Source organism: Budorcas taxicolor, chromosome 10, assembly GCF_023091745.1.
Source record: "Budorcas taxicolor isolate Tak-1 chromosome 10, Takin1.1, whole genome shotgun sequence".
Taxonomy (NCBI): Eukaryota; Metazoa; Chordata; class Mammalia; order Artiodactyla; family Bovidae; genus Budorcas; species Budorcas taxicolor.
The window spans coordinates 17,113,136-17,183,665 of NC_068919.1; the positions used below are offsets into that span (position 1 = coordinate 17,113,136).

The following is a 70,530-nucleotide window of genomic DNA, read 5'->3' on the forward strand; positions in this document are numbered from 1 at the left end:
GTAAATTGATTGCTGGGAAAGAGAGCTTTAAAAATGATGCTGAATTTTCTTATCAATGAATATGGTATAGTTTATGAGCTGCACAGGTCTTTTAAAAAAGACCTGTAACATTGAATGTTTTTCTTCAAAAAGGTCTTGTGTAGTTATACTTAGTTTTACTCATAGGTCATATTTGTTGCTATTTGTAAAAGCATTTTTATTTCTTTACATTACGCTTTGAAATTGGTTATTGCTTATGAATAGGAATGCTATTGATTAATGAATATTGACTTCAGATCTAGCAACATAGTTAAACTCTCTTGTTTTAACTGTATATTTTCTACGTATATAGTCATACTATCCATAAATAATCATAGTTGTTTCTTTCATTTCAATCATTGCATTCATTTTTTTTTGTTGTTCTATTTTGTCCAATTGCGTTGAGTAGAGCCTCCAGCCCAATGTTGAATAGAAATAGTAATAAGAACATTCTTGTTATGTTGCTGACTTTGAAATCATGCTTCTAAAACTTAATTTTTATCTATTATTGGGTTGCCGCTCATCTGGTTTAGCTGTCCATCATAGGATTAAAGACATTTTCTTCCCCCTGTGATATCCAGGATATTCCTTGTTTGGTACCTTACGGAAAATCATGAATGTTGAATTTTGTGAAATGTCTTTATCTATTTCTTTTGATTGATGAAACTAGATCTTCTAGCTGGGTTCTTCAATAGTCAGTTGTAGGGTTCTGTGATTCAATTATGTTGTTCAACTCTTCCATATCCATATTAATTTCTCTCTCAGCTTGATCTACCAATTTCTCTTAGTGGTTTGTTAAAACCTCCCATTCCTCTTTATAAAATCCTGTCCATTTTTTAGAGTTTATGTAGTGTTCTGAACTTGGGAGCTCCCACTCTACCTTTAAAGTCGTTTATCTATGACATTAAATGAGTCCCCTTTTTTTCATGATAGGCTATCAAAATTGTCTTATTTGCTTTTTATTTTTGGCTGCACCATGCAGCTTGTAGGCTCTTAGTTCCCTGAGCAGAGAGTATGGACTCTGGGCCCTGGCTGTGAAAGTTCTGACTCCTAACCACTGGACCTCCAGGGAATTCCGTTTTACTTTGATTTTATCCAACATGGCTGTCTGTCCACATGGTTAAAGGGAATCCTAATTAGCTTGCTGTTTCATTTGCCAGTATTGGACATTCCAGACCTGCTTTTTCCGAGTCTTGTCAGCTATTGCCAGCAAACGCTTGCACAAGTAGCTTCCCTCTGTGATATCCAGGAGAGACAAGACCACAGCCCCATCTCACTCTTGCTTCTGGCCTCAGTGGTGCAGGAGACCTCAAGGGCCCGCTTCTGAGCCATCAGCCCGGCGCTGGCTGATCTGCTTGGGAGGGGAGTTCAGAGTCAGGATCAGAGTGAGCATGCTGTGGAGCTTTCTGGGCATTGACACACATGCCCTAATGGACGTGAGGAAGGCCTAAGCTAGGCAGTGGACATTTCTGTCTTCTGTCTCTCCTTCCTATGTTCTTCATCTTGACATCACTCATCCCCTGCTCTACCTGTGGGGTCAATTCTTTCCAAGTTTCTGAACAAGTCCTAATGGTCCACCACCCACCCACCCATTCATCCATCTACTCATTCATTTGTCCAGCCAGCCAGCCAGCCAGCCAGCAGCAGTATCATACAAATACTACAAGCTGCGGGATCTTGGAACTTCAGTGACGTCATCTATAAAATGAATATAGTAATAGCATTGACCTCTTAGGACAGTCATGAGTTTGGAATTACATAATGCCAAAAAGAACTGGCAGACACATACTAAGTCCTCTATTAAGAATAGCTATTATCTTCATCCCACACTCACTGATTCATTCAACTAACATTTCCTGAGCATGTACTACATACTGAGTACCAGAGATATGAGACACAATCCCTGCTTACACCCAGGTGGAAACAGGAGAGGATGATACCATTAAATTAACAGCCGTGATGCACCATGCATAGTACGTTCCATGAGCTGGCAGAAGACACTCCAACAGCACAAGGGAGACACAGTCAGTGCAGACTAAAGGAGTTGGGGGCTAGGAAAGGGCTCCCTTGAAGTGAAACTAAAGTTGAGTGCTAAAGAATGAACAGGGGTTCAAAGAAAGATGCAGGGCATTCCTGGCTGCAAGAGAAACACATAAATAACCTAAAATCAGAGTGTGGCCTCTCAGGGCATTGGAGGCATGTGTGACTGGTGTGAAAAGAAGATGGCTCTAGAGGTACAGGGCTGCACCTGGGAACCAAGTAAGGAGTTCAGACACAGTGCTGTGCACAGGGCCATCAAGGGGCTCCCAGCAGAGGACTGGTGGGGACAGATGTGCAGTTTAATGTCCTACACAACTGTATCCATCAGATACGGGACCCAGATCATGTCCAATGCTCCAGTGCACAGAACCCCAGTCTCTGCATGTCAGTTGAGGTGGGGACTTAGTGCCTGGGGCTCAACACAGGCAGTCTCAACCCTCTGAACTGCAGCTCACCCCCTAATATTTCCTCCTCATCCCCCTGCCCCTCCTGGCTCAGGTCAGAACTCTGGCCTCTGCAGATCCCTCCTCCTAAGTTTCACCATCCTGCTTGGCCTGAATCTGAGCCTGTTTTCTGCACAGGAGGGGACTGGCCAACAAGAGGCTACGGGAATGGGGACTTCAACAAGCTGGAGTGTAGCTAGATCAGGGCAAAAGGGAGAACTAGGTGGGTTGGGGGAGGGAGATGGAGGAGGATGTGCCTCTTACTCCGGGCCTTAGCACACGCTGTTCCTTCTACCTGGAACACTCTTCTCCCCACCTCCCTTGGGCACGGCACCTCTTTGCTCCTCGGGCCTTGGTTCAGCTCAGTCCTTCCAAGAAGCCCTTGCTCTGACTCCACTCCCCAGGTAACATCTCTACTGTGTGGTGTGGCATCTTCTGGTTTGTGCCTTCACACGTCTCATCCAAGTTATGGGCATTAGCATTAACCTGCTGGTATCTGTCTTCCTTTTGGACTTCCCTGGTGGCTCAGACGGTAAAAGAATCTGTCAGCAATGTGGGAGAGCTGGGTTTGATCCTGGGTCAGGAAGATCCCCTCTAGAAGGAACTGGCAACCCATTCCAGTATTTTTGCCTGAAGAATCCCATGGACAGAGGAGCCTGATGGACTACAGTCCATGGGGTTACAGAGTTGGACAGGACTGAGTGACTAAAACACACACACACACACACACACACACACATCTCACGAAGTGGCCGTTGTCAGTTTATGTGACAGTTTGTCCCAGCTGGCTGAGCACACTGTGGAGAGGGCAGGCATTATGTCTTACCGATCTTTGCATCCTAGCACCTAGAACCATGCCTGGCATATGTTAGGGTCTCTCCATAGAAATGTTTGTGGGATGGATGGGTAGATGGAAGGATGGAGAGATGAGTGGATGAGTGGGTGGGTGGATGGATGGATGGATGAATGGGTGACTGGTGAATGGATGGAAACATGGGTAAGATGGGTGGGTATGTTCTAGAATGTTCTCAAGGCAGGATACTGCTTCCCACAACTCTTGTCAGCCATGGCCCTTCCCTGAGGAATTTCCTCACCAGTCCTCTTAAAGAAGATGCTAATAGAAGATACTAAATACTAATACTAAATAGTAATAGAAGATACTAAAGAAGACACTAGATACTAATCCTTGAGACAGTACCGTTCAGTCCTGCCCACTAAGCGGCTCCTTCACCGAGGCCGTGGTATGGGTTTAGGGGAAAGGGGGGTGTGAGTCGCAATGTCGGCTCAGGCTGTGTGACTCATGGTGAGTTATGTAGCCTTTATGGGCCTTCACTGTCCTATCTATCAAACTAGGGGCCAAGGATAGATGTCTCTGCAAATACAAAAGTTCCAACTTTGGTGTAATATTTAAAAATACTTCACGAGTATGGTACATTTTATAGAGTACATGTCCTACTGTTGTCGCAAAAACATCAAATGATGCCTAACCGTGCAAATAAAAAAAGTCTCATCACGTTTGTTTGTTATACTTCATATTAAAAATAGTTCATTCTCCAACACTGTGCTCTTGGAAACTAAAAATGTACACCCCAGCTCCGTGGGAGAGCCCATGGCCAGTCTGTAACATTTAAGCCTTGCCGACCACGCTTCCAGCTCCAGCTCTCTGCACCCGTTCCTTGCTGCAGATGCTATGATGTAGGAGGGTCACTGCCTCTGCTGGGGTCGGGGCTGCCTGGGGTGGGGAATAGGGCTGGGCAGTGACTCAGAGAGGCCTGAGAGTGAATGGCTATGCCACTGTTACAAATGGCCTGGACACTTGCACATCATCTGATGTGACCTGAAACCACGAACTTGGCTCCTGGCCAGACTGTGGCTTCTGACGACCATGCCCTCTCTATTTGTTTCAAAGATCTTGCTTCGAGCAAAGGCAGGGTGACCAAGCTGGAAGACCCTCAAAAGCCAACCCTTTCTCTGGGCTTCAGGGACAAGCCTCAGGACAGCCCACTTGCCCTGAGAATCAGGATAACCTCAAGCCAGGGAAAGCTCAGCCTTTATTCACTGGTGCTGCCCTGGGTCTATGATGTCCTGGGCACTGTCTTCAGTCAGCGAAACCAGTCTAGCTGTGCGGACAAGCGAACAGGAGCACTGAAGAGTTGCAAATGCTATGATCAGTATGAGCCTGAATTTTTGCAGGAATGGCTAAGGGGTGACTTTGAAAAAGGCTTGGAAAATTAGACCTCCCTCGTAGCTCAGTTGGTAAAGAATTGGCTTGCGGTGCAGCAGTCCACCTGCAATGCAGGAGTCCTGGGTTCGATTCTTGAGTTTGGAAGATCCCCTGGGGAAGGAAATGGCAACCCCACTTTAGGATTCTTGCCTGTGAAGTCCCATGGATAGAGGAACCTGGCAGGCTACAGTCCATGGGGTTGCAACTGTCAGACACAACTTAACAACTAAACCACCACAGGAAAATGGTATGGAGGTTTTCTACTACTTTGTTGATGAGGAGGTAGGGGCAGTCTTGGGGGATTCGAGACGGAAATCAGAGTGCGCACAGTATTTGGGTCCCTCCCCCAAGATTCAAAGAGGCCTCCCAAACCTTCAAGTGCAGAGGAATCATCTGCAGAGTTGCGAGAGGTGGTTACAGCAGTGGATATGGCTTTAGTGGGGCTGAGGTTCCGTAAAGTGGCAAGTGCGGGAGGGGAGCGGTGGTGGGGTGGGAGGCAGTAGCAAGCAAAAGACAAGCATGCGCAGTGACAGGCTCACGGTGGAGAGGCTTGTGAGCTTGCCAGGGCAGTCGCAGAGAGGACAGGCAGGGTGGAGGCACCAGCAGTCAGAGCCAAAGGATGTGTTCCCAACTGCACTTTCACAGGTCAGGTGTCTCTCCCTGGCTTCCATTGTGAGCTTCTGGGCCTGAACTGAATCTTGGTCGTCTCCCCATGGTCAATTGTGCCCAGAACCTCTTGGTAGAAGAGCCTTTCTGAGACGGTCTCCCCTTCTCAGCAATGGGCCTGACTTTGGCCTTCACTCCCAGGAGCCAAGAGTGGAGGGGAGCATTCTGAGACATTCTTCCCTTCTACCCACTGGGACCTGCAACCCTCAGGCAGAGAATGTTCTGGCCAAAGTCTCCCCGATTTGGCCCCGCTAGCCCTCTGCTGTGATGATCAGACTGTGACAAGCAAGGAAAGCATGGTTCAAAGGGGTGTTTCTTTACTCGTTTGTGCCACTAGTACAAGACAGAGATGTCAGCCAAACATAGCCCCAGATGGGGCTTCTTCCTACATGCTGGAAGCTTCTCTTCTGTAAGCCTGATAGCAAGCCCAGCTCCAGCTAAGTGATCCTGGTATGTGCAGTCCAGCTGTCCTTTCGAGGCTTAGAATAAAGGCTGCTTTATCTGGATGGTCACTCCTTCCTTCAAATGTTCAATCCCCTTTCTTGAATGAAACAATGGCAGGCAATCGTTTTTATGTGTTCATTTGCAGTGACTTTGGCAGGAGTTGGAAACCACATTATCCCACATTCTGGAGATTTAGCTCATGGCTGCATGATGCCCAGGAACCTGGGAACCACGACCCTAGGACAGTCCTGCCCCACCAAGGGCACTGCCCCCATTTCCTGTCTGTAAACCCGTCCTAAGTGGGGTTACCCCACAGCATCTCAAGTTAAGCTTAAAAAAGATGGTAGAGGTTTTCAGGGTCCTGATGGTCATAGACACTCTGCAATTCTCTACAAGTTCATCCCATTTCATTTTTTTTCCCCAAAGAGTTGGGCAGTGGCAGCTATATAGGACATCGGTGTTAACTGTGGACTTCCCCTCTGGGAACTGCCCCGAGGAAACCCCCCACCCCACCCTGCTTTAAACTGGGGAGACAGCAAGGGCTGGGGGCATGAGAACACTTTTCAGCTATCCCACATGACCACTTTCCAGGGGTGTGGGGGCATCATAGGAATGCTTTAGAAAACGAAGCGCTCACATTCATGGGAGACAAAGGAAATCACCCAGGACATGGGGAAGACAGCACCCCACCCCTCTTCTTGGGGGTTTGGGGGGAGGGAGAATGGAGATAAACTACTGGGGTGGGGCGGGGGGGGGGGGGGAGAAGAATTAAAACGCAACAATCAAACCAACCTTTAAATAGTAACTTTTAAAAATATAAAAACAGGTCATTACAATGACTTTTCATTTTCTTTTTTTCTTCAGGAATCAATTTGTCTTCTACCCTCGCCCTCCCTTGTGGCAAGAGCCTTAACAACAGGTGGTGGCTTAGCATCCAGGACCCAGAGAGAGAGAGACTGAGAGAGAGGAAGAGAGACACAGACAGACTCTGGACAGCCCTCCCCAGCCTCAGAAAGGTCAGGGCACCCACCTTGCCCTTCTCTTCGGCCTCCAGAGCCAGGTAGGGGGAGGGGCTCACCTTGGAGCAAGAGCATTGGAGAGGGGTTCACTGGGAAACCCCCTTCCTTCTCACCAGACAGGATCACACGTTAGAAAATAACCCATAAAAATGCAGTATAAAAATTATCCTCCATCCATGGAGAGCCCACCACCAGGACTCATAACGGCCTTTAGCTTTTCCTTAGAAGAAAAAAAAAAGCAAAGGAAAAACAAAACAAAGAACAAAACCCTAATACCTCAGAGCATTTTGGTACCAAAAAGCGGCACCCGCAGGAGCTGATATTCTACCTGTAAGCTGTCTGCACTCCTAAGGGAGACATGAAGCCGGGAGAAGGCAGCGCCCCCAGCCCAACCCCAGTCCCCTCTCCCCGCTGCCCTGCCTGGGGTTGGGGGGCAGGGAGATCAACCTTAGACTCCATCCTGCAGGTTAAATACACATTTTCCCTCTAAGGAGAGAGTAAGGGGTCAGAGGCAGGAAAGTGGGGAGAAGGCATTTTATGAAAGGATATCACTTCTAATTCTTTTTATTCAAATTAAAAAAAAAAAAAAAGCACCCACATCAGTTGCTGTTTTTCCTCTGGTAGCTCCCTGAGCTGAGTTGCTATGCGTTCTAACTTTGTGTCCTTTTCAGGTTGTGTCCGAAGATTAAGTAGGGCTGGAGACAGAGTGAGTGCCTTTGAACTTCCATTTCTCGTCACGACAACCAAGTGTGCACCAAAGAGAGATGGAGGTGGCGGTGGGGTGGGGGAGACAGACAGACAGGTTCAGACACCGGAGAGGGGAGCCAAGGGGCTAAGAGGCAGGTGGAACTCAGGAGGCCACAGAAAAACTCACGGTGTTTCTGCTGCCGTCAGCCTGGGCGGGCACCCATCCCAAGCTCTGCCTGTCCATCAGTCTGCTGGAGCTGGGTCCTGCCATGCTTTAAGACGATTCCCAGGTCCACATGGAGACACACTCGCCCAGGGGCTGCCTGATGGCTGACCTGGCCGCCAGCTGTACTGCCCCTCCTCCACCCAGGAGTCTTCTCCCTCTCCCACTCCCCTCTCCATTCTGCCCCCCTCCCTGCCTCCCCTTCCCAGATGGGAACTTCTGTTTAAAAAAAAAAAAAAGCCACCACCACGAGTGGATTACGAATACAGCAGGCGAAATACATGGCTGGCATTGCCACTGGGAAGGGGCCTCCTCCCCCGCTGACCAGTCCAAGATAGGAGTCTGTTATTTACACTTTTCACAAACCTTGTGCGCTGCACAGTCGGGAACGTGAAACCCTCCCCTGCTCCCTGGTACAAACGTGTGGTCCACACTCCAGTGTCCCCGAGCCAGGGCATGGGGACACATCAGAAGAAAGGGGAAGGAAAGAGATTCATGAGGGTGTATGTGGAGAGCCGGAGCCACGGGCCTCCAAATCTACGTGCAGCCTCTGCCAGCATCGTTACGGGAGGAGGAGGGGAGAAATCCATCGGAGTCCGTGAGACACAGGAGTCCATGCCCAGGAGTCCCGACCGTGACGGGCGCACCCTCTCAGCCCGCCGGAGGGCAGTGCTGGGCCACTCGCTGCCCGTCCTCCGTGTCTGCAGGGTCTCCCTGGCACAGCCGAGTCTGTGTCTCCCAGAGCTTGACAGCCCCGTCACAGTCCTTGCTTAGTAGATGACCTCATAAACCGTGGCCTTCTTGTCACCAGAGCCTGTTACGATATATTTGTCATCTGCCGAAATGTCACAGCTCAAGACTGACGAGGATTCCTTAGACTGGAGGAGGAGATAAAGGACAGAAATTCACTCTTTGGGGTACTCAGCGCTCTCTCGGTACTCTCAGAATTTACCCGCCCTCTGCACACCCTGGAGGGCACGCTGCGAGGCCTTTGAACACAGCCCTTCCCGTTCGAGGGGCCCTTTCTACCTGCTTCCCCATAAGGAAAAACTCATTAACTGGGCCAGATGTGATCTTTACAGTCAGCTCCGAGCAGCAGAACAGAACACTTGAGTGTGAGCTTTGCATCCTGAGTTTACAAATAGGAAGAAGCGTTTCTGAGCTGGGAGCAGCTGTCAGTGGGCCAGACCCTCAGTCTGGTGAGCTAAAAAAAAGGATGTGCACCTAAGTTTTGAACATCCAGTGTAATTAGAGACTCTTGAAAGTTACATGAGTGATGCACCAGATGCCAGACTTCCAGACTGCATCGAGAGAGTGTCTTTCTCACTCTGAGAGCGAGTGTGTATGACTTGAGTGTAGTTGTGCAAGACTGTGTGTGTGTGTCTCTCTGTGTGAGTGTATATGAGTGAGCGAGGGACAGTGCAGTGTCAGGCCCTAGGTTTTGAAAACCCACACACAAAAAAGCCTCTTCCCTCTCTCTCATCTCCTTCTGGATCCTTCTCTGGCCCCAGACCTCTCTCCTTATATTGAAGTGTTGAGATGGAAAATAAACCTACTTTAATACCAGACAACACTGCTCAGAAAAAAAAAAGCTGCCCAGTTTGCTCAAATGCCTGGTGCACCTCCTGTGAGGGCTCAGTGTGCAGGCCAGAGCCAAGAGCATGTTTTTATTCCTCCTTGCTCTAGAAATCCTACAAGAACCTCTGCTAAAAGCCCTCGCCCCAATCGGTCAGATGCCACTAGCAGCAGAGTATGCGTCCCACTGATGTGCCCAAGTCCAAACCCTCGCTGCTGGAGAAGCTGTCTGGGACCCCCAGCAGGTAGGGGTCAGGGCAAGTCCTGCTCTGCCTCCCCTATCCCTGCCCCATCACCGCGGCCAGGCCTGGACTCTCAGCAGAATCAAGAGGGGCACTTGGAGGGCGGGTAGTACCTGGAATATGCTGGCTCCATACGGAGTCCTCCAGGCGTTGAGAAGGTTATCTTTCCCAGTGCTCACAAACCACTTGCCTGCAGGCAAAGGAAACATCAGGCTGTGGGCTGCTGCCCTCTAAAGCAAGACCCGCCCCACACATGGCCAGCTACCATGGAAACGCGGTGTGACCCGCTAACTAGCGCTGGGCTGACTCTTCCTTTGTGAGAAGCGTTTTGTAATTAAGACATACCACGGACACATGGACACACATGGACACTCAGACACTGCCTTTCTCTGCAATCAAGGGGAGGGGTGGGCAGGCTGGGACAGAGAAAGGCAGGATCTGCAATTAATCACAAGGATTACACTTCCCCAGGAGATTCTTTTTAAAGCCACTAAGCGCAACTGACCCATCTCGATTCTACTACTGAAAGATGGCAGGAAGTACTGGGGATGGCGAAGCTCCAAGCAGCTAGAGATCCAGCCAAAGGTGGTGGGTCTCTGCAGGCATGCCACCAGAGCTTTGCCTGCGTTAAAGCTCCAGGGTTCCCAAAGCCCTGGGGGGTGCCTGTTATTCCTGGTCCATAAAGACCTGTTGGGGCTCAGAGAGGCTGGGACTGTCCTAAGCTGCACAGCGAGTCAGTGGGCCGGCACATACTCCAGTCCAGAGCTGTGGCCACCAAAGCCCATGGTCCAAATCACCTGTAGGCACTGCCTGCAGGGCTGGGCACACTGCTCCTCTGCCCCAGGCCATCAAGGTCTGGCTCTGGCCTGGTGTCACAGGTGCTTGGTACCCTGTGGCAGTATCTGCATCCTGAGGTGCAGGGCGGGATGGGTGTACTGGTCTGGGTCAGAAGCCTGGTTCTGAGACCATGCTCCCTTAGCGGGGCTCTGGCCCTTCTCTAAGCTCTGAGCCGCATCCCTGCGCGGAGGGCTGGCCAGGCTCCCACTTCCCAGGCTCACCGCAGTAGGCGAACTTGAGGGACAGCACGCAGCTCTCGTGCAGGTGCAGCTGGTACTTGTCGGGCTTGGTGTGGTGCAGCACCTCCACGTTGCTGCTCTCCATGCCCACGGCCAGCCACTCCCCGGTGGGGCAGTAACCCAGCGAGAAGATCTGCAGGGGTGGGGAGGACAGAGGTCAGCATCCTCCAAAAGCACAGCGGGGCAGGGGGACAGGAGGAGGGAGAGGAGGGGCGCTCTTCCACGGCCCTGCTCAGGAACCCTGTGGGCTCAGAGTCTTACCAACTCCCTCCCCCAGCACCTCCCCACCTGCCATGTGCAATGCAGAGTCCCCCTCTCTCCCCCTTAAGGGAATAGGATCTCATGTTTTATCCACAATCAACTTCCCAGGTGAGGAAGCTGAGGCTCAGAGAGGTTGCTGACTCTAAAAAGTAAAGTGGCAGAGCCAGGATTCAAACTCAGAGGTGACACAGACATTTCACTTTCAAAGTTATTCTCTGTCTCGGTGAGTTTTACCTTTCCTTAAGAAAAATATGAGTAAATAAAACACTAATGTATTAAACATGCAAGATTAAAATATTAACACAAATAATACAATAACAAAAAATAATAATACCTAGCATTTATGGAATGCTTTCTATAGCCAGGCTTACAGCCAAGGCTTTCAGAGGGACCATTTCAGATACTCACACCAGACCCATGAAGTAGCTATGACTATTCCCATCCCAGGAATGAGAAAACTGAGGCCAAATGCTCAATGGCAGAGGAGCTGGGTATCAAGTCTGAGCAGCAGGGGCAGATGCGACCAACTCCAAAGCCTTGTGGATTCTATTTCATGGCCACTTCCTCCAGGAAGCCTTCCTAGATGACTCAAGTTGGTCTCAGGTCCATTTGTAATGGCCACGTGTGAGGACCCCTTGGTCCCCTGAACCAGCCACTGAGACCCAGGGAGGAAAGGCACCACGCTGCTCCAGTGGATGGGGCGGGGGGGTCTCAGGCGCACACCTGGGAGGTAAAGTCGTGCTGCTGCAGCTGTCGGCCCTCCCGCAGGTCCCAGGAGCGCACAGTGTTGTCCAGGCCTCCCGTCCACAGCTTGGTGCCGTCATGCGAGATGTCTATGCAGCTGGCCCCGTCCGTGTGGCCCTGGAACTGCCTAGGAAGGCCAGGCAGGGATGAGGGTAAGCCCCAGGGAAGCACTGCCTGCTATGTTGACAGCTGTCCCAGGGAGATGCCAACTCTCCCCCAGCAGAACAGAAAACTCGAGGGCCACGGTCCCTCAGGGCTCCTCTCCCACTCGAGCGTCTCGGCCAGGGCCAGGACTCTCATGAGGTCACAGGGAGGCAGGGCTCAGACCCAGCAGCTTTGCTCCCGAGGCCCCACACTTAAGCTCCTCCATAGCGGTCTCGACGCCGCCTCTTCTCCCCACATCTCTGCGTGTCTCAACTTATCCGAGTTCTGCCCTGCGGGGTCTGCTCCAGGGCCCCCTCCCCGGAGCCTGGTGCAAGCTTCTGGTCCACAGAGCCCTCCCGCCCCTGCTGGGCACCTGGCATAAGCCGCCATCCTTTCACCTGGGTGCCCTCGCCTGTGCCACCCCGGCCACCCCACAGCACCTCCGACCGGCCGTCACAGCCACGCCGCCAGCGCGGCCTCCCCAGGGCGAGGACAGCCCCGCCCCTCCCGTGCCTCACCTGACCAGCGTCTGGTTGTGCAGGTCCCACACGGCAATGTTGCCGTCGCTGCAGCAGGAGAAGCAGACTTTGGCGTCAGGGCTGATGGCCAGGGCGTAGCAGGCCGGAGCCGAGGACGTCAGCTCAGCCTTGATGCGGGGCGTGGGCGAGGCCAGGTCCCAGATGGTGAGCGTGCTGGCCTCGCCGCCCACGATGAGCGTGCGCCCGTCGGGGAGCAGCTTGCAGGAGCGGATGTAGTTGTCCCTGTTCTGAAGGAGGAGGGGGCAGTGCTCAGCGCCACCCACCCCTCCTCCCAGGGACCGGGAAAGTCACATCCAGCCACACCGAGCACCCTCGCCACATCTGCTCACTTCCTGCCCTTATTCACCGCTGCCAGGCCGACCCCACTGCTCCCTCGTGACTTTCTTTACAGACCCCTGGAGACCAGCATCATCTCCCCTTACAGACAATGACAGCAGGGCTCAGAGAGGTTTGCCAGGTTGCCCGAAGTTGCTCAGTCGATACAGGGCTGCGCCTGGCCAGGGCAGTGGGGTGCCGCCCAGGCCCCAGCTCTCCTATAACAGCTGGAAGGGATGCCCGCAGCCCTGGGGTCCTCACCAGGCAGTCCAGCTGGGAGATGGGGCTCTTGCTCCCCGGCTGGCTGATGTCCCAGATCTTCACGCAGCCCTTGCCTCCTGTGTACACGTGGCGCGTGGGGTTGCTGATGGTCACTGCACACACCACCTCCCCGTGGCTGAGAGTGTTGATCTGCCGGGCGTGCCTGGGGATGCCAGGGCCTGCCAGGGCGTCGTGGGGAAAGGGCACAGGCTGCATCTGCCCATCAGCGCTCACATGGAAAGAGTAGGCTCTGAAAGGGGGAGAACCACGCTTCTGCCATCTCCAGTCCTCTAACAGTTTCCTGACTGGCCCTAAACCTTGCCTGGCCTGCCTGCCTCCAGGTGTCCCCTGCCCTCATCTTAGGAAACCTGGTAACCCCAACCTCCTTGACCTGGTTCCACCAGGGCGGAGACAGCTTCATAGTCCTGCCCTGACTTCTGCCCCTGCTAATAGATCCTTGCTCCGAACCACGTCACTGACCCCTCATTGCCTTGGAACAACCTTTCCCACCATCTATACAATCCCTAGCACTCTGGCCCCGGAAAGGGCCCAGCTTGAATCCCACCCATCCTCTAGGAGCCAGTAGTATTAGGGAAGAAAATCCGCTTGCCCCCCGTCCCTAAATGAATCACAGAGTACACATCAGAGCCAGGGGTGAGCCAGTGTGGTCTGCCTGCTGGTTCAGGTCATAGGCGTGCCAGCTGCGGCTAGAACCCACAGGAACCCCCAGGGCAGGGAAGATCCATGGCATCCAGCTGGGAAGCCCGACATGTGAAACGCTCCTTCCCTCTCAGAGCCCAGGGATCACAACCTCAACCCCAAACCTTCTCCTTCCCCTTTCAGAGGGAGCCTGGGGGCGATCAGAAGTGCAGCCAGGCAGCCATCGACGGGATTGCAACCTGCCCCAGGGGTACCCCTAGAGAGGCAGACACCCTTCCCCAGGAGAGGCCCATCAGGGCAGGGGATAGGTGGGTGGGTGGTGTGCTCTCTGCCCTCCCCAACAAGCAGAAAATAAGTAGTCAAGGCTTACGGTTTTCCACCAGGAATGGAGGCGAGGCTTGAGGGCAGGCCTGTGGCCCGCATTGGGGGGTGAGGGTCAAAGCCAACCTGTAAGACAAGACAAGGCCAGCCCTTAGTGAGGGGTGCCGTCCTCTGTCCCCCTACTATACAACACCCCAGCCCTAGCTTCCTCCTCCACCACGTCCTGTCCCACCAGCACCACACTGCCTCTTCAGAGCCCGAGACGGCCGAGCAGAGCAGAGCCCCTTGTTCCAGCGACAACACAGGCCCGGGCCCTCTCAGTAACAGCAGACACACCTTGGTATAACACATGGGCAGCCCCACGGGCCAAGGCCCTGCCTTGTGAAATCACCTGACTCACCATGGGAGTCCCACCCCAGAGCACCCAGAAAGACGGGTGCCAGCCCCACTTCCCAGATGGAAAGGGGCAGCCCAGGGAGACTGTTGGTTGAGACATGGTGACAAAAGGGCAGGGGGGTGGGAACCAGGTCTGTGACCCCCAAGAGTGTTCCCTTCTGATTCCTCATCAACACTCTCCCCACAAGGCAGCTGCCTGGTCACTGGACCCAGAGGGCGCCCTCTGCATGCAGGAAGCATCTCTCTAACCCCTTCCAACTCCCATCCCCACTCCTTGCCCAGCCCCCCCTCAAAAGGAGCCAAAAGGTCTACGTACAGCTCCAAAGCTCACCATTGGCGATCGGCCGTAGGCGGCGGCGGCGGCGGCTGCAGCCGCGCTCATCTGCGGCGGGATGTTGTGGAGGCCCGCGTAGGCACCGGGGCTGGTGAGGGAGCCATTCATCTCGTGGTGGCTCATCATGGCAAAGGGTGCGGCGTAGGAGCTGGTGATGGAGATGGGCGTGCGCAGGGCCGAGGCTGCAAGGAGGCGGACGTAAGCCCGGACTCACTGCCAAGGGAAGAGGTCCCACCCCCTTCATCCAGGAAAAGCCCAGGCCACCAGGCTGCCTCTGGCCCAGAAGCAATCTTTCCTGTCTTCTCAAGCTATCCACTCCAGGCAGTCCTCCTGGGCTGAGCTCACCTACCAGAGACCCCCATGTTCACAGCCCAAGAAGGTTTGAGGTGAGAGATGTGCCCACCTTTTTTTTTTATCGAACAAGATTCAGAGGCCCAGAGAAGAGCATTTTTCAGAATCTCACAGAACAAAGGCAGACACACACTGATGGTGTCCCGAGCTGTCGGAAGCTCCTTCCCCACGCTGAGCTCAACAGTGGCCCCAGTAAACCCTGACCTGAGTGCTGAAGCAGGAGGCATTCACCTCGGTGTCAAACCTGACCAAGTCCCGCAGAGACAGGCCCTGGGACAGCCCTGACTCTGATTCCCTGCCTCGTGCTCCGGCCCATCTGTGAGGCTCCAGCCCTGGCCTGGGGAAGACCCTCCCCTCAAGCACAGTCAGCTCAGCCCCATTGTGCCTACCCATTATACCTATCGGGTCCATGCCTGGAGGTTTGCCTGGCATCGACCGGAGCCCCGGGGTCGTGCTGGTGCCAGGAGTTGGGGCATCATTCCGCGGGGTTGGCGTGTTGGACTTGAGTCCAGGGGTGGAGGATTTGTCATTCTGCAAGAGGGAAACGCAGAGACCAAGGGAGGCTATGAAGACTCCTTTCTCCGAGAGCTCGGCAGCACACGAGGCCTAGTTCCCAATCTCCTGCCACACAGCCCCTTCACTCCTGCCCAGTCTTGTTTGGCAGGGACTGTGTTCCCATTTTACAGATGCAGCAACTGAGGCTCAGAAACAGTAACTAAGCACAGGGTTCAGCCTGAAAGTGGTAAAGCCAGGATGTGAACCCAGGCCAAGCCCCAATCCATGTGCTTTCTGCTCCACCCCTCCACCTTCTAATCAGCAGCACTCCAGGTCCAGCCCCTTTTCCAGAAACTTTTTCCCTCTGCCGCAACCCTCCCCAGCCCTCTCCTAGTCTCTGTGGTGCCAGGGGCAGACTCCACATACATGACCAAGGTCTTTGGTCTTGGAGGAGGGCGTGCTGCTGGAGGAGGCCACCGAGGCAGGGCTGGTGGGGGCATCCTTCTTCAGGCCACGGGCCTTGTCCAGGCCATTTTCAGGAGGGGAATGTGCCGGGCTGACCCGGGGTGTCGCAGGGTCCTAAGGACACAAGTGAGGCAGAGATGTGCTAATAGCTACGATGAGCCTGAGTCTTCTCTGGTCCCAAGGGGTGGCCACCAGCTCTTAACAACCTAGTCTGACCCCTCCTCATCCCAGAGACGGGGAGACTGAGGGGGTGGGTGGACGGGATCTGCTCAAGATCGAAATGAGTTCAGGCCTCCATGCTGGACAACTGGCCCTCTTGCCTTTGTGTAGATCCCTTCCAGCTCCTCATTCCCAGCTGAGGCTGACCCACGGGGCTCACCACCCCAAGACCCCAGGGATGGTGGGGAGAATAGAGCTGACCTAGAGGACCAGGGGAGCCGGCCCTCCACTGGGATCTTCAGGGGTCTCTCTCTCTCTCTCTCTGGAGACCCATCCTAGGAAGCCAGCATGGTTAATGACTCCCCAGCCACCAAGCAGCCAAGCCCTGTCTTCTTCCTCCTGACCAGGCTGACGCCCCCAACCCAAAGGCGTCAAACCCAGCTGGGGCTGCCGGTGAGGGTGCAATAGCGGAGACACAACAGCTCCCACCCGGGACAGGAACCATCTCTAACTCCCCACACAGAGAGCCGCCCTGTGACCGGAAAATGCCCTCACCTCATTGGAAACGTCCACCACTAGATCATCACTCTTGTCCCCGTCACTATCCTGCATGGAGAGAGAAGCCAATAAGAGGCCACACCCACCCCAGACTGAGCCCAAAGCATCCCATTTCTACCAGCCAGGAGCTGAACCTCAGCCAAACCCCAAAGTCCACACTGTCCCCACTCAGCCCCACCAGTGGCGGCCTCCCCTCTGCTGTTTGCTAGAGCAGCCTCCCGGACCCAGGTTCATTCGGCTCCCACAGCCACTGGCAGCCTCACCCACACCTGCCCCATTATATTTCTAAGCTCCCTTTAACTTGTCCCTCTGGAGCCAGACACCTCTCTCTAGCTGGCCTGACATCCACCATCACTTGTACGTGTGCTGGTCTCATTCCATCATTTCCATCATGGTGTGGGAGGGGTGATTAGCCTCGTCTCCCAGAAACGCAGCTGAGGCTTTGGCTGCACGATATGCCCAAAGCCCCAGAGCAGCCAAGTGGCTGGACAGGGAGGGCTGGGCCCAAGGGCACTGGCTCCCAAACCACATTGCCCCCTGCCCTCTGCCCCAGCTCTCAGCCCTGCCCAGCCTGGCACAGAGCAGAAACTGTGGCCACCTGCAGGGTCAAAGTATAAGGGCAGCCCACAGATTCTGAAGGGACCATGATGGTAGCACGGGGTTGCAGGTCCATCTAGGGAGGGGCCCCTAACTCACCCCAGGCCCCACAGGGCCCAGGAGGACCTCTCTGCTCACTCCCTCCTGGCTGTGGCCCATATGCTCACAGCGCACTGATCTATGCAGGCGTCCCATGCCCAGGCCACCTGCCCTCCTCAGTGGGCCACCTCTCCTCCCCCACCTGTACCTGACTCGTCCACAACCAGGCCCTGGGGCGGGAGAGGGCTTCTCCTTCAGCCCGGCCGACCCAACACAAACCCCAGTGGAGCCCCAGGACGTACGTATCGGCTTAAACTGTCCTTCTCCTCTGCTTTCCGCTTCTTGGCTTCCATGCTGTAGTCCGCAGATCCCCGGTGCTTCTCACTAGCTCGCAGGCTTTCCGAGGGCGACACTGAGTTATTCTGGAAGCAAGGAGGAGACTTAGTGTGAACATTTCATTCACGCATCGATCTAGCTCAGTGGGGTGACCCGGAAGGTCAGTCGAGGTGCTCTGTGTGTCCTGCAGGTCTTGGCTCCATCAGCCTCTCCAGGGAGGGACGCCCTCCCAACTCTCCAGATTTGGTTCCTCAGATTTTGGTTCCTGAGGCCCTGAGAGCATGACAGTTCTCGACTGTAGCAATGCCGCTGCTGTCAGATAATTAACCTTGCATGTATGAGCCACTGGCCTCTGGCCCAAGACCCTGCACGCTTCGTGAAGGCGGGGTCGCACCTATCTCCTCTTCCACCCTCTGTGCTCAAAGAATGGATAAGCTGAAAATTTGTACGGAGTCTTGAAGACAGATCTGAGCCGACAAACTGGGGCTATGCACAATACCTCATCTGCTAAACCTGACAGGAAGAGGGGACCGACAGGCAGGGGAACTGCCAGGTGCCAACAGGTCTCCCCAGTGCAGGTACGCAACGGGCATCTTGTGTGAATGCCCTTCTGTGACGGCTTGGCCTTCCGCAATCTTAGAGAGAAACACCAGGGTTGCAATGAAGCAGAAAACACAACGTCATGAAGCCTCTCCCTCTGAAGATGGGAAAATGCATAGAGGGCAGGTAGAATTCCCCTCCCCTCTGTGATGATCGCCAAGTCCAGGTCCCGAGACGATGGGAAACGTGCCCAAGGTCCCCCAGCAAGAGGCAACTTGAAGAAAACCCGAGGTTTTTACGCCTGGAAAAGACTAATGAGTTCTCCCTTCAACTACAAAGCAAATGAGGATAAGAAGAGTTTGGAATTTATGGCCTGGGAAGAGGGAAGGTGGGCTAAGAAGGTAAGGCAGGAGAGACAATGCCAGTGGGTCTGAGGATGGAGCGGAAGTTGAGAGCTTCTCTCAGGGAAGGACTCCAGCTGGTGGTGTGAAGGGTGAGTAGGAGCGACAGGCATCACGTGGACGCCAACACCGGGCTGGGAGCAGGCAGGGAGGTGCGATGGGCAGGGGTGCCTGCCAGCAAACCTCTCTGCCAAGGGAAAGATACCACAACCCCCTCTAGGGGACCGCTGAGGTTTGTCCCTTCCTAAGAGACCACACTGGTGGCTCAGTGGTAAAGAATCCCCCTGCCAATGCAGGAGACACAGGTTCATCCCCTGGGTCGGAAAGATCCCCTGCAGAAGGGAATGGCAACCTATTCCAGTATTCTTGCCTGGAGAATCCCATGAAGGGGAGGAGCCAGGCAGCTACAGTCCATGGGGTCACAAAAGAGTGGGACACGACTGAGGGACCAAACAACAATAACACCAGAGACGGCACCACGCCTTCCCCCGCGTCACTCGGCACCCTCTCCTGTGCACCTGCGCTGGATCAGGCCCGAGGCGGGGTGCAGGTGTGGATGAGTGAACAAGGTGCAGTCCCTGCCCCCCAGCAGCTGACCGCCCAGCTGGGGCAGGGCGGGGAGCAAAGTCCAGTCCATCCTCGCCCCTGTGCCCAGGGGAGTGTGACAAGCCCACACGGGGACCTGCAGAGATGTCTCCTCAAAGGAGGAGGCCTTCCAGAGGCAGATGGAAAGTCTCCCCACGTCCCCCAGAGGCAGGGTCTGGCGCTCTGCGGGGAGCGGTGCGGGAAGGAGCCGCAGAACTTCATTTCCTCCCCTAAGCCGGTTTCTGGGCAGCCCTTCCCTGCCAAGCTTCTGCCTGAAGCAAATTAAAATGGCAGAGTTATCAAGCCTTGAAGAAAATATGGAGGTTATAATGGAAGTGCAGCTTCAACCTTCCCCGCAGCTGGGCAGGCGCGGCAGCGATGCGCGCACAGCCGCAATTCAATTAGCCGCGGCGAGCGCCGGCAGAAAAATCACTGTCATTTCATTTCATTTCCTCCGACGGCGGCCACCCTGTGCTAAGCAGAAACGCTCCCAGCCCCTCTGCTCTTGCGTGGGTAGCAAGGAGAGCGGGGGTGTGCGGCCGCTCCTGTTTCCCCCCGCGACCCAGGCCGCGGCTCGGAGAACAGCGGGCTCTTTCTTCTGCAGTCAGCTGCAAAGCCTCGCTGCTACCGGAGGAGAGTCATGTCAGGCGTTTAGCGGCATCGATCCAGCCCGCCTCTGGCTGGCAGGCGGCCAAAAAACTAAGTATTTTCTATTGCTTCGGCTAGGCAAGGAAATATGAATGAAGCTACCTCTAATTGGACTCCAGACTAACCCCTCCGGGACAGCTTCCAGCCCGGCCAGTCGGCCCCCCTCCCACTCCGACATGGCCCTGTCTTTCCTGCCGGGGCCTCATCTGTTGACAACCTGGTTTCCAAAGGGCTGATTACGTTCATTTCCACTCCCCCCGACACCATGGCTGCGCGCACACGTGTGAGCCCCTACGGCCCACAGCCCTCCCGCCAAGGACGGTGACCCCATTCATTTCCACTGAACTCTCCAGGGGCCCCTCTGCCCTGAGTCTCAACATTGAAGAGCACTGTGAAGCGCCCCAATCTTGGGGGCTCCTCGTGGGATTCTTTAGGAGAAAGCATTCACAGAGAGGGCGCAAAGCCAAGGCCAAGAGAGATGAGGATGAGGACGTCTGAAGGCAGTGAAGGGATTGAGCAGCCACTGCTCTCTGTGGCAAGTCCGTGGTAAGCAAGTAAAGCTGGGTCCTGGGTCCTGTGCTAAGTGGGGTCTTCCTAACTAAGCAGAGAGGCTGGCTGAGCAGGAATATTCCCATATTACAGATGGAGAAACTGAGGCTGGGAGAGGCCGAGAGGGCTACCCAATGCCCCGTGAAGCCGGGACCAGGCTGAGCCTTGAGGTGTCTAGCCCAGCCCTCTTCCCGTCTAGGCAAACTACCTCTCCAAAAAGGGCCCCTGGGATCAACACGAAAGCTATCAGAATGGGTCTGCAGCTTCAGCTGTTCCTTTCTGATGTACCTAGTCATTCCTGGGCCCAAATGACCTGGACTTCTGAGCACACAGGCAAGCAGAGAGGGGACGGACGTGAGCACGGCTGCTGATGGGAGGTTCAGAGTCAGCCCAGTGGAGGGCTGGGGAGGGGACGTGGGTCGAGATGGAGAAGCCACCCGAGGAAGCTGCTGTTTAGATGGTTAGTTAACTGCCTGACCTTCCAAGTCCTACTTAACACGAGGTAATAACCAAAGCCATCCTAACAGATTAGATGGCCCCAGATACAAGGACGGCGATGAGGAATAAAATAGCTTTGCTAATCGCTGGAGGATTTTTTTATCCAGACTCCACTGCGCTTATTCAGAAGGCTTATTCACTTGAAACAGAACCTCTGAGCCTCAGTGTGATCAGAAAGATTTACGGCAAATCTCAGAGCTGGCAGACACGCAGGCAGCCTGGCCTTAATGCTCGCTTGTGAGCACTTCTTAAACCAAGTTAAAGCCCGCAACAGGGAGAAACCTCAGGTGTTGGGAGGAAATAAAGAGGATACAGGATCATATAGGAGACAGCCAACCTGGGGGACAGGGAGGGACTCCAGCCCCAAATGAGGGAGGGATGGCAGGGTCCTGAGCTCTGGGGTCAGCCCCGTGACTCCACAACCCCCCTTGTAGGACCCAGGGCTGGCCGGCTGACCTCTCCAGTAATCACCTCTTATATAAAAAGGGGGTTAGCTACAGCTCACTTAGCCCAAATCTTCATTTGACAATAATGGCCCTAAAGCCTGGAGACGTAAAAGCTTGCCCAAGTAAAGCTTAATCAACAGGCGACAACAGCTCTTATTTCATGACAATACCCAGCCACCCCCAGGAGCCCACACAGGGTACCCCAAGTACCCTGCACGCCAAACGCACCCCACAGGCCCCAGAGTGCCAGCACTTACCGCACTGGATTCTCTCTCTTCGGGGACAGAAGGCCAGGAAAGGAGGAGGGTCAGGTCCCACAACAGAGAAAAACAAAAAGAAAGCAAGGTCAGTCTCATCCAGCTGGCTTTTATGCTTTGCTAGTTCACGGGTTTTAAAATGGGCAGTGGCCTGGCTCTCTGAGTCACCCCGGGTCAGCCAAGGCAGAGCCATTAGGTGACGTCTCTCAGTTTGGAAATTAACCGCCCCAATTCCATTGCTTCTCCGGGCCACCAGGCCTGGGTGGGGCTGCAGGGGGCTCTGTGGCCTAGCTCTCCCTGCCATGCTGAGAAGGGTGCCAAGATTACTGGTCAGCAGTTTTTAAAGCCACAAGCTTGGGAAGGATCGTGCTATATAAAATATCCATAGGATCTGAGAGTTGAGAACACTATTGTTATTTTTTTTAATTAATTATGGGAGTGGTTTTTTGGTATGGTGTTGTTTCTAATTATCACCCTTCTCTGTTTCTTTGCCAAGAAGCCCCTGGAAGCAGAGGCCTCTGATTATCTGCCCAGTCAAGCACTAGCTCCCTGGTCCTCCTGTCTGCTGCGGAGAGGCCCTCTTCCTCTGCCGGGAGGATCATCCTAAGGCAGAGACAGAAATCTCAGTCTCAGTTCCCAGGACCTGCTACCGCTCCCCAGCCCCGGCCTGGGTAGGATGGTGACACTCCAAGGCCCTCACGACCATAGGGCACTGGCATGTGCCCATATCTAAGCATAAATCAAACCATCACGTGGTACACCTTACATGCGATGCTATGTGTCAATTACGTATCAATAAAGCTAGAAAAAAACATCTGTGGGCAGACCACACAGAGTGGTCCTATTTGCAAAGGGTCTGCTAGGAAGCCAGGCCCTTTCCCATCCCGATAAAACTAAGCGCTCCTGATGTCCCACAGCTTCCTTGCGGGAAGGGCTGAGTGAAGGGCAGGGGCGTTCTCATTCCCATCTCCCCAGTCCTCTCCCTGCAGCAGCACCAGCACTGTCTCTGCGTAGCGTGCAGCCCCTAACAAGCCTTTACTTGAGAGTCAACTGGGTGCCTTTTCCAAGGACCCTCTATGGGTTAGACACCTGGGAACTTGGCCTCTGTCCTCAGAGGGCTAATGATCTCTGTGAGGATAAAACATTTTTCAGGGAAGGATAGAAGATGATGGCAACAGAGGTCTTGGGACCCCAACTCTTAAACTCCTCTAGCAATTTGAAAAAACTCTCAGCTTGGCCAGGAGGGCCGCCTGAAGGAATGGGACTGGGGCTGACCCTTGGAGTATGGGCAGAATGTAGCTAGGAAAATGGAAAGGTATTCCAGCATGAAAGGACCAGATGTCGTCCAGGGCAGAGAAGAGTGGGTACACCTCAGGGATTGGGGGGTGGGCCTGGGGGATGGGGCTCTGGTTTCCAAACACCAGGAACTTCACTGATGGATGGCTCCAAGGCTTGCTAACTCCTGGTCCTCGGGTCACAGCATTCGCTGTGTCCACTTACAGCAGGGCCTCTAGAGCCTCTGCCCACACCACACCCCCACCCTTGCCCCTGCCCCGGCCCCAGGTCGCACCTCTGTGGTCCAGCTCATGGTGGTTCTTCTCATCCTTCACTGACAGGTGGGCCTGGCTGCCCAGTGCACCAAGTGCCAGCAGCCCCGAGCTGCTCCCCGTTACTGGGGGGATCCCTGGAGGCTGGAGGCCTGACGGGTGGGGTGGCAGCTGGACCGGGGGGCCGTGTGTGGCATGGGAGAGGTGCTGCGCCTGGAGCTGCTGTTGCTGCAATGAAGTGGGTGGTGAGCACGGCCGAGCCAGCAGGGCGGGAGAGGCCTAGGCCAGCCCTCTCGCTCCTCCAGGAGGCAGCAGGGGAACACGCACCCCCCCAAAGCCTCATCTCCAGCTCAGGCCACATGCTGTCATGCTGGAGGAAGTCTGTTAATGGACTGCAATTTAGACACAAGATTTATGATGGCAACCACCACCTCCTCCCCAACCAGGACAGAATTTCTCAATGTATGATTCCCAGCCCAAGATAAATAAAGCATGCATTTAAAAACCACAGTCATCAGGGCTCCCTCTCTGTGGAGGGCAATCCACTTTTAAGCTCCCAGCAGTCACAGTTTTGCTCATGCTTACATGCCTGCGAACGTCAGCAGCCAGCATCTCCCACCCTTATCCCCAGCCCTGGGTAAGACTCCCTAATTCTGAAGAACTCCACGCCTGTCTTTCAGAGCAAGAGCAGCAAACAGCAGAAGAGTCCTGGGATCAAGAAGAGTTTGGGGCCAGAGGAATGAGAACCAAGGCCACTGAACAGGAGAGCAGAGAACAGGGTGAAGAGGGGGGCTTTGGAATTAAGACAGATCTGGATTCAAATCCCAGCCCTGGCACTTTCTAGCTGGGTGACCTCAGGTAGGTCACTAAGTGATCTCTTAACAATAGCGAACATCTACCAGAGGGCTTTCCATGGGCCCCCTTCTCCCCTACTTTCCCCAAATCTAGACAGGTATTAATTCAGTTATTATCATCAATAGATGGAGAAGGAAATGGCAACACACGCCAGTATTCTTGCCTGGAAAATCCCATGGATGGAGAAGCCTGGAGGGCCACAGTCCACGGGGTCCCAGAGTCGGACAGGACTAGGCACGCGCAATGACGACTACCATCAATAGCAAGGACAACAATCCTGAGTCAAGGATTCTGCTCCGTGGATGTCCCGAACTCCTCAACCCAGCACTGGTCTCAGGGTCTTCTCTTCCCCCGTCCCCTTGTTCTCCCCCAGCAGCCAAGACAAAACACCCTTCATCAATCTTAAGAACCGTGGGCACTGTGCCGCTGACTATGCCATGACCAATGTCTCTCTTTCATAGAGATTGAAACATTTCTTGGGAGTGACTGTGGCCTCAGGTTATACATATGTCTTTCCTTTCAACAAGCACGAGGGGAGGGGATGGAAATTTACTGAATGCCTGAAAGAATGCCTGGGCCCTTTCCAAATATTATCTCTGACCCTTTCAACTACCTGGCAGAAGGGTTGTGCCCACTTTAAAGACGGCGAACTGGTACTCAGGGGCTGGAATAGGGTCAACTACCAACATCATCCGAAGACTGTTCCTAAGGAGACCCCCTGCCCTAGAGTTTATGGGGGTGACAGAGGGCCAAAGCCTGACAAGCTCACCTGTCAGTGTGAACCGTGGCTCTCTGGCCACCGCTGACAGACGACAGGTTACAGTGAAGGCCCACAGTTCTGGATGGACACGCGGCTCCAAGAGGCAGTAAGTGTATTTGAGATCAGGGGTTAAGAGCTTCCCAAATGGCTTCCCAAGTAAAGAATCTGCCTGCAATGCAGGAGACCTGGGTTTAGTCCCTGGGTTAGGAAGATCCCCTGGCGGAGGAAATGGCAGCCCGCTCCAGTATTCTCACCAGAAGAGCCCCCTGGACAGAGAAGCCTGGTGGGCTAGAGCCCATGGGATCGCAGAGAGCTGGACACGACTGAGTGTCTGAGTACAGAGCACATGTTAAGAGACCTGCTGTTCCCCAACTAAACTGCAAACTGCCAACTTCATGCACCCTCAAATTCATGATCCCCACTTTGCAAATGAGGAAACTGAGGTACTACACTCCTAGCCCTGCAGGGCTCATTTTTCAGCGTAGGGAGAAAAGCCTGGGACCACAGCCACTGCTCAAGACCTGGGATGTCTCTTGGTGGGACGTTTATGGAAGCTGCTGGTGGGCACTGGTCTGGGCTGTCTGCCCTGAGACGCCAGAGCAGACACAAAGTGGAGGTGTCTACCCTAAAGCCATCCACCCCCCCGAGGCAAGGCCCAAGGAGGTGCAGCTTGAACAGTTAGTTGGGACGAGGAGCATCAGTGGGGCATCCTTGCTTCCTGAAAGGTGAGCCAGTGAACCAGCACCAGAAACTTGTAACAGAGTCTATAATTATAGTTGCAGTGTCTGTATGGAAGACACTGGCTTTCAAAGCTGTTTAGCTTCCAAGATGGAGACGGTGGTTTTCTGCAGTGGCCCATGAAGCAGGTATATCTTCTTTGCAACAGAGGAAAGGCAGCTTCCGTGTACTTCTCATCTTCAAGCACAAGAGCAGGACCTCCTGCACAGCCAGAAATTCCCCCAAGGTCTGCTCTGGATGGATGGAAGGCACGGTCAGGAGCAGTCCAGTAGGCTCCAGGAGGCAAGGACAGACAGCCGACCTCCGAGGCTTCTCTCTCAGGGCGAGGACAGATGCCAGGGCTTGTCGGGTCAAGGGTCTGCTGACAAGCATCCTGGTTGTGACAGAGAGTGAGAAAAAAATCTTCTCCAAAGCGGGGCGGCTGGCAGTGTTCCACCTGTCTCTCCATCCCAGCATCGCAGGCAGGGCACAGCCATCCTCAGGCTGCTTTCCTGCCCCCATGACACATCTCTGACTTCAGAGGACGAGGGGAGGAAACACAGTGACATCCGAGTGGGAGGGTGACGGGGTTCTCAACTGGGGAGAAATGGGATCGAGCCCCCATCCAAGGCAGCACTGGGCTCAACTCTGCAGCTGCCTGTCTCCAGCTTCCACTGTCCCCTCTAAGACCAGGATCTCTCTGTCCATGAAGTGAAAGAAGTCAACAATCCCCCTCAAACCCCCAACCAGGGGGCAAGGCCCCTCACGAGCGCCCCCTCCTCATGCCGGAACAGCAGCCTGTCAGAGACACATCCTGGGGGCAGGCGTGTGTCCCTGCCCTCCTCATGGGTGCCAAGTGCCCAGGTCCTGGGCTCAGAACACAGGGCCACTCACTCACCGGGCACGCTGACGGGGAGGCCCTTGCTGGCCAAGTCTGTGTAACTGGGTTGTGCACATCATGCTTCATGCCTCTGCTACCTGATTTAAGGCTTCGCTTCTCAGGTTCATGATTTGAGTTAAACCTAGCGAAGTGGGCTAAGCCTTTCCAGGGCCGAGACCCACTGAGGACGCCCTAGCTGTATGAGATGGAGACTCCTCGCCTCCCGGGGGAGAGGAGAGCAGCCCCAACCTCTGCCTGGTCCTTCTACGTCTTGCCCACAGAAGTGGCCCCCCAGCTCCAGGTGGAAACTGTGCCTCTGTGCTCTACTACAGCTGGGAGGGCTCACAGCAATGCTGTTACTCCATTTCTGAGACAGGGACAGGCTCAGAGGGGTGAAATGACTCTGCGAAGCCAAAGAGACCAGAGCCAGAACTCAAGCCCAGCATGACTTTTCTCTACCATGGCCCCCGGCTGAGAAAAGGATGCATTCATTCTAAGGCTCCCTTTCTACACCCCCTGTCAACCAAACCCAGTTCATCAGCTTTGTGAGGGAATGCAAGAACCTCAGGACTGGCTTCAGCACACTCTGTGCAATTTGTGACAAGCTACAACCTCCCTCTTCCTCACCCCACCCCTACCTAACCTGAAAAAAAACAGTAACCACCACCAAGGACCCACTGTATAGCACAGGGATCGCTGCTCAATATTCTATAACAACCTATGGGGAAAGAGTTTCAACAAGAAGAGATACATGTGTATAACCGAATCACTGCTATACACTCGAAACTAACATAACACTGTAAATCAACTACACTCCAGTACAGAAAGAAAGCCTATCAACACTTTATAATATCTCTTCCACTAATAATTTTCAAGGGAACACAGCCCAACTTTTCAGTAGGCAAGTGGGGTGAGCTGGCCACTTGATGTGAAGAGCCGACTCATTGGAAAAGACCCTGATGCGGAGAAAGATTGAGGGCAAGATAAGGGGGTGGCAGAGGATGAGATGTTTAGATAACATCACTGACTTCAATGGACATGACCGAGCAAACTCCAGGGGATAGTGAAGCACAGGGAAGCCTGGTATGCTGCAGGCCATGGGTTCGCAAAGAGTCGGACGTGACTGAGCAACTGAACAGCAGCAAGTTGGGTGCGTACCTCTCCACCCGCAGGACCTGGAGCCACTGGAGCAAACTGAAACGTGAGCTCTGGAAGTGGTGGGTACCATCAGCTCACTGCGTCTAATCTGCCTAGGGAGACCTGCAAGTTGCTGACCAAGGGACAAAACTCTGCCCCCCGCCACCATGCTCAGCAATCTTTTGACTGTGTAAGGATCCCCTAATAACCTGGATCCAAGAAGAGAGGGTGTGGATCAGGTCTGCAGTAACCGGGTTTCGTAGGCCCTTCATGAGCACACACACACCTTCAGGCCTGCCTTCCCCAGATGGACATGAGTTCCCAGTGGCCCCGCAGACCAACAAGCCTGGGCCTCCGTCAGTCCCTCCATCCCCTCTCACCTCACACCAAGTTGATGCTAAACCCTGGCCTCTCTCACCTGGAGGGGAGACCCTAGAAATCCTCTAACCTGTGTGATAAACATGCTCCTCACTGCAGGCACGCCAGTGATCAGGCTTGCCAGATACCCGATCTCTCACCTCTCTCTGATATAAGCCAAGGCACGAAGGCAGAATCCTTCCACCCCATGCCCAAGAGAGCCCCAGATGACTGACTTTAGCGGGACATCATTCGACACTTGCCCAGCCCTTCACCTTTCCACAGATGGAGTAACAGGCCTGGAGGAACTAGGTAACTTGCACGAGCCACCCAGCTCCCAGATCAGGAGGCCGGGCCACTCCTTCCCGCAGAGGGGCAAATCCCCCTGTGCCATGGGGCAGGCACCAGCTGCCGTCAGGGCCTCCTGGGCCCTCCCTTCCCTGCCCTTTACTGCTGAGGCAGGACTCCAGGCCCCTCCCCACCTTCCTTTCCATCACTTTCCTGAATCAGCCGGCCACAAGCCCGCTCTCCCTCTCCCTCGTTCGCGGGATGCCCCGGCTCGAGAGCCTGTCCGTAATTCCTGCCTTGTGAGGCTCTGTCAGGCGCAGCGATTAGACGGCTGCCTGCTTAATGACAGGGCGACGGCTGCGTTCACTCAGAGCTGAAGAAGCAATTACCTCGAAAATGGGGGTCACAGGCCCCACTCGTTGGCTTTAATTGAATTCCAATATCTGCCTCGAGCTGCCTTGACCTAACGTGTAGCTTCCTAAATACTCCTTGAAGGAAGCAGAGCTAATCCAAGCAGTGCTTCTTCCCAATTCCGCTCTTTCTTAGAACTTTAAAAGAAAAAAAAAACTATTTTCATAAGAGGATTTTAATTCCAAAGGGGGGGGGAGGGGACCCCACTGTGGCCACGGCAGGGGTGGGAGGGCTGGGCCTACAGTATGGATGGGGGCAAGGAGCTGGGAGAGGAGAAACTTCAGAGAAGGCACTTCCCACCCTGAGCCCTTGCCTACCACTCTCAGCACGGCCATCTAGCTGTGAACTGACCACTGAGGACACTGGCCCCACACCAGGGCCGGACTGGGCAGAAGGTGGCAGGGGAGGAGCCCTGAGCTGAAAGCCAGCCCGGGGCGTGTGGCCTGACTTTGCTCCTGAACCCTGTGTGACTGGCTGTCACTCCCAGCCTCTATCAAGCAAGGGCATCAGTTGAATCAGTCGCTCTCTACCTCAGGCCCTTTCATGCACTGCCCCCGGGTCCCCCACTGGGACATTTTGCAATGTCTGGAAACATTGTGGGGTGTCACAACTGTGTGTGGAGGTCACCAGCATCCAGTGGGTGGAGACCAGGGCTGCTGCTGAACGCCCTCCCGTGCATCCTCACAAAGCACCCGGCCTCAAAGTTCATGAGCCTAAAGGCTGCAGGACCCTGGGCTGGGTGGTCTCCGAGGAGACTTCAAACTGTACAATATTATGGTTTTCCTGCTGGGGGCTCTGCCTCCCAGATCACTGGCTAGAAACAGTTACCACCCACTCATGTTCTCCTTCCCGGCCTCCCCTCCGCTCCTCCTGCACAGCAGGTGAGGGTCTGCCCCTCCCCCGGCACTGCCAGGATTCAGACCAGGCTAGCTGCCCTGCCCAGCACCCCCGCAGGCAACTCAGGCCAGAAGGACGGAAGCCCATAACCATCACGGGTGCCACTGACATGACGAAGGGTGAGGATCCACCAGCATCACTCTGTCACTCCGACCCTGCTCTCCCAGCAGTCCTGGCCCAAAGAGGTGAGCTGGTTCACCCCTCTCCTGTAACAGATGCAGAAACTAGGGTGCGAGGAAAAGACGGGATCTGCCTGAGGTCACACGGAGAAAAAGTGGAACTAGAACAGAGGGCCCTAGGTTTCTCCGCAGCATCAAGAGCCCAGTGACATCATTCATCCCAGCAAGCCAGAACATTCTGCACCTTTAATTCCACCTTGAAATAATGACTGTACTTAAGGACAAGAGGACTGAAGACCAATCAAAGGGCTAGAGAGACCCTAGCCAACCCGTCTACTGCTTCCCAAGCCAGACTATGGTTCAGAATGATCTGGAAAAAACACAAAAACACAGACTCCCAGTCCCACCCCAGACTGATGGAAAAGAATTCTGAGGGGGGTGCCCTGGAATGTATATTGTCCACAAGTCCCTTTGGGGACGCACACTCAGTGAGGGAGACCTAGCCAGGGGTCCTGGCTGGACTTCACACAGGTCCCTGATGGATGCTCAGCCAGGCAGCTCAGCACACAGGCCAGCAAGGCCCAGACCCGAAAGCCACAGCACGCTTCACAGCACAGAGCAGCAGAGACAGCTCTGACCTCAGGAGGCCAAAGAGGGGCAGATCTGTGCCAGGGAAGGGACAGGCCCCCAGGGAGGTGGGAGACATCAGGCCGGCCACCAAGGTGACCCCAGAGCCCACCCCTTCTCTGTTGGAGACACCAAAAGCCGGTAGGATTGGGCGGATGGATTTAGAGGTGGATTAGGGTTGGGTCAGATACCCCTTTAATCTGGGGACTGGGAGGCAACTGGGGAGCCACGGGGGAAGGTATCTAGGTGGGTCCAAGCCCATGACATGCTGGGAGCACTGGAGCCCTGGGGCCGCCATTCTTTGAGGCCAGCTGAGGTCAGGGTCTGTCTCTGGTTATGGTAAATGAGAGGAATAAAAGGGCTATACACACGGTGAGAGGCAGACTGGGGAGTCCACGTACCCCGATGATGGCGTTCAGCTCTGTCATGGTGACCTGCTTGGCTCGCTCCACCGCCTGCGCCACCTGCTGCTGGTGCTGGAGGAGCAAGGTTAGGGTCAGAGGCGGCCTTCCCCGCCCAGGGAGGCATTAGGGTGCGGGGGCCACATGGTCCCTGCCCAAGGGGGCATGGGGTGCAGGGGCCCCACGGGACAGGCAGGGTCAGAGGAGGCATGGGGTGTGGAGGCCACATGGGACAGGCAGCGTCAGAGGAGGCATGGGGTGTGGAGGCCACATGGGACAGGCAGCGTCAGAGGTGGCATGGGCTGCGGGGGCCACACGGGACAGGCAGCATCAGAGGTGGCATGGGCTGCGGGGGCCACACGGGACAGGCAGGGTCAGAGGAGGCATGGGGTGCGGGGGCCACACGGACAGGCAGGGTCAGAGGTGGCATGGGCTGCAGGGGCCACATGGGACAGGCAGGGCCACAGTCCTAACAGGAGGCAGGCCAGGGCCACTAACCAAAACAGGACATGGGGGATGGGGAGCCCTTTTTTCAATGAGCATGTATTACTTTTGTAATGAAAACATCCCATAATTTTAAGTTAATATAAACGAGCCAAAAGATGGGAATTTGTCAACTGTCGCCCTCTACCACTGGAAACAAAATCTTTATCCGAGGCCTCTGAGAAAGAGCTGGACATGAGACGAGGCTGCTGCATGACTATTCCATTTCTAAATGCAGTGACAATATTGTCGTCCATGCAATAGGAAGGTGTCCTGTTTTTAGGAGAGGCAGCCTGAGTAGGGAGAATGCTGAGTTTTCAGGATGTTTGCAACTCCATTCGAAGGGTTCAGAAGAAAGTACATGTACCTATACTCAACCTGTATCTATCTAAACAGAACAAACCAAAAAAGTATGTGTCTAAATAGAGGGCAAACATGGCACAATGAACCCTGATCTAAGCTACGGCCTTGGGTGATGCCATGTGAGGCAGGTTCGTCAGTTACTCCAGTGTGGGATGCTGATGGTGGGGAGGCTAGGGGACAACTCTGTACCGTCCATTCAGCTTTGCTATGAACCTCAAAGCGCTCTAAAAAATTAAGTCTATTTAAAAAAAAAACTTTTTTTTAGAGCATTCATTCCCTTCAGCCTTGGGGTAGTACTGGCTTCATAAGGCAGTTGTCTCCCCTAGTGGGCTACGAGACACGAGGGCATCACTTACATCCTGCTTTTACAGGAATTCAAACAGGTAGGGGTCAGTACTCCCGCTCAAGAGACCTAGCACCCAGGAGGGAGTGCAGGTGGTCTCAGCCACGGAGGAGGCCTGGAGGGCAGGCCTGTCCAAGCTGCAGTGAGCTCTACAGGCCCCTCTCGGCAGCCCACCCGTCTGCCCTGCACCAAGGCGCCTCTTTGGAGAGGGTTTTCTCCTACTGCCCACCAGTCCAGCACTGTCTCAGGTGGGGACTGAGGGGGTCTCCTGGAAAGAGCACTTAGAAGATGACGTGACTGACTCGGCCGCCCTTCTGATGAGTCAGAGCCTCTGGGTGAGTGGTTCCCCCACAGGGTCTGGCTCCTGGCACTGACTGGGCACGCTTCCTTGCTCTTAGATGTCTCCAGCAGTGGATGCTGGGACATGGGGAAGCTGAGGCTGGGAACGCTGGTTTGGATGGGCCGAAGGGTGGGAACGGGAAGAGGCAGAGGTACCCACTGCCCATTGCGGGCTCCATCACAGGCCGGGACCCTCCTCCTGGGGCTTTGGCAGAAGCAGGGAACAGCTTCCACCGGAAGAAGGAGCAAACGGCCTCTCTGATATGCCAGAGAAGGTTGTGTAAAGCCCCAGGTTGTCAACTTCTGTCCACATGAACGGATGGACAGGGGCCGCTCTGGCAAGACACAGAAGACAAAGCAGAAGAAGGTCTTACCTCTTGTGACAGGAAAGGCATGATCTGTGCTAAAATCGTGTTCAGCCTCTTCGCAATCTCTGTCTGCAAACGGAAAGAGACTGCGTGAGGCTCAGGCAAATAAATCAAGTCGCCGAAATGTCAGATTGTGGAAGGGCAACCTTCCCCGCCCCCCCAGCCAAACCACAGGCCCTCGACAGGCTCCGTCCTTCCACCCTCTATGGACCTCCTGCCAGGAGGCCTCGCTGAATCCACAGCGTGAAGCAATTCCTTCCAACTCCCTCCAACCAACCCAATTTCCAGGAGCTCCAATTTCCTATCAGAGGTGGTCTCCGTGTTTGGTTCAGAGTATACAGTTCGCCTCCTCTGGAATGGAAGCCCTAACCAAAACAATGCAAAGCTAAACAGGAACCACCCCCATACCACCCACTGCGGCGAAACCTTTCACAAGAGCGACACAGCGCAGTGAGAAGGAACTGCTTTGCCCGGTGGCCCCAGGGGCAACTGCAATTCAGACTCTCAGACGCCCAGACCCATCAGGAGGTGGTGGAAGACCCCAGACGCGTGTGCCAAGTGACCCCTGGGGCCAGCCTCATGCCCAGTGATGTGTGCCAAGTGCCCCCTGGGGCCAGCCTCACGCCCAGTGATGTGCCGCTGAGAGGGTTCCCCTCACTCCCACTTCCCACTGCTGCCTCTCCCTCCGCAGACCAAGCCCTCGCCCTTCCAGCGCTGTCCAGCCAGAAATCCCACCATCGATGCTTCCTTCTGGGGAGATCAAGCCTTGCCTTCTCTAAGATGCTGCTCGGGACGTAACTATCGGAACCCTAGCCCTTCATCTAAGCTGATCACAGAAAGGCAGATCAATTCCCTGCCCCACCCCTAACACTCCAGAAAAGATCACATTCAGAAAAACTTCAACTGGGGGCTTCCCTGGTAGTCCAGTGGCTAAGACTCTGCACTCAAAATACAAGGGGCCAAGATCCATCTATGGTGAGGGAACTAGATGCCACATGCTGCAAGGAAGACTGAAGGTCCTGCGTGTTGCAGCTAACATCCATCATGACCAAATAAGTAAGTATTAAAAAAATAAAAAAGAAGAAAGAAAAAATCAACTGTTTTTGCCATCCGTCTATGTGAGCCATCTCAAATGAAAAATGGTTTTAAAAAAGAAAAAAGAGTGGGGCTAAATGGTTAACAGTCCAGATAGGAAGGCTGAGGACCACTGACAGACACGTCTCAGAAGTGCCTCTCTTATCTCATTCTGAATCCCAAGGCTGCCGGGACTGAGGTCCCAGAGCTGGCTTCAGAGCTCTCATCAGCACATAGCAATCTTTGAGAGACAAAACCATGACAACAGCCTTTAAAAATCTGTGATCAGCTGCATGTCAAATGACTCCGGATGAGAAACCCTTGCGCATTTAAAGTAAAAGCAATGCTGTACAGTGTCCTTGCTGAAGTAAACCCCAAAAGTACAGATGTGGCTGTGAGTCCCTCCCTTGGAACTCAGCCAAGGATGAGTTTGGAAATGGGACCATTATTGGCAAGCAGACCCTGGCCCTAAGGAGAATTCGTGGGGCCAGCACCCCTACTACCCCAACCCCCCGCCACAACCCATCCCCAGCCACTGATGAAGATGCCTCTGGGTGATGAAGAGACGGGTCTCAGGCTAGCAGTCTGTGGGCTTTTGTGGGCCCACATCCCGGGGCTGCTGGCTGCAGTGCAGGTTCCAACACAGACCCCTTGTCCAGAGCAGCAAGGGCTCCTGGGTGGGGGTCACAGATCACAGCTCTCCTGGAACACTCTAGATTGGGCACTGGGGGTAAAAGCAAGTCTTTGGTGCGAAAGACTGTCCCTCATATCCTGGACCAACCAGTGCCAATAATGGTCCCATTTCCAAACTCATCCTTGGCTGAGTTCCAAGGGAGGGACTCACAGCCACATCTGTACTTTTGGGGTTTACTTCAGCAAGGACACTGTACAGGAGGGCTTGTCGCAGCGTCAGTGCCATCCACATATGTGCTCAGCTGTGTCCGACTCTGTGTGACCCCATGGACTACAGCCCGCCAGGCTCCTCTTGTTCACAGGATTTCCCAGGCAAGAATACTGGCGTGGGTTGCCATTTCCTCCTCCAGGGGATCTTCCCGACCCAGGGATCGAGCCTGAGTCTCCTGCACTGCAGGTGGATTCTTCAGCACTGAGCCATCTGAGACGCCACGCTACACACATTTGGGGCCATAGAAAACTCTGTTGGGTGGGGCTGTTCCGGGCACTGCAGAGTTTTTAGCAGCAGCCCTGGCCTCTGCCCACTAGATGCCCATCATTCATACTTATAAGTCTCCTGGGACGATTACTAACTATTGTATAAATTATTAATCTAGGTAAGTGGAAAGAGTTCTAGTCCAAAACAGGGTCCCTTCTCATTTCTTTTCACTTTTTCTTCTCCCACATTGATTGATAGTGGGAAAGGGAGATGAAATATAAGCGTCAGAATTGTATATGTCAGGAATTCTAGAAACAATCAGCTCAATCCAACCCTGTATAGAACAACATAATCACTCACCTGTCACATGTTTATGTGCCAAATAAGACTAGAAAGTTTTATTTAAAATACAAAGCAAAGAGAAATCAACAAAATAAATCATCCTTACCAATGAGCTGAGGGAGCTCACTGGTCCAATGTCTCTTACCTCAAATGACTGGCTTAGCAGAGGCTGGTACATGATAGATGCCCAGTAAAATCTAGAGACAAAAGAATCTCACTGGCTTCCCTGCATGTGTGTTTCAAGACGTCATATTACAGTGTCCCCTGGCTGGGGATGTGGGCCTGCTTCAGTGTGGGCAGCATTAGGGGGAGAGGCAGTGGTGGACAAAGTGCTGACCTACAACCGGGAGACGGAGTGGGCAGCAGCTCAAGCAGTGGTCAAGCCAGACCAGTCACAAGGCACCCAGCGGGTCCCTAGCTGCTGCCCGCTCCTCAGCCAGGAAGGCAGGCGGCAAGCTCGGAACCTTCCCCGTCACTTTGGCCCACTCAATAACTGTAGGTCTTACCATCTTTGGGGTGATCATCAAGGAGTCCTGTGTGTGCATGCTAAGTCACTTTAGTCGTGCCTGGCTCTTTGTGACACCTTGAATTGTAGCCCAGCAGGCTCCTCTCTGTCCATTGGATTCTCCAGGCAAGAATGCTGGAGTGGGTTGCCATGCCTTCCCCCAGGGGATCTTCCCCAACCCAGGGATTGAACCTAGGTCTCCTCCACCTCCTGCATCAGCAGGCAGATGCTTTACACTATCGCCACCTCGGAAGCCCATAAAGGAGTCCTAGCTGTTGCTTACTTCCTCTAGCAAACAGGTCAAGTGTCAAGATTTTGGTAAGGTGAAGGGACAAAAGAAAAAGCAGCCAGCCAGCCTTCCCCTTCCCTGCACCTTCTAGCAAACATGTAGCCACAGGCTGCCTCCAGGTGGAATCTTCCCTGGCAGGGCCTGGTCCAGAGCCCAGCATCCTCTGGTTATGAGGAACAACCTGCTGGGATTCATGTAGCTCCAACTGGTTCCAGGCTTGGCATCCAGGCTACAAGATGACCACAGTTGGGTCGCTCCGAGCAAGTCCCCTCTCATCTCTCCTTTCCACCACGGGGAACAGTTCTTGCCTCCACAAGTCAACCAAGAGTCAGCAGAACAAGATAAAGAATATTCCAGAGGCTTGGGATATCAGCCTTCAGGCTCTCTCCTGGGGCCCAGACTCAATGAACAGCAGCTTCGCTGAGAGGCAGGACGGACTCTGGTCCATCATGGGTCAGGACTACATAGGGTTGGAGGGGAGGCGAGGTAGGTGGTGTCACCCTTGGTCCCTGATCTTGAGTCTGGGGATTTCTTTCTGGGGGGAAGTGGGGGTGGAGAAAGTATGCACACCCCATCCCTCCCAGCTGGGACTGTCCCCTGCCACGGGCAGCACCACCCTCCTGGTCTCCCCACCACATGGAAGCAGGACTTGAGCCTTGGTCATCTCTAAACCGGTGGCTCGGTGGTAAAGAATCCTCCTGCAGTGCAGGAGACAAGGGAGAAGTGGGTTCCATTCCTGGGCTGGGAAGATCCCCAGAAGGAAATAGCAACCCATTCCAGTCTTCTTGCCTGGGAAATCCCATGGACAGAGGAGCCTGGCAGCTACAATCCACGGGGTTGCAAAGAGTCAGACACGACTATGCAACTAAGCACACAGACCAATCCAAACCCGAGTTCAGCATACAGCAGAGGGTCAAAGAATGAACAGGAAAACTGTTCCCTAAACGACTTTAATTTTTTAATGTTTATTTGTTTGAGGGTGGTGACTGAGGATAGGAAGCTCTGCAAATAGAAAGTTTGCCTGACAGAACCACTCTTAACAACAACAATAATAGCAGCTAACATCCACAGATCCAGCTGTTCTGAGCATTTTACATGTGTGAGCTCACAAGAACCCTATAGGGAAGGCACTTCCTATAAATCTCCAGTTTTCAGATGGAGAAACTGACGCCTGGCAATTAAGCAACTTCACTAAACGACTTCCTACCAAGAAGCCAAATTTCGACATTTTGAGAGAGCTCAGAGAAGCATTTTTGAAAGGAAAACTACTGTCAGGGTTAATAATTGACAGCATTTCCGAATAGAACAGCTGTTAAAACAGCATTTGATCCAATTCAAACAAGCTCTAAACATCGCTTCCAAGAAAGCAAAGAAAAAAAGAATCAAGATGTGTGACTTTAACAATCAGGACAGGTCACAAATCACAAATTGGAACTAGAGCCTACGTTGGAGAAGTCCTTCTGGCAATGCCGGGCATCCCATTATCAATATGGCAGCTGGGGCTCGTGGGGTAGACCTCCACCCTTCCCTCCATCTTGGCCTCAGCAAAGCCTCTGCTCCAAGTCAGAGCCTTGGAGGTGAACCTGGGAGGAGGATGCCAGGCAGCCGGAGGATGGCTTCCTTTGGAAAAAGGTGTTTGGGGAGCCTGGTGCTGCCTTTGAAAGTTTCTTTTCAAGTGTGGTTCAAAGGCGGCAGCTTTGCTGGTGGAAAAACATCATTCCTCAGAAGGAACTAATCTACTCAACACAGAGAAGCGTACGCAGAGATCCTGCGAAATCCGGAGTCTGCGCTCCCAACTGGCTCCGGCTGCGGGAGGAACATCTGCCCCGCGTCTCCATCGAGACTGTTAAGCAAATAAATGTCGGAACACAGGATAGTAGGGGGCGAGTGTAATTTCCCCAAGAGCTGTCTGCTCAGCGTGCCTTAGGAACTCCCATTCACACAATCATCTCCTCACTGTAGCAGGATCTCGGAGCATCCTGCTATAAACAGAGGGCTTTCTCAAAGTACACTGCTCCAGTCACACCCAGCCATTCACGTTTGCTGCAGTTCCCATCCCTCTGACCTTTGACCCAGGACACTGAAGGGAGCTGGAACCTGCCCTCAGCCCACACCCTCAGCAGCCTCTTGCTCCTGGCCTGCAGCCTTCAGCCAGCCTTTGGCTTGTCTTTTTTTTTTTTATTTAAATGCCTGCTCAAGAAACAACCGACAGCCACTTCCCCAAGACTCACTCTCTGGTATTTAAACTGCCCGGTAGGATCAGGTCTAGAAAATGCAGACTTCATTCTAACCTCAGCCAAATACAAACAAGGAGAGAGAGGAACCTGACTGCTTTAGAGTTCTGAACCCTGAGCCACACAGATGTGACCTGCGTGGATTTGGGCAAGTCCCTTCCCTCATCTGGGCTTCAACTTTATTGTCTGCAAAACAGGGGGATGATAACAAGATCCAAGAGCCATCGTTTAGAGTCTGAGAATACTAAATGCTCCCAAGTTGCTCTGTGACACAGGGATTCCTCCAGAAAGCTCAGAAAAGTAGAGCCGAGCATGAGTTTAAAGGATGAGCAAAGAGGCAAGCCACCTTGAAATGTGGATGGACCTTGAAATGTGGACGCATGCTAGGTGGTGCAGGCGAGACTGGGGCTGGCTGGGGCTTGGTGCCCGCAACCAGTCTTTATGGCACGCGAACCATTCAAGTGTGTCCATCAGACAAACTGCCAACAACAGTCACAGAGCGGGCAAAAGCAGGGATGTCCTATCCTACCTGAGAGTGTCCAGCTGCTCCTGTCTGGGTTCTTTCCATGATTCACAAGGAGCTGCAGCCAGCCAGGAAAGGGCCCCTCAAGGTGTTTCATTCAGCAGGAAGAAACCACTGCCTCTCTGTGAGGCAGCCAAGGGGCCGCTCCTAGGTTCCTGCGTTAGCTTCTAAAACAAGGACTTCTTCACCGGACAACCATGCAGGCTCTTGGAAAAAGCTGTGTGATTCTGGAGATGCGTTTGTGGATGTGTGTGAGAAAGATGAGCTGAGGAAAAGACACCTACATGAGACACTGAGTTATATTCCAAGCCACGTGGAATGCTGGCTTGCTCGCCAGCTCCATGTCTGACAAGCCACGTGACCTCTGAAAAGTCACACCCTGGTGGCTGGGCCTCTTGAAGCATGTATGTCTGAGGCGGCCACTTCAGTCTGCTCTGAGGTTCTTGAATTTGAATCAGGTTTTACCTAGCTCTCTGACATACGTCCTGGGGTGTTCAAAGTGAGTCTATCTCACCTTGAAGTAACATCACAGGGGCAGAGGGAGAGATTGGAGGCCGCACAGAAAGCAGAAGCGCCAGCAGCCAGGTGCCACAGTCACCCAGCAATCAAATATTACAAGATTCCAGAACAATGCAGCCGAGCAATTTTACCTTAAAATATCCCATTGCATTTCCTAGGCAATTCTAAATTGATAGGCCCTCGATTATTGGACTACAAGATGAAATTCCTTGCCAGGCAGTTTCTCCTCGGACCAAACTCAGAGAGCACGGAAATAAAATAAGTGGGTGTTTTATCACCAGAGAGAAGGAAGTCCAGGGAGGGATGAGGCCTCCAGCAAAAGCCGGGGCAGGGCTCCCAGGCCCTGCTCCATCCCTACCATGTACAGGCTCAATGAGAGAACAGTTCCAGGGTATCTTTAAGAAGGGGGTGAATAAATGACCCACTTAGCAGCCAGGGAGATAATGACCCCTGCTCCTGGAGGGGCTGGGGAGGTTTACATCACAGATCACTCAATGATAGGTGAGCCTCCTTAAAGGCCCTTTTAGCACTGACATATTGATCAAATTATATATAACTACAACGCCATTAAATATTTATGCTTCCAAGGAAGCCTGCTGAATTCTTTATGCCGGGAGGGCTTGGAACAAGAAAAGGCCCAGCCCTGGGATGACCCTGAGGCTCTGTCTCCTGGGGGAGGGCAGGGATGCTGCTGGAGGCTGGCCTCTGACACTGGCCCCCACGCCCTTCACAGAGTAAGGATGGCAGCCCTCACCTGGCAAGGGCAGATGAAAGGCGAGGGAATTTTGGGGCCTAGGTGTGACATGACCCTGCCGTGTGCTCCACTGAAAGGAGTCTCACCTTCCTTTTGTGTGCTCACCAGAAACCTTAGACACTTTCTGCCAAGAGTCCAGGGAGGAAGGGAATTGGGAACGGTGATGCTGTGAGGAAGTGAGGGAGTGGAGCGGGGTGGTGGTGGGCTAACCCTGGAAAGAGCTGGCAATGCGATGTCCGGAGACCTGCATGCCTGCCCCAGGTGTGTCCTGCGCTAGGACCTCAGCTTCTGTTGCATAAATGAGGCAGATTTGGGTTCAAGATAATGTTCGGTGCTCTCAAAACCAAACTCAGTGCTGCGTGCAAGTGAGTACCCTGTCCTGGAAAGCATTCAACTCCAACCCTACAGACATATGGGGGTGGACACCACTCCATGGGAGGGACCTGGAAATTTGACAGCCAAGTCCCTCTCTGCCTTTAAGACTTTCATTTCTCAGACTCTCAGTTTCTATCCACCGGGCTTCCTGTTAACAAGATCCAATAATCTTTAAATATTTGTTCGCTTTAATTTCTTGGTTTCTAAAACACATTAAACTCTGCCCGCCTCCCACCCCCACTCCAGGGAATGGTCCTCAAAGAGCCTGCTTGTATAGATGAAACAGGGAAAGTCTTTTCAAATTACAGCTTCTCCCAACACTGTCCATTCATCCCAGGCACGACCAACCCACCAACCCCCTCCCCATCTCTCCCTCCCCTCCCCATCTCTCCCTCCCTCCCCTCAGATAACCCCGGCCCCCCTACCCCACCTTCCCAGACTCCACTGGCCAACTCCTGCCAGGAGGAAAAATTCTCAATTCATCCCTGTGGGGTTGCCATGGCAACCCCCAGCCACCTAATCCCCCTTGGAACATTATGCAAATCTCCCTTTGCCCCTCAACAGGCTGTAAAAGTCACATTACCCTTGCAGAGGCAGCTCGTTAAATTTTGGGGGTCTCCCTGTAAGGTCAGTGCTACAAATGAAGCATTGGCTATGAATCTTAAGGATGGGGCTCTCTGGGAAACCTGGGGGGCAGGAAGGGGAAAGCAGGATGTCAGAGTATTTCTTAACAGACTGTCTGTGGGCAGAAACAGCCCCATTTTACCCTCACCACCAAGTTCACAACCCAAGAACAAGTCCTTTTCCTAGTTTAAAAGTGTCAGAGGGGCCTCGCTTCCCCAGACAAAGATGGCAGGGCTGGTGGCATTTCATAGGCCGTAAAAGTCAAGATCAGGTATTTCGGAACTTGTTTATATGATCGGCTCCCTCGCGGGCTGCCCTCCTCCCAAACCGCCAGCACATTCAACATCTCATTTTACAGATGAAGAAAACAGCCCAGAGAGGGCCTGGCTGCCCAAGGTCACACAGCAAGGCAGGGGCCCTAGAGCCAGACGTCCCCCTCCTCCACCGCGGGTTCTCGAGCAGGGCAGCTTTGGCTCCCCTGGGGACATCTGGCAGTGTCTAGAGACATTCTGGGGTGTCACAGCTGAAGAGGTGCCACTGGAATCAGGAGGCAGAGCAATGCTGCTAAACATCCCAGGACAACCCCACCACAAAGAATCATCTGGCCCCCAAATGCCAACAGTGCCCAGGGCAAGAAACCCTGGTCTACGCATCACTGACACTTACATTTCACTGAATTCTTAAAATCTCTGTCTGAGGACTTCCCAACACTGGAATTGAAGCCCTTGATGCACAGGTGGGTCTGGAGGTGGGCCAGTGGGCAGACCACAAAAGACCACACCTTGCTGTGGCCTCTGGATAAAGATCACTGGTCCAAATGAAACGAGCCTAGTTCCCAGTTCTGAACCCGCCCCTGGTCGACCGTTAGACTGCAATCCAGTCACTGAAACTCTTGAAACACCCATGTTCCTACTGTGAGATGGCGCTTCAGGTGTCTACACGGTAGGGCTGGCATGGTGGAGCCAACCAGTCACAAATGAGAAAGGGCTCTGGGAAGTCTTACAACGTTAGCAACACCAAGGTCCTCACTCTCTGAGGCCTTGGCAGCTCCGGGGACTGTCCCGTTGTGAGAAGCCCTTGTTGAGGTCTCCCCACACACAAAGGAGTCAATACATCATCTCACATCACCCTCAAAACACTATAAACACATAGGCCCATCTATGATGCCGCTGGCCACTCGAGGTTAGTGAATGTTCACTAAAGTTCAACTCGAAACTCAGTTCCTCGGTCACAGCAGACACACTCCAAGGCTCAAGAGCCCCATGCGGCTGGTGGCCGCCATACTGAACAATAAGACAGGCATTTCCATGACTGCAGAAAGTTCTACCAGGCAACACTGCTCTAAAGGTAGGCAGGCATCCTCATCACCTCTGTTACAAATTCAAGTTCACAGAGGACAAATGGGCCACCAAGTCACACAGCCAGTAGACCCTGATTGAGGACTCAAACCTAAGTTTGTCTGACTCCAAAGTCTGTTTCTTAGCCACCAGGTCAGGCCAGTTTCCAGATCCTGGTACTCTGCCCCTAACTTCCCAGGATCCCCTCTTTGAGAACCAACTGACTTCTGATGACGAAACTCTGATTCCACCGGCACCTTTGTGAAAAAGGGTTTATCAATGACCTATCACCTGGAGGCCTGGGAAAGGCCCAATATTCCTGTAGAGCCAGACGACTGAGAAAGGGATGTGGTCAGAGGGACAGAGGGAAAGCCAGGGAAAGGTGGTCCTTTGAGAAGGAGGGGGTAGGAATCAGGTAAGAGATGAGAAACCAAAAAATGGATAACACAGGGACTTCCTGGTAGTCCAGCGGCTAAGACTCCAAGCTCCAATGAAGGGAGCCTGCGTTCCATCTCTGGTGAGGGACCTAGATCCCACAGGCCACAACTAAGTCCCAGCACAGACAAATTAAATTAAAAAAGAAAAAAAGGGCTAAGAGAGATGATCACACACACACAACCACCTTAAGGGATCCCTGCAGACTGAGCTCCATGGTGCCACACACACTTCCCAGGTGACACGGCCAGAGTCAAGCCAACAGGGGGAGCACCCTGGCAAGGGCAGGGTGCCTCTCTGGGGCTCTAATGCTCCTCATTTCGGGCTGGCTTCGTAGAGAGCTGTTTCCCTGGGATGAAGTGGGAGGCCCCGGGAGACAGGGTCACTGACCTCAGTCCCTCCAGAGTCACGGCCTAGGACTCCTGCTCTTAGGCCAAGCGAGAAGACGCCAGTCTGCAGGCCTCTCCACGGGTGATGGAGCTCTGAGGAAGAGTCCCTGTCTCTTCTCAGAGGAAGGGTTTAAGGAGATGCTAAAGCACCCACTGACCGATCAGGCCCCGGCCAGCTCACCACCTCCATCTGCCTCATCTCATCTGTATGTCTTCCCATCAGACCACTCAGCCCCTCACTCTAGACCATTTGGTATCACCTGCAGCTTCTCCACAGGGCCACACAGAGTTGGACATGACTGAAGTGACTTTAGCAGACACATGTAGCTTCTTCCAGGCCCGTGAGGCTGCCCAACGTCTTCCTGGGCAGGAAGTCTGACAGAGCCTGTACCCAGCCCCACCTCAGCTGGAGGACGGACTCCTGTCCTGGTTCCCCAGTCTACGCTAAACTGCCTTGCTCCTCCCCAGCAGATATCACCACTGATCCCCAAACCATCTGCCAAGATGTTGTTTCAAACCAGGAGAAGAACAGATCTGCTAAGGGCTCTCCTTTAAGAAGCCCTGGGAGACTGGGTAGGGGCCCCTCCTCCAACCCTTCGTCACACCATCCTCACCTACTGGCTGGCTGGTGAAGGCATTTAAAACCAAAGAAAGCCTCCCCAGCTGACCAGGCAGGAAGAATCCCCTCCCCTGACCCTTGTTGCATAGAGTTGGAAAGAACTCTTTTTGTGTTTCAGGGAAGACATAGCCTTCCAGTGCAAACTAAGAAGTTCACATTCGGAATTAAAAGAAAAAAAAAAAAGTCGAAGAGCTGTGAACAATGGTTATCAAGGATTTAAAAGGGCAATGAGATAAGGCCCCGGCACTTGGAACTCCAGGCCCATATAGATAGCTAAGGCATGACAAGCATCACTGACTAAGTTACCTCCAAGCCATTAACCCTTGCTTCCTGCTGCTCATGTCCTCCTATAATCTAAATCCAGCATGCTTTCCCGGCTCTTCCCCATTCCTTAACCCCTCATACCTCTGCTTTATCATCTTTCCCCAAGTATCTGGTTCTTCACCCCTCTCCTTTCTTCCCCTTTCACACTGTCCTGTCATGTGAAGGGGGGGTGGGGGGAAGTGCTTAAGCCTATTAAAGACACATTAAAATACAGGTTTCTTACACATATTTCTTAAGCCTGGCAACGTTCCCAGAAGGTCGGTGATGTTACAAAGGGTCAGGGAGCAGGCCCCCAAAACTGGAATGTAACAGTCCTGGTCTGTGCCTGCTTGTGCGTGCTCAGTTGCTAAGTCATGTCTGAGTCTTTGCAACCCCATGGACTGTAGCCCATCACGTGAAAGTCGCTGTCGTGTCCAACTATTTGTGACCCCATGGACTACACAGTTGATGGGATTCCCCAGACCAGAATACGAGAGTGGGTAGCCATTCCCTTCTCCAGGGGATACTCCGTACCCAGGAATTGAATTGGGCTCTCCTGCGCTGCAGGCGGATTCTTTACCAACTGAGCTACGAGGGAAGCCCTATAGCCCGCCAGGCCCCTTCTCTAACCACAGGATTTCCCAGGCAAGAATACCGGAGTGGGTTGCCACTTCCTCCTGCAGGGGACCTTTCTAACCCAGGGATCGAACCGGGGTCTCCTGCATTGCAGGCAGATTCTTTCCCTGGCCTGAGCCACCAGGGAAGCCCAACAGTCCGAGTCCCCCATAAAATACACACCATGCGCCCACGATGGGCTCAGAAGCCTCTGTGAACACAAAATGGTCGTCCCTCACCGTGCTCACAGACTCACTGCTGCTCCACACGCTCCCCCTCCCACCCCAGCCCCAGCTTAGGAACACAGCTTGGTGGCACCCTGAAGCATACAGGTCATCTTCACACCCCAGGCCTTTCCTGACACGCTCTGACGCTTTCCTCCTGGTGTGTTTGTCCTGGACCCACACATGCCTGTGAGTTTAGGTTTCTAAGACAAAAACGTCTTATCTGCTTTGCAAACAAGTGCTCCGCAAATGCGAAAGCCTGTTTTATTATAGTCTCTAACTATAGATCAGAATTTTCACTCTGTCTTCGATAAAGGCTTTCTCTTGCCAGTGTCTAGAGGTGGCGGCAGCTGCCCCAGGATCCCACCCGTGTCCCTCGCGTGGCAGGTGAACAAAACGGGGCCCCTCTAAGGAGACGAGGCCACGGCCACAGCCAGACTCAACCCCAACAGGGCTCCCTGGTCATCTCAGCCCCACTGCTAGGAACTCTGTTCTTCCTTCAGCCTGTAATGGGTCAGGGAAGGTTTTGGTTATAGCAGCGAAGGGAGCCCCTTCTCAAAAGTCTACTGCGCCATCAAAGTCATGATGTCAGTGGGGTGAAGTGGAAGGAGGCATCTGTTCTCAGGCAGAATCTTCAGGGCTGAGTCAATGGGTCCCCCTGTTAATCCCTGAAGCTGGGATGAATGTCCCCTGCAGAAGGCAGGTCCCTGCCCTACTCATCCTCATGATTTCCTGAGGGACCTCTGTACAGAAGGGCCTCCTAGAATCTCCTTTCAAGGGCTTAGAGGGTTCTAATCTGACTCCCCAAAGGCCAACCCCTTTCTCCCTCAGGTGGCCTCTGTCTGCTCATCCACGGTAACAAGGTGACATCTTGGAAGCCTGCCCCACTCTACCCTCACGCTCACCAGGCAACATCCTTACCGAAGAACTCTGTATCACTGCTGGGGAGAACTGCAACCCCCCCCATTACATCCTCCAGAAGACCCTCAGGGGAGGCCCCCCCAGCTCCACCGCATACCCCACAGGCTGACTGCAGTGGATGGCACCCCAGACCTTACTTCTGCGGCAGCAGGAAATCCCCCCTTCCCTAAGTTTCTCCTTAGCCTCAACTTGAGAGGGAACATTTCTTTTGAAAGGCAAGAGGGAAAAAAAACAAAAGCCAAGAGAGAAAAGCAAAGAGAGAAGGGGAGAGAACGCATCTTGGCTGTGAGTCTCGGAGAGCATTTGTTGAAAACAAGATATTGTCCCTTTAAGCATATAAAAACAAGGCCCTTGAGCGCGCAGTTCTCACTCTGGTACACAATTATGGGTGCTTTCAGCTGTCTAGCACTACTTCAAGTGCTCTCTTAAACCAGACTGTCAATGGCATGTTGAAAGCTATTTTGCTGGCTTGCTATCATTAATAGCAAAGTGGAGAGCTGGGCTGATGAGAATTAAATATGGGGGAGGGGGCGGGTCATAACCAGTCATTACAGAATTACCAATATGAGCGAGAAGACAATGCCACTTTGGGGGATAAAGTTCAAACCAGCAGATGATGGTGGGGTAGCCAGCAGGGGAGGGAGACAGACTGCAGGGAGCGGACCCCACCCCCCCCCCCCCCAGCCCAGCAGATGGACGCGGGCCAGCCTTGGAGAGCCATCTGGGGACGAGGAGCCACAGAGCAGTGAGTGTGAGCGCCGAGAGGCCTTGGGGATCACTTCGCTGCAACATGTCACCACCTCACCTCCCGCCCCAAGTGGAGTCCCTCCTCCCCACCCCCGGGCAGGTTCCCAAGACTTGCAGACTTGTGGCTCCGGGACACCACATAGCACTGTGTTTCCAAGGGCTGCTGCCACCCCCAGAGGAGCCTCCGGGCACGCCTGCCTAATGAACACGGCCCTCGCTTTAAGACTCGGCTCAGGTAACAGCCCGGCCGGCCGGCCGGTGTAGTCTTCTCTGACCAGACTCCCCTTTCCCAGGAAGAATGAGCTGCTCTGTCCCCGGGGGCTCCTCCCGTGACACTGGCCCGGTTAGCACTTACCTCACTGCATTGCAATGACTTATTTAGATGCCCGACTCCCCCGAGGAGGGAAGGGTGTCTGTGAAACCAGCCCCAGCCCACACCCAGCATATCCCAGGCCCCTAATACCTGTTTTGGGAATCAGTCCAACCCCCTCCTTTGACTGATGAAGAACCTGGATGCTGAGCCAGAGGAGGAAGTAGGAGGAAGCCCCGCAAGAGCAACCCCCCTCCTCCTACTCACAAGGCTGGGGGAATGGGAATTCCACCCTCTGACACCACAGTAATCCTGGGCAAAGAAAAAGCAATGTGTTTACCGGGCACCTATTATGTGCAAAGCACACATAGGAGACCTCAACAGAGGGGCTCCCCACAGATACTGAGACTTCGTGCGTGCGGACCAGTGGGACACCCCACTGAGGTCTGGCCTGGAACACCTTTCCCTGGTATCCCAGGACTTTGTACAAACGAGATGAAAAACATCTTCCCCACACAGAAGAAAAAGGGAATCCATCCCTTGACTGACTTACTTCAACAACAAAAAGGAAAAAAAGGATCTCTGACACAAGACTAGCCCCTTCCTGTATGAGGGAAAGGAGGAAGCCACAGACAGAAAGAGGAGCTCCTGGTCCGGCAGGATTCATAAAGAGTCTTCAATAAGGAGCCAGGTCCTCATCTGGGACCAGTTCCCATGATTGGTGGGGACCATGTGCCCATCTCCCGGATCATTTCAATAATAGCGTGGATAAGAAGGAAAAGAGCCAGAAAGCACACAGACCCTCACTCTGACAGCTCCATAAACAAGAAGCAATAGTGTCCAGAGACGGCAGTCTTGAGGGTCCAGGGTGCAGGTTCTTCCTAGGTGGACAGGACAGGGTGAAGGGAGCTTTCAACTTGGTGGACCCCAAAGTGGAGCGAGGCAGATACCCTACTCCACTGCTGAAGAGGATGAGAGAAGAGACAGCTCTGGAGAAGAGCAACAAGGCAAAAACGTCAGAAGGAAATTGAATCTTTAGATGGGTTCCCGGATGCCAGTATTCTGACCAAAATAAATGATACTCAAAGGTATTTTTTCTTAGCTCAGATGCCACACAAACAGGGACTGCACTAGTATGAAGAAATATGTTCCCTTCAATTTGAGTGTCCCAGCTTCTCCCCACCCAGACTGACTCGACTCCTGGGCAGGGTTTTGGTAACTTCATCATCTGCTGGTCCCCTCTCGCTCCTCACACCTTTACAGTGGCCACAGAACTTCCAGATGTTATGTCTGAAGCTCTTCCAGCCCAAGCCCCTTTTCATGTGGGTGTGAGGGCCCAGAGAGGGGAAGTAATAAGTGAAAATGTTCCATCTTCCTTTTCAGCCATGTCCACGGCCACCCCCATGGGCCATCCCCATCCTCAGGTGAAAGATTCACAGGCTTTATCACCTCACCGTGCCTGTGAACCTTCTCTCCGGGATTGCTGGTTATGCACTGTGTTTATTACCAGGTGCAATGAATCATTAGTTGTGCAAATAGCTGGCGGTTCAGAAGAGGACCCTGGGCAGGCAGAGACGATTCAGCTGATATGGTTATACAACCCGAAATGGGGGACTTTGGACTTTGGTGTCGCCAGGTCTGAAGCCTTAACCTCCTGAGATAATAACGCAGAAAGCAGCAATGGTAATTAAAGACACAGAGTGCTATTAGTTAGTAAATGAGCACTCTTCATTTCTTGAGTTTTGCTAAGAGAGCTGGGTCGGGAGGAGAAGTGGTAACAGCAGCTCCTCTGGTAACTTACTGGACTGGATGGATCTGGAAACCTCAGCTCCCCTGCCTGCGCCTTAGTTCCTTCATCTGGACCTTGAAAGGTTTGCAGAAGCCAAAGGGCTCTCCCAGTTAGAACAGAAGGTCAGAGGAAGGGCTGCTTGGTGATGGGAAAGTGGGGGCATGACACATTCCCCAAATCAATAGGCCTCCAGTGCTCTTCCAAAACCTCAGTGATAACCAGCAAGGGGTGAAAAGGCAGCCTGACCCAGCTTCTCAGAGCATCAGTGCCTCAAACCCTACGCACTGCAATTGCTCTGGAGCGCCTGTTTCCACGCTGGCTTTGTGATTTGTGGCTGACACTGGAGAGTGTCAGCCTCTGTGGCAATAAGATGGGAACTGATGAGCTGGCCAGCCATCATCACCTCCCTGGCCTTGCTGAATCACCCTTGACATCCTGCCTAGAAGCAGAGGCTTGGAGGAGGTGGGTGACCTCTTGAAATCTCAGGCCAGGCCCATGATTCTGTAATCTCTGCTTTGCCACAATTAGGGAGGGAAACCGAGAAGGGGAGGAGAAACCATCGACTGTGTTCTCTGGGATTCATTCGACAGCTTGGAAAAAGAACACAGAGGGAGACAGAGACACAGCCAGGAAGGGAGCCAGCCACAGTGAGTGTAACCTCTCAGTAAAGTAAAGACTGGCTGGACGTACCTCATCAGCGGCCCTCTGTCAATACTCAGGCCCATCTGGCAGAACCTGAGGTTCCGAACTAACAAGCATTTCCCACTGAGCCAGCAAAGAAGGGCTTTTGAAAAAAACATGTGGTGGTGTTGGTAAGAGGGGTGTGCGCGCGCGCGCCTGTGTGTATGTGTGCATGTGTGTGTGAGCTGGCTGAGGGCTGCCACACTTCCCAAGGTGCTAGCTCTGGAGATCATCTATTATATAAAAGTACAGACAGTCCCCACCCCCACCCCTGGGCTTCAAGATGAAGAATCCAGCCTGTTTGTTCCAGGCAGATGTAATCACACGAACAGTCAAGTCTAGAGGGCAGGACACTGCATGAATAATTCAAGCACTCCAGTCACTTGATTGTGTGTGCAGATAAAACACCAGTCAACCGCTAAACAGGTCAGCTGATAAACTTGTTTGCTCAGGCCTAACCACCATCCGCCAAATGCACCCAAGACCCACACTACAATTAGTGGCCGGTTCTCTTCTGCAGAACCCTCGCAAGCCTAGGGAGGTGGCCAGCCCCAGGAGGTCAGGACTGCATGTCTTAGTGCAGCGTTTCTTCACCTCCTTGCCTCTTTGTTCCTCCACAGCCACAGGGCGATTTCACCCAACTCAGAGGTTGCCGGAAACCCAGCACAGGCACTGTGCTCAGAGCACAGACAGTCCTGCTGGGAAGCAAGTGGGAGCTGAGGCTCCAAGGCAAAGGTGAGTGGCAAACAGGGTAAAGTGCTCAGTCTGGAAGCCAGAGGCCCACATTTAAGTCCCACCTCTGCCCTCCTGGCTTCCCTAAAGCCTCGGTTTCCTCGCCTATAAAAAGGGGGCAAAGAAGACATCTATCTCCCTCTGGCAGCTCAGAGGATTAAATGAAATCATGTCGCCAAACCTCAAGCATTCTCTTCCTAAGAACCCAGGGTCTGGGGACAGGCCAGAAGCCCCAGACGCACGCAGCTGCTTCTTATGTAAACCCCACCACTGAATGCACTAGGAAGGTGAATAACTCTTCCTGGGTTCAGGGTGGCCCAGGACTCCAGGAGCAGCTTCGCTCCAACAGCCAAGGTGGATTCTTTGTGCCAAAGAACCATCCACTTACAGACACAGGGAACACCACCCATGCAGACCTCAACATGCAACGACATATTACACCTTAATTACGAAGCTTTTAGAAGAACGGCTGCTATAAATTTTAAACCTGGTTGCAATTACCCTCTTTAAACACACCCAAGATACCAAGCACTGAGGACAAAAAAAGAGGGGTGGAGAATGGGAGGAGGTGGCATCTTGCATAACAGCCCAAGGTCCTCCAACACCTGGGACCCCCGTTTCACTTCACACATTCTTAATGGACTAGTCGGATCCAGCCAGTTCCACTTAAAGTTAGGCAGTCTCTAGCCCATACTCCCGAGGACAAACATCTTTACTTACAAACTGGTGTCTGTTTATGATTCTTGTGGGTCAAGAAGTAAAAGCCTGGTAGCCTTTTCCCATGTCTCCCTAAAAAGCTAATCCCTGACTGCCTCCCAACATTCCTCAACAAACTCAGGCCCCTTTCTGGCTGCCCTTCACCCAACACTGGGGTTCCCTCCAGGAAGGGGAAGGAACCTGGATTCCAAAGGCTCGCTGTGAAACCACTGGAGCGGGCAGGCAGGAATCTACAAGCATTCCAGAGGTCACCTGCCCTTCTCACCTGCCCTGGGTCCTGCCCCCTTAAAGAGCAAAATTTAAGCCTTGTAAACCACTGTTCATTTAGAGCAGAAAATCCATTCAAGTCACGGTCACCAAAGGCTAGAATGAGTCAACAGCCTTCTGAGATTTCAAGAACACCAATTGTTAAAAAGATCCACCGGCCTGCGCCATTTCTCCATGCCAAGTCAACGCTAATCGCTGGCCAAGCCAAACTATAGGCGGCCTCTCCTCGGAAGACAAATATACAAACAGGCCTCTCCCACAGCCCAGCCCAGCGCCCAGGACAGAGTTACTGATATGCACTGAGATAAAGGTGTTTGTATTTGCCCAGTTTGAGGTATACTGTTATTAGAAGAGTGACAATACAGGGTAGTTTACATATCCATCACACACCAGCTAAACTGGTTTGACTTCAGGATTTCAAAGCTGAGCTCAACCCCCAGTCATCTCAGAAGTCCTGGCTAGGCTGCCCCTGGGCTTGTTACTTCACCTCTCAGCTTCCCCCTGGAAAATGGGAATGACCAAGGCAGCCTTTAGATTAAGATGGAGATGAGAAAGTTGCCTCATATACGGAAGGTACCGAGCTATAACTCCTCCTGGATTTATATTTTTAAGCGGTAGATAGCCTGTTCCCTTACGTTTTGACAGCTCAGCCTGGCTTTTAAGACTCTTGAAGTTTAATCTTATCAAGGCAGAACATCACATTTTTGCGCATGCGCACACACACACACAAGCACGCACATACACACACACACACACCCCCTCCTGCCTTTCCTTTTGTAAATTTTACATTAAAACAGATTAAAGCAGCCACCTCTGGGTTACAGAAGTTTGTAAAGAGGATCCTGAACAGACAACTTTCCTTTTGCTCCTTACCCCTCCACCAAGATCCAAGACCAGGACAAACTTCACAAGCTCGGATGCTAAAAGCTCAACACGTCTGAAAACTCAACCAAGTCTCAGACCCTGCCTGTCAAGAGCAGGATCTGTAATTAGGTACATATCCTAAAGCACTTACCTGCTTATGCATCTCAATGTTCAAACCGTAGGACATCTCGTAGTACTAAAAGTAAAAAGAACTGCCGTTAACGCACAACACCAAGATCTGTGTTCCAGAATCAGCTTTGGAGAAGGTTTTGGCCAAATGGTACTTTTAGGATACATTTGCTAAAGAAGTTTAAGTCAAACCCCAAAGCCAGCTACAAAGAGGCTTGAAGAGATGAAGGACTCAGGAGTGTTGTTCTCATCTCAACAGAATACCCTATGTGCAATAAATAGTGTAAGCAGAGTTGGGCCCTCCCTCCCACCAGCCCTGCCTGTGCCATATATCCTGTTTATACAATGTTCGGGTTCAACAGGGAATCAATCGTGTGTACACTGGGGCCGCTTGCCCTATCAGAGTTCTTTAGCCATGTGCCCAAGGTCTCTTATATGGATAGCAGTGCAAGGAGTCCCACTTAAGGACCTCCAGCGCCCTCCTCACCATCAGAAGATTAAAACTTGCTGGAAGAGACACTGGGAAAAGGGAGGACCCGTCTACACACTGCCCCAGGGTCCATGAGATTCTCAGTGGGGTGATCCCTGAGTGAGCATGGAGGCAAAAGGCTCCTCCACTCTCAGGAACCCCTGGGGAGAAAAAGAGGGAGGGGGAGAGGTCTTATGTCCCACTCTGGCTAAATCCCAGGGCTGCAGAGGAGAGAAGTTTCTACACACTCCCAGGAGGTCTCTAAGAACGGCTTTTATCCAACCCCGAGACAGGACAACCAGCCCTCGGGGAAACCTTCAGAACACAAATCAAAGGCGCACAAAGGTAGTGTACGCGGAGAGGGGTTGGGTTTCTCTTTCTGCCCCTCCTCTCACCCACCCTCCTCCAAGTGGCCCGGGCTGACGGAGGCTGGTGAAAAAGGGTCGGATGGCACACTCGGACCACACCCGCTGCGGGGGCTGCCCCGCGGGGGCTGGGCAGGGCTCCCCAGGCCCACGCCACCCCGGCCGGGTCCCAGCCGCCTCTCACCATCACATAATGGCGCTGCATCTCCGTCTTCTCGTTCGCCAGCTTGTCGTATTCCACTTTGAGGCTACGAGGGCAGGAAAAGCCGGCTCAGGCCTGGGGCCTGCACAGCCTCCTCTAGGACCCCAACCCCTAGGGCGTCTCAGAGCCACTTGGCCACCTTCCTGACACCCACCCCCGGGGGTACTCCCCTCATCCCGCAGCCTCGGGCGGAGGGAGGGGGACGTGGGTCCCCGACACAGCGAGGGGGAGTGTAACAACTTGAAACTTCCCGCGGCCGAGCGAGTGAACTTAGCCGGGGCGCGGGGTGGGGTGGAGTGGGGGCCGGGACCCTGACGCTGGCTCGCGACCCCTCGAACCCGGAGCGAGCCGGCTCGCGCCCCGATCCCTCAACTTCCCTCACCCCGGGAACGGCACGGGGAGCCGGGAGGCTGCCGGCAGCAAAGGGTTAAGGCGCCGCGCTCGGAAAGGGGAAACAAAAGGAGGAGGCCCGGGCTGCCCCGCCGCCCCCGGGGTCGAGAGCCCGCTCAGTCCCCGAGGGGTGGTGGCAGGAGCCGCGGGGGGGACGCCCCCGCCCTGCCAGCCCCGGGGCGGCCCCCACAGGCCTTACCTGTGATATTGAGCTTGAAGGAACTGGAATTCGTCTTTGATCCTGTCACAAGACTCAGCCACCGTGAATTTAAATCCTGGCTGCCCTGGTTGATGGGGAGCCTGAAGCCGGCCAGGACAAGACAGGGGAGGGGCGGGGGCGTCAGACCCGGCTCCAAGCTGCCCAAGCCCCTCAGCGGCTTTCCCCGGTCTCCCCCCGCCCCCACCTCAGCCAAAGGGGCCTCCCACAAAGCCCAGAACCTTCCCAACAAGTTTCTCCGGTCCCCGACGGGGAGGGGGGCGCCCTAATCTCTCCCTCTCGGCCGCGGGGCTCCTATCCCTTTTACGAAGGGGCTCCTATTCCCAAGTAAGACGGGGACAGAGGAGACACAACGAGTGAGTTGGGAGACTTAGGTGATGGGGCGGGGGGTAGCATGAAAACAAACAGTTCCCCAGTAACACTGGGAGCCCCTCACGCCATTAGAGCGGAATTAACCTCCTCTCTCTACGGCGCCCCCCCATCCCCATCCTTTGTGTGAGCGCGCGCGCGCGCGCGCACACACACACACACACACACACACACACACACACACACACACACACACACATACCATAAAGGTAGCAACAAGCAAAATGGAGGTGCCAGATAAACTGCCTCGTTTACCCTGCCATGATGGATGCTTAAATAAACCGAGTTGCAATTACTCACCGGATGTCTGCCTTGCGGATACATGGCAGGGAGGGGTCGTGATTCCGAGAGCGTGGAAGCGCAGAGAGCCCGGGCCGGGGAGGTGCGGGGGAGGGGGGAGCCAAACCCGAGCGGGGGGCGGCCGGGAAACCGAGAGCTCGCCCCCGGCCCCCCCAGCCCGATCTCGCACCGAAATCCCAGAGTCCGGCGCTCGCACCAAGCGGAGACAAAGAGCCGAGAAGCAGGCGGCAAAGTCGTCGGCGGGCTTGGGCTTTGTGCACCTAGGGCTCCGCGAGCTGCGGCCGGCCGCCTTCCCCCCGCTGCGTGGAGCGCGTCAGAGCCGGGGGCTGCGCGGACATCGTCGTCTCCCCGGCGGGTCCGGCGCGGGGTCCCGAGGTCTGGGGGCCCCTCTTGGGGCAAGCGCGAGCGCCCTCCGGTTCACTCAGCGCGTCGCGCCGGGAGGGGGGCGCGCCAGGGCAGCCCCAGCATCCGGGGCGCACGGGTCCGATCCCAGGGGCGGCTCTCGGCGAGAAGAGGAAGGAGGCAGGCACCGAGGTGGCGGCTTGGGGCCGCAGGAGCGGCGGAGGGTGAGGGCGGGAGCCCGGCGCTGGCGCTTCGACGCCCCCCCTCGGAGAGGAAAGCCTGCTGTTCCGTCTGCTACTGCCGCCGCCGCCGCTGCAAGCCCTTCCCAGGGCCGAGGAGGAAACTCCGGGTTCAGTGGGTGGGAATCAACCGCCCTGGCATCCTAACTCCAGCAGGCACTTAGAAGCCGCCGCAAGGGTGTCCTCGCAGCTCCCAGTTCGAGCGCCGAGTCCCCAGCGAGGAGCGCTCGGTGCCGCCACCGCCGCCTCGGAGCGCGCAGGCAGAAGAGCGCTGGAGGGGAGACGCAGCTCGAGACCCAGGAGCTCTGCGGCTTCCTTCCTTCGCCTCGGCCCGGCTCTTCTCTCCGTGCCCCGACACTCCCCCCCACCCCCAACACACACCCAACGCGCGCGCGCGCGCGCGCGCACACACACACACACACACACACACACACACACACACACCCCAAAAAAGTGCCCCGGACCTGCGGATACCACACACAGACAGGCGAGTGGGACGAGCACGAGGTCTGAACTGCCGCGAGAGCAGTTCCAAATAGGGACTGAAAAGTAACAAAATAATGTGGCAGCTTCGCCCGGCGCTGGCCAATGGGAGCTCGGGGCCCCCACGTGGGGCAGCCGGACTCGGCCTGCGACTGGGCGCCGCCGGGCGCGACGTCACAATGCCCTCTTGTGTCTAAAACTATGCATGAAAAGTAGCAATCAGGCCCTACCCGCTGGTGACTTTCGCATGGGAGTGAAAAACAGCGCTCCTCAGATCAGGAATTAACCGAAAGACATATAATAAATAGATATATATTATAGTCCAGGGCTGCTGTGGTTTTTTCCCCCCCTCCTCTTTTTTTTTTTCCCACGATATACTAGCAAATAATCATTTGGCGGGAGGGGAAAAGAGGAAAGACAGAATAACAACAAAAGAGAGACAAGCTGTACAGTCCTCAAAACCTGTGGCTGGTAGCAATGTATCAGTTTATTCTGCAGTGGCGGCGAACGATTCCTCCCTCTAATCTCATTAGGTCTGCAAAGCAGCCCAATTAGATACTATAAAACAAACAGAATCACTTTGTCACTTAAATGTTTTCACTTCACAAGATTTAGGACCGATAAAATGGTGGCTCCCAAAGTTGCCTCCCACCTTAATTTTGCTCGGAACTGAGAGTGTCCCTTTCTTAGCCCCTTCTCCTGCTCACCCACCCCCACCCCCGCCCCCACGGCCCCCAGCTTTTCTTCTTTGTTCATTTGTCCTTTACGGAAAGCCAAATAAACAGCGTCTTTGATGTGCGGCGGCTGCCCGCGAGGACAAGTCGGAGGAACTCTTGCTTGGCGGGCTGCGCAGATAGAAGGGCCCGTCTGCCCGCGGACACCCTGCACAGTCCGCGCTGTCCCCACTCGGGAACTCTTTTCCGGTGGAGACCTCTACGCCTTCGCCGCAGCTGCCCAGTGAGCGCTGGGACCAGGGAAGCGGAGTCGGGAATGCGGTGGCGGCCTTACCCCACCAGCCCGGGAGCTTGAGTTCCGACCCGGTTTTCTCAGCCTAACCCCGGGCAGTGTCACGGCGTCGGCGGAAGCCTGCAGAGGGGCGCGCGTGCGAGCCTGTGGGCCTCTCGGCCGCCAGCCTCGACGCCCCGGGAGGCGCAGACGCTCACCCGCCCCCGTTCGCTCCTCTCCCACCCCCACCTCCGCGCCTCCGGGACTCCCCGCGCGGTCACACAGGCCACTCGACTCCGGGGGCCAGTTTGCCCGCAAACCCATAGCCTGCGTCTACTGCGTTCGGGGTTACGTCAGGGCAGACGGGGCGGGGGGACGCGGCCCTTGAGCGTCGAGGGGCTGGGGTGGGGCCGCGCCCTGGGCCGCAGGGGCACCGCTGGGCGGAGAGCCCAGGTGGGCCCCCCTCCCCAACATCTCCGCGAACCCGCACGCACCCGGGGGCCGGCGGCGGGCCCGGGATCTATATTTTCCCCTCATTAGGAGCTGGAGTTCGCTTTTGCATTTTAATGAGGAGCTGAGAGCGAGCGGGCGCTCGGAGGCCGGTGCGCTGGGAGTTACACGTGAGCGCCCGCCTCGGAGTTGAGCCTCCCCACGTCCCCTCCGGCCGCCAGTCCCGAACCGCGCTCCTCTCTTCATTTATTTATTTTCCTAAATAAAAACATAAATCGTGTGCGCCACGCACTGAGGGGGGGGGGGTGGGGGAGAAGCCCGGCTCGACAGATGCGAGCATCTGGCCGCAGCATTCATTAGACACAAAATGGCTCCTCTTTGGAGCTTCCTTCCCCCCACCCCCTTCTCTGCCCTCCCCCTTACGTCACGGGTGGGCGCACCCGCTTCCCACCCGCCCCGCCCCTTTCTCGCCCCTGCCCCCACGTGGGGGCCGAAGACCCCGCCCCCTAGCGAGGCTCAGAAGGCCAATCAGAGGCTGTTGATGAGAGTCTCAGTTACTGATTGGTTCAATTGCCGAGCCCTGTCAGTCGGCGACCAAGGCTGTCAGTCAAAACCACGCGGGGTGGGGGAGCGCTGACAAATGCCGAGGCTTCTGAGCCTCCCGCTTGCAAATAGTGCTTGGAATGGCTGCTTAATTAGCTTTGAATGGCTTTTCCTTCCAGCTCAAACAATCTGTCACTACCATGTGGTATAAAGGAGCCATGCATAAAAAAGTAAGCAGAGGCTAAATATCAATTTGATTTTGTGTATCAAAGGAATATTTTATTTTTCTCCCTAGTAATGAAACGTATCAATTTAAATAATAAAAGGTAAAAACACACACACAAACCAAAAAAAGAAAAAAAGAAGGGGGCGGGGGAAGAAAGAAAGAAAGGAAAAAACCAAACTCCACGGTTCTCCGACTTCTGTGCCAGCCTTAAACAGGTAATTTCTACGGCCCACGTTCAGGAGGAAGCCTAAAGAGTACCCCCTTCCCCACCTCTTTCAAACTTGCATTGTGTGTTCTCTTGTCGTCCAGAGGTCTAGGAGGAGTGATGGGGGAGGGGTGGCCCGTAAAAGGAGAGTTGGGGGCGAGGAAGGGGGCAAACTTTAAAGGGAGCTCTTTGAAGCTGTTAATCAAAGTGGAGGGGGGTTTTAAAACCCCATAAACTTGGGATCCCGCAGCAGGTCTCGATTTGGGAGCTGAGAGGGAGTGAGGGGTGGGGGGAGAGAGTGGGTGTGCCTCTTGCCCGGATTTATTAAACACAGTGCCTTCAAGATGCCCGGGATGCGGCGCCTGGTCCGGCCTTCCCTCTCTCCGTTCTCACTTAAGACTGGCTCCATTGGCCTCCGCCCGCAGTTGGCCGACAAACCTGGCCCCCAGGTCGGGTCCACTTGGATCGAGGCCAGAAGAGCGGTCTGGGGTTTGGTGTCGCTCCTGCCGGGACGACCACTCTCCTGGTCGTTGAGTCAGTGCCCTCCTGCCTGGTAGACTCACGTCGAGTTCACGTGTGAGCCTCAGCGCCAGCCCTGCAACCTTGGAGCCCTCGTGTGATTGACCTGGTTTTGCAGAGAGTCGCCTTATCGGCAGGATTCCACTGGAGGACCCCACCACCTAGTCTGAAATAATAGCGGCACCAAAGCCCTTTCAATGTACAAGGCAGGACACTGCTACCCAGGCACTCCCGAAGGAAACAGCCTGACTGGTAGCCTTGTTTTATAGAGTAAAAGAGAAGACCTAGAAAGTCCAGTAATTTGCCCCAAGCTGGGCATAGGTGTCAGGATTCCAGTCCAAGGTAACCAGTTCAACAGCCAACTTCAGCGTCCTCTTTGATAGCAGGAGCTGGACCCCTGCAAATATGTGCTAAAGGAAAGGCATTCACTCATTCATCTTCATTCATTCATTCATACTGAGGGTCTGGTGATGAGGTCACAGGCCCAGCTCCCCAGCGCTGGGCTTCCACTGGCTCCTCACAGAGCATCATTCCTAGGTCTGCTGGGTTTCTGGCCTCCAGCATGTGGAGGAGCAGAGAGGTAAAAGCAACTAGCCCAGCTCTCCTTTCAGCTGGCCACCGCTTTACTCCCCACCTTGCCACACCACAAATTAGGAAAAACAGGGAGAAAAATAATTTTTATGCTTGAGGTAGAAAAGAAAAAACATGTATAGGACACCCCGCCCAAAGTGCTTGACAATTATTTTTCAAGAAGGAGGGGAGTGGAGAGAGAGAGTTCAAACGTCTCTGTGTCTCTGTCTCCAGTTCTAATTGGAAACGTTTCAACTGTTTATGTTACAAGAAGTGTCAGGGTCATTTGCTACTGGAGAGCTGACTTTTCATTGGCTGCTTAATTGAGTACCTCAGAGTCCACCCCACGTGGGAGAGGAATTCCTGGCACACACACACACACACACACACACACATACATACACACACACACACACACACACACACACATATATACAAAAGTCACCCGGTGAGACAGAAAGCCCGGCCTGGATTTGCAGAGCAAAGGTTCTCCAGCCCTTCATTGAGGGGTGAGAGGTGGTTGGTGGGCAGTTGTTTCACCAGCTCCAAGAGCTACTTTTCTGGCTTTTAAAAATTAACTGTCAAACACTTTAGATAGAGTGTTAATAAATGGTTTCTCCTTTTCCCAGGAATCAAAGGGCTTGACTCAGGTCAGCCACAGGGCTGTGGCCTCCAATTTGAGGAAGAACTCAGTACCTTGCAACTTAGATGGTAAAGAACCTGCCTGCAATGCAGGAGACTAGGGATCCATCCCTGAGTCAGGAAGATCCCCTGGAGAAGGAAATGGTAACCCACTCCAGTATTCTTGCTGGGAAATCATATAGACAGAGGAGCCTGGCGGGCTACAGTCCCTGGGGTCGCCAAGACTCAGACACCACTGAGCAACTACACTTTTACTTTCAGTACCTTGGATGGGTTTCAGATCACTCTGTGTCCTCCCTTCCCCCACAACTTCCAATGGCTTTGATTTTCTCAAGGCCTGTCGTTGGGACTGCACAAAGGGAAGAGAAATCTTTCTCTGTCCTCTCCCATTTGGTTGATTCTGTAAGCCTCCTCTGATGGTTGGCCCTTGACTCCATTGCTAGGGCAGTTCTGTCCCCTCACCAGCACCACCCCTATCCACCAGTCATCCCCAGCCTTCCTCCACAAGTGAGCACCTCACCACAAAGTAAAAGGAAAGGAATTTTTATTTATCCAACAAACTCTTACATAGTGCTTAACTCTGTCCCAGACACTGTTCTAAGCACTTGACAAATATTAACACACTTAATCCTCTCACAGTGAATGAAGTGGGTACTATCAGTATCACCCCTGTTATACAGGGGGGTAGGGGGCAATTGACATGCCATGTACAATGACTTGCCCAAAGTCACTTCAGTGGCTGATGAACTTGAACCCAGGCAGTCTGGCTCCAGAGTCTTCACCTCAACACTCCACTGTCTCCACAAGCTTGACTTTCCTGGGAATGCAGATCAGGGCCACAGGACAGACCACAGGAAACAGGAGGGCCCCTAGGAAGTCCCAGACAGAGCCCCTGCAGAGCTCATTCTGCAACCACCTTATTTCAGGGATGGGAACTGAGGTCTAGGAGGGCGGGGAACTTCCCAGGGTCTCCTTATCCCCTCTTCCAGTTCTCTGGCTGGTCCCAGGTATGTGACCTGGAGGGATGTATTCAATCTAAGCCTCCATTTCCTCATCTGTAAAGTGGAGATAACAGTCCTGTCCACCTCAGAGAGTTGTTCCGAGGATGGATGGAGATAATGCATGCAATGTACTTAGTGCAGAGCCTGGCTCATTAAGTGATCAATAATAGCCATGTTGGCCATGATGATGATGCAGAACCATCCTTACACATTATTCAACTCCTTACACATTTCCCGAGTGCCTGCAGAGATGAGGAAGGTCTAATGTCCCAACCCTTGAGAGGAATAATTCAGGCAGTAGCCAAGCCCAGGTGGGAACACTGAGCTCACTGAAGCTCACCCGCCCCCACCCCACCCTGGCCCCACGCCTCATCCCCCACCGAGGTCATCAGGCCTTCCCCTCCCTCTCTGGAATTCCCATTCTTTATCATGGTCCTATGATGTCCTTGGATATCCCTACTGCCCAAGGACCCTTGAGATATGTACGGGAGGGGGAGGGCCAAAGGCAATTCAAAGCTATGGTTTGGAGGGTTGGTGGGTGGGGAATTCTGGAGGCAGAGAAATTTGATAAACAGCAGTGGAGTCCATAGCATTTCTGAGAAGACAAGCCACAACAATGAAGTATATGAGGATAAAGTAGTCTGGCTCTGAGGGAGAACAGGAGTTGTGAAAGGGGCTCCTGGGAGGGCTGCCTGGGAGGGTGGAGCTTAAGCTTAGTCCAGAATGATGGACAGAAGTTCCAGTGGGTAAAGGGGACCAGGATGAGCAAATGCTGCTAACAGGGACCCGTCCCCCTTAGCCTGAGCCTGGGTGCTTTCTGCTTCCTTGAATCCTTTCTGTGTTTTGCCACCTGAAAAAGTCCTTTGGCTCCCTTCCCTAAGACCCCTGCCATCATCCTCACTTGTATTTCAGGTTCCAGTGAAATATCTCTAAAGTCTCCTAAGATCAGAAGAGAGGAATCCACTCAGTACTGCATGGCAGCCCCAGCCTGAATCAAGAGGCCTGAGGAGCTGCCAGATCCTGGGGAAGACCTGGAAACTCTCAGGTTCTCAGTTTCCAGATCGGTAGAACGGGAATAGTGAAGTGAAAGTGAAGTCGCTCAGTCGTGTCCCACTCTTTGCGACCCCAGGGACTGTAGCCTATCAGGCTCCTCTGTCCATGGGATTTTCCAGGCAAGAGTGCTGGAGTGGATTGCCATTTCCTTCTCCAGGGGATCTTCCCGACCCGGGTACACGGGTCTCCCGCATTGCAGGCAGACGCTTTACCATCTGAGCCACCAAGGAGTGACCCTTAATTGCTTACCTGGCAAGGGTTAACAGAAAGTCTACTCTAAGACATTTTTGGAGGTACCAAAGTCTAAGGGAAACCTTTGGAACATACGCAAGCACAGACAGCCTCTAATTCCAGGCTGTACGTAGGCCCTAAGAACTAAATACAGTCTATGCAGGGGAGCAGTATTGGGTAGAAGGGATGGATAGAGGTGAAATCAGGGAAGCTGTCTGTAGAGGGTGGTGCTTAGTGTGGCTAAGTGCAGAGGAAGGGGAAGAGTTCCAGACAGGGACAAAGATGGTCAGCCAAGACATTCTAGAGAACGCTGGGGATGGTTTGCTTTGCTTGGTGGTGCAACTGGCAGAGGAGGCCACCACATCTCTCCAGAAATCTAAGGAAGCCAGGCAATAATTTAATGAGCCCCTCATGTCCACCTGGGACTGTGTACAGATGGAATGTGTTTGTTTACCTCTCTTTAGGAGAAGTGTAAGACTGGAAACATTCTCCCAGCATGCCATCCAAAGCCGAGTTCCCTCACATCCTGCTGTTCCCAAGGCGCACTTCGCTGACCTCCATTGACTAAGAGGGCAGGGTTTCTGTGCCTCATGCTGGAACTGGGTAAATATTTATCGAAGTGATTGGGCGTCCTAATTAAGAGATTTGTGCCATTTCTTTCTTTCCTTTTTAAGGATTCAAAGTGGAGGCTTAGGAGATAAAGAAATATTTTGCTGGTATTAATGCATCCAACTTCACAAGGGTGAGGCTCATGCCGCAAGAGTTATACGGGCCAGCAGAGCCAGCAGTGGGGAGTGCTCTGGGTCCGGCGGAATGATTGAGGGAGGGGGACTGTCGCCACCTGGTCTGTGATGGTGGGTGCAGATGTGAGGAGGAGAGAGGAGAGGGTCTGTATTTGCCTCAGAGCTTTGATGTTCACTTCCAAATCTGGTCTCAACTTTCTATCCTTTTAGTAAATGAATTGATAAAAGTGTACTTGTCACATACAGGCCGTAGCAGTGAAGAGTTTGTTTATACAGTGTATTCATGTACACCAGTGGTCCTCAATCAGGAGGGATTTTGCTCCTAAGAGGATGTTGGCAATATCTGGGGACACTTTTGGTTGTCAAAATTGAGGGTAGTCACGCTACTGACATCTACTGAGTACAGGCCAAGGATGACTCCTAACATCCTGCAGTGTACCGAACAGCCCCCACAGCAAAGAATGACCGAGTCGCAGATGCCCGTCACACCGAGGTCGAGGAGCCCTGCAAACCTGTCTCATCTAACTTTAACAAGCAAGGCAGCGCTCTCTGCTCCCCTTTGGCAGATGAGCAAACTGAGATACACAAAGGTCTCACGTGTGTAGGACATGAAAAAGCAGTTGTTGAACTCAGACCCTCTACCTTCAAACGCTGGATCAAGGTCTTTAGACCCCCTTTCTACTCTTTTCTCTATTCTTAGTGCTGTCTCTACCAGAAAGTAATTAGAACCAACTGGCTCTGGCATCCTCCCTTGTGTCGAGTTTAAGCCATTTTAAAGGTTGCCCTACAAATCAGTAATCATGTAGTAGTTCTAATAAAGTCTCTATGACGGGCTAGCTCTCAACAAGGTCCTGGGATTTCCTGGTACCTCCTCCAAGTGGGGACATTAAGCCTGGTCCCTCTGGCCAACTGTGTTACACTGGGAAGTAGTCAGGAAAGTAGATGTTGGCTCAGCTCTGAAAGAAATCCAAGTGAAAGGCTAAATAGGATGAGATTGTGTGGAGTTCAGCGAGGGAGAGTTGGGCCAGTAATGATGTACGTATGTATTCTTTGGCTTCTTTGGAGGTTCCCTTCCCGGAATGAAGGTCCTGCAGGAGGGAGCCTGGAGCAACTTAAGAAGAGTGGGCTGGGGCAGAACTAAGGGTATAGAGGAAAGAGAGCCGGAGACTCTGAAGGTCCGGACTGCTGGCAGACCCAGAATTCTGGAAACATGGAGATGGGGGCAGGAGAAAAGGGAGGGGGCCTCCTGAGGTAAGAAAGAAGGAAATAAGGCAGATAGACCATTTCAGATTTTGAGGTTGGAGTAGAATTGTAAAAAAACCCATTTTGAAAGTCTGAATCACCAACATTGTTTGACTCCGGATCCCCTACAAAACATCTGTAGGAAGAGGCAAGGTACAAATAAAACCAAAGCGGTGTTTTCAGCTTACAGTACTGTCGTATATATGGACTTGTAGGCAAGACACAACTTGTAGGGCAGGGAAATAGCCCCATGTGACATATGAGAAAACTGAGGATCAAAGAGAGAAAGTGGCTTGCCCGCTACCATACAAGTTGATAAATGTGAGTTTGCTCAGAATTAGGCCTTCTGGCATTAGAATAAACCAGTCAGGGTTTTTAAGTGTGCTCTAGGGTGGTACTGGGATATGTGCAAGTCCCAGGGTGGGAAGAAGATGGGGAAGTGGAGAGGGTGGCGACAGGGATCCCCTTCCCCACTTCCACTGGAAGAGCTCCAATTTTTATCTGTTTAATACATTAGGTTCTACAAAATACTTTGAGGAAATAAAGAAGAAGTCTAAAAAAAGAAGTTTTAGAATCACTAAACTACATGATATCTTTCCAGACATTCTCAGCTGTGACTACAGAATTTTTTCCAGCTTAGTGGGAAGGGCTCTGGAAGCCTGGGAGGGGCATTGCCAATGCCTCAGAGCAGAAGGCACCTAGGGAGCCCTTTGTGCTAATTTGGTCTCCCAGTTGCGCTTGTAAAATGGCCCAAGAGGACATGGAGACTCTGGGAGGCTAAGGGCCACACTCACACCCTCAGAGCAGACTGCATGGCTCAAATTCTGAGGCTGAAATTCTGGGCCACCTCCTTCCCCACCACCCACATGTGCCCTTTTACAAAGAATGGAAGGGAAACCCAGAGAGACCCGTGATCTGCTTAAGTCACTCAGCTCGGTCACGGAAGACCTGGGGTTGCACACCAGCCCTGTCCAGCTGCAGAGTTAGTGTCCATGAACACTGAACTCCTCCACCCAGGACCACCCTGCTTCATCAACCCACCATTCTTTGGTACTTGGAAAGTCACAGTGAACTTTCACGGTGCCAATGCTCCACCGTTGGCTAAGCTGGGGCCTGGAACTAATATAGCATCTACTGTATTACCTTGGCCCCCCCACCCCCACCCCGCCCCACCCAGTGCTCATCATTCATTCCAACTTCCTTACTGGCCACCTTTCTATACTGCAGAGACTGACAGCTAGACATCACACTTCTAGACTCCTTCACTGCAAGGGCCATGAACAAAAATACAGTTCCACAATTAGATGCTCTTGAGCAAGACTGGAAAGCAGCAGTAAGGCAGAGTCCGTTGCTGGCTACCCCAGGCATCTCTGACTGGGGATGTGTTTGCGGAGATGGTGGTTTTTCTTGCACTCATGTTCCAGTGTCTAATCACTAGCTTCATAAATGTCAAGAGTAAGTTGGTGGGGTGGGGGTCGGGGTACAGATTTCTGAGCTCTGACTCTTGGTAACAGCAGGTATTCACCAAGTCACAGATCCTAGAGGTGGATGTCTATTTCCCCATCCTCCTGACTGTGCCAAGCAGCTCTCCCCACAAGACTCCTAGAGGAAAGCATGGGGGAAAAACCTTCATAACACTGGATTTAGCAACGATTTATTGGATATGACACCCAAAGAACAGGCGATAAAACAAAAATAGACAAATGGAACTATATAAAACTTAAAACTTCTGTGTGTCAAAGGAAACAACCAACATAGTGAAACGGCAGCCTATGGAGAGACAGAAAATATCCGCAAATCATTTTTCTGATGAGGGGATAACATCAAGATTTCCCAGGAACTTGCACAACTAAACAACAACAACAAAATAAATAACTGGATTTAAAAATGGGCAAAGAACTTCATAGGCGTTTCTCCAAAGGAGATCTACGGAAGGCCAACAAGCACAGGAAGAGATATTCAACATCATTAGTCATTAGAGAAATGCAAACCAAAACCACGATGGTATATCACCTCAACCTCATTAGGATGACCATTATATTAAAAAAAACAAACAAACAAATGTTAGTGATGATATGGTAAAAGTTGAACACTTGTGCACTATTGGGAGTGTTAAGTGGTATAGCCACTATTGGAAATAATATGGAGGCCCTTCAAAAAATTAAAAATAGAATTGCCATAGGATCCAGCAATTCCACTTCTGGGTATATACCTAAAAACCATTGAAAGCAGGATCTTGAAAAGATATTTGCACACCTATGTTTATTGCAGCATTATTCCCAATAGCCAAGAGGTGGAAGCAACCCGACTGTCTACGGATGAATGGATAAACAGAATGTGATATATATGCACAATGGAATATTACTCACTTATAAGAAAGAAGGAAATCCTGTCACATGCTACAATAAGGATAAAACTTGACATTAATGCTAAGCAGAGTAAGCCAGTCACGTAAAGACAAATATTGTCTGATCCCACTAAACTGATGTATGTAAACTAGTCAATTTCGTAGAAACAAAAAGTAGATGGTGGTTGCCAGGAGGTGGGGGGAGGGGAACTGGGTACTGAGTTTCAGTTTTGCAAGACGAAAGAAATTCTAGAGATCTGTTGCACAACCATGTGCATTTAGTTAACACTATCAAACTGCACACTTACGAATGGTTAAGATGGTAAATCTTATGTGGTTTTTACGACAGCGGAAAGAGATAGCCACCTGGCAGACAAGTTCTGTGGAGCTGTAGGTGTGCGTCCCAGAGGTCCAGACCCAGCCCTCTGCTCTAGCCCTTCAGTGGTGTCTCAGATACTAGCTCCTTCCACTGGATGCTGTCTGTCGCATAGCTAGAGTGGCTTCTATTCCCTGCCTCTGACTTCTGGCGGGTACCCTACTGCTTCTTTCGGCCAGCCTCCTGACTGTGCCAATCACAGCCTGACTTGGGCTTTGGGGCTGTTTCATCTTTTCTTGCTGTTTACCTGTTGACAAGAATAATGATATTGAAAATAACAATGACTCAGGGCCAGCAAGCTTTAAGAGAAACAGATGAATCTGTGCAACCTATCAGAGGGTACATTCTCCTATTCAGAGCCCAAGTGCTATTGGTAGACAGGTGTGGGTTGGAATTCTGACTCTTCTGCTGCTGCTTTTCTTTTTTGCTGTAGAACCTTGGGCAAGACACTTGTTTTGCTAAGCCTCAGTTTCCTCATCTGTAGAATGGGGATAGTAATAGTGCCTTCCTGACAGGGGGCTGTGAGAATTAAATGGGATAACGTTGGCTGGCAGCAGGCTTTCGATGACTGTTAGGGATTCTGAGTGAATGAGGGCATGTCAACTGCTTTGTCTCAATATTTTCAGACCCCTTAGCCTCTTTATCTAAATCCAAACTTAGATGCTTTTCTACTAGAGCTAGATTCTCTGCTCCCAGAACTTAAATGTATTTCACATTGTGGGAGACCCAGAAAGAGGGGAAGCTGGGGGCAGTCTTAATCAGAGGGCCTCTGGAGTCCTTGCGAAGGGAAGATGCAATGGTGGTGGGCTTTCGGTGGGTAATGGACGTGTGCGAGTGGGTGGGTGAGATGGGGTTGGGGACTTGCTCACCCAGAGCTAGCAACAGCCAGACATGGGTGCAGTCCCTGCCCTCCTGCCTGCAGCCTCCTACCCTACAAAGACCAAATCCAGGAACTAGAGCCAGGTGTTCCCCACAGTTACAATTCAGGGATCCCCTTTAGCCAAGGAGGAGCAGTACCACTCCAGCCCAATTAACGGCAGCCTCATAACTCCTAGGGCTTTTCAGGTGGTGTAAGTGGCAAGGAAGCTGCCTGCCGATGCAAGAGATGAAAGAGATGTGGGTTCAATCCCTGGGTCAGGAAGATCCCTTGGAGGAGAGCCTGGCAACCCACTCCAGGATTCTTGCCTGGAGTTGCCTGGAGAATCCCCGTAGACAGAGGAGCCTGGCAGGCTACTTTCCAGAGGGTCGCAGAGAATCGGACATAGCTGAGCGACTGAGTACGTACATCATAACTCCTAACCAAGATGAGAATGAGGCCAGAGCCAGAGGAAGACGAAGCCCCCATGGCTATGACCAGGAGACTAGCAGGAGACAGATTCCTGAGAGCAACGCTATGCTATTGGTTGAGATCTCCAGAATCGAAGGTTAGAGCGGATCTTAATCAACACAGAGGGGACACTGTGAACAGAGTCTCCCTCCCCCTAAATCAACAGGACTGACTTTGGAAAGGGTGCTCAGGAGCCGAGGGGAATTGGAAGAGCATGTAACTTGCAACTGGATAATTGATAGCCTTGACAGCCAGGCCACATGACCTGGCCTTTATTTGGGAGATGCTAAAATCATTGACTACTAGGTGTCAGGTCCATGCTAAGCTGTTTTCATAATCATCTCATCAAACTGCTTAACCACTGGGTCATGGTTGCAGGGTGGGCCGTGGCCCAGACTCCCCTGGGACCAAAGCCCCATGCCTTAGCTGTGGGGAGTTTGGTGAGCTCCCAGAACTGCCTTCAGCAGAGGACAACCCCTTTGCCCAAGCTCACACCCCATCGGGTCCCACCCTACCAAGGAAAGCCAGAATCCAATGTGGGTGGTCTATAGGAGTATAAAAACCCAGTGCCCTAGTCTCAGCTTGGACAACTCTGAAAGGCCACCCAGCTCCAGCTTCCGAGTGTCCCTGCAGGTCGACTGAGACCTCTGTGTGATGCTGTCCCAGCCCTATGGCTTCTCTCTCTGCCCCTTGTTGCTCCCCTTGCTTAGTACACCCCTCGAGCATTCTCCACTTTATAGCTGTGGGAGGTAGTGAGTAAAAACACAGGATACTCACTGAAATTTGAATTTTGGTTAAACAAATTTTTTTTAATATAAGTATATCCACAGTGTTGCACAGGATATACTTATACTAAACAAAATCCTCCATTTATCCGAAAATCAAATTTAACAGAGCAACCTGTATTTTTCTGACAACCCTGCTCCACCTGAGTCTGTCCTTGGGTGAATCTGACCTATCACAAAGCCTGTGAAGCGGTACTCTCATTGCCCCAATTTAGAAACAAAACTGAGCCTGAAAAGGATTACAGTCACATACATGACCCCAGTTATTACCTGAGGGTGAAACCACAAAAACAGTGGGCTTGGGAGCTGGAGCCACTGGAGTGGGTTGGGGTGGCAGGGCAGAAACTCCTGGGTCGTTTTCGAAGCCCCACCTCTCACTGGGCCTGCAGCTCTGGAGGAGATGGTTCCTCCCCGGGTTTTCCAGCGAGCCTTCCCAGGGCAGAACTGAACAACCCAGGAAGAACATTTTAATCAGCCACCCCCCCGTCTCTGCCTCTCTCGGCCTTTGCTTTCATTGTCAGAGTCTGTGTCAATAGCTGGAAATCCAGGCAGCAGCACAAGCAGACAGCTTGCTCCTTCCTAAGCAGAAATCTCACAAAGGGCAGGGCTCCCCTCTCTACAAGGAAAACAAACAGGTCTCTAGGCTCCCAGGGGGTGGGGGCAGGCATGGGGGAGGGGCTGAGGCCTGGCAGCTGGCTCAGCCCGGCCCAGGCTTCCCACTTCCATCTGGCGGGGGGAGCCTCTGCCGGCTTCCCCTCTCCTCTGGAGATTGTGGCTGGCTCAAGCCTCTGTCTCGCTCAGCTGAACCACAGTGACTTCACTCTGTCCCTCTCTAGGAGCTGGTGTGACCTCTAAGACAGATAGCCCGTGGGATTTTGATATATGATACACAGCACAGAAGCTGGCGCTCTGTGACAACCTGGAGGGGTGGGGGAAGGAGGGAGGTGGGGGAGGTATCTGGATGGAGGGGACATAAGTATGCCTATGGCTGATTCACACTGATATATGGCCAAAAAAAAAAAAAATCACAATATTGTAATTATCCTCCAATAAAAATTAAAAGACAAATTTGGTCTGTCCTTCTCCGGCTCAAAACCCTCCCATAGCTCCCCATAGCCATAGGCGATGTAGATCAGGGGTCCCCAACCTCTGGGATCTAAGACCTGCTGATCTGAGTTGGAGCTGATGTAATAATAATAGAAATAAAGTGCACAATAAATGTAATGCGCTTGAATCATCCCAAAACCATCCCCTCACTTCCATCCATGGAAAAATTATCTTCCATGAAACCGGCCCCTGGCGCCAAAAGGGTTGGGGACCACTGGTGTCGATCACACCTCTAGTCTCTGCCCATGTGTTCCCTCTACCCAAATGCCCTTTCTTCTGTGCTTGAGCTCATGGAATTCCATCACTCTTTAAGGCCCCCTCCCCCTTGGTCAGAATGAATCACTCCCTTAGGGCTCCATAGCACCCTTAAATTGTGTCTGATGCCCGCACCTCAGGATGCCCTGCCTTGCGGTTAGCTGAGCATGTGGGTGTCTATCCCTCCTGGGCTGTGAGCGTCACCTGACCTTTGTACAGTGATGTCCAGTATATAAGGTCATTTTCACGTTCCTGCTCCCTTGGTTAGATATCACAGTCCCCATCCTAAAGATGACGCAGTAGAGGCCTGGAAGGTTTCCTAGTGTGCCTGTGACTGCTGGCTAATAATTACGGAACAGGACTCATCTTGGTCACCTGCCAGTGCCATTTCCATTAAAGGCTGGACTTATGATCTTAGATGCTAATGACGCCTACTCCATGGGTAGGCACATAGTAGGAGCTCATTAAATGCTGAATGAAATGCAGCAAGGCAGAGATTTTACAAAAATATCAAGGAGGGGGTCATTTGGAGATGTCTAACGGCTTTCAATAATGCTGAGAGAAACACTTTCTTCTGCTGTCTCTCCCCACCCCCATGCCTGCCGGTTCCCAGTAGACTGTGGGATTGCTAGGGCAGAAGTCCCACTTCCCGTTCTGCCCCCTTCCTCTTTAACTGGAATGCTGGGGCTGGGTGATCCGGAGGTCAGCCT

At 53.1% G+C, this 70,530-nt stretch overlaps 1 protein-coding gene across 9 annotated transcripts; it reads right to left on the bottom strand.

Annotated features, from left to right (window-relative positions):
• Positions 1-8,013: 8,013 nt before the first annotated feature.
• TLE3 (TLE family member 3, transcriptional corepressor) lies at positions 8,014-55,114 on the bottom strand. Of its 9 annotated transcripts, none has more exons than XM_052646917.1 (20): positions 54,190-55,114; positions 53,503-53,603; positions 52,896-52,959; positions 51,900-51,944; positions 32,455-32,517; positions 30,553-30,627; positions 23,127-23,331; positions 21,557-21,573; positions 17,599-17,718; positions 16,658-16,708; positions 15,905-16,057; positions 15,382-15,514; positions 14,630-14,814; positions 13,952-14,028; positions 12,922-13,171; positions 12,325-12,572; positions 11,642-11,789; positions 10,640-10,790; positions 9,695-9,771; positions 8,014-8,642 (listed from the first exon to the last, which is right to left on the bottom strand). In XM_052646917.1, the coding sequence occupies exons 1-20, from the start codon at positions 54,211-54,213 to the stop codon at positions 8,535-8,537; spliced, it is 2,295 nt and encodes a 764-aa protein (XP_052502877.1). In that variant the 5' UTR covers positions 54,214-55,114; the 3' UTR covers positions 8,014-8,534. The 9 variants fall into 9 exon arrangements, with proteins under 9 accessions (XP_052502877.1, XP_052502875.1, XP_052502876.1 ...); XM_052646915.1 differs by having other exon boundaries at positions 14,615-14,814; XM_052646916.1 differs by having other exon boundaries at positions 15,373-15,514.
• Positions 55,115-70,530: the final 15,416 nt, after the last annotated feature.

Excerpts from the sequence above, each read along its gene's own strand:
- TLE3 (XM_052646911.1), bottom strand. The coding sequence starts at position 54,213 with ATGTATCCGCAAGGCAGACATCCG. Across the intron at positions 16,709-17,598 it reads AGGACAGTTTAAGCCGATAC|GATAGTGACGGGGACAAGAG; the intron begins GTACGTCCTGGG and ends CTCTCCATGCAG. Across the intron at positions 11,790-12,324 it reads CACAACCAGACGCTGGTCAG|GCAGTTCCAGGGCCACACGG; the intron begins GTGAGGCACGGG and ends TGGCCTTCCTAG.